Here is a 72,089-nt window from a genome sequence, read left to right on the forward strand (position 1 = left end):
GACTCAAGTTCACCAGGCCCGCCCGGAGCTGAGGCGCAGAAAAGGGAGTCCAGATAAGACCTCGCCCGAGCAAGCAGAATTAATCGCCGCTGTGAGCTGGGCCGCCGAGACGCATCGTCTGTCACGGTCAGGTGGGGAAGAATCTGCGTGCTGTCTTTGTGGCTGACTTATTTACTCGAAAGAAGCGGATAGAGTCGGTGTGGCGGGCCGGGAGGCATCGTGCAAGGTCACTACATCCGGAATGTCACGATGGCCCACACGGCCCGCACGCCCACGGCGTCAACCGGCTGACGAAGCCTCCCCTGCAGTGCCTCTCACTTTCCGCTCCTCATTGGCAAGTCGCGACGCGTATTGCAGGCAGGATGAAATCGCCTCGCGTGTATTGTACGCGCTAACCGCGTTATTCGTGCAGCCGCTGACGCGCCCAGGCCTTCGATGCAGGCTCCGTATTCGCGCCGCCGGTGAACTGCACGGCTGTAGTTTTCTGTGTCATTCACTCTACGTGCGATATGTTCTGGGCTTGCGCTGGTTGAAGTGGCTGGGGAAATATCGGGTAAAAGCTCCGGAGGACGTTGTTTCTTGTACCAAAACTACAACCCCCAAATCTTCAGTAACGAAACACTTGTGTCATTAAAGACAAGCTAATACGCCAACAGTCTGAGAAATAATTACTATTCTGCTATAGTATTCTGAATGTGCACATGTCTCAGTCAGTTTCCCTCGCCCCGACTGGTTTTGCAGCTTGTACACTGTTTTATGTAGCGCCGACGGCAAAAGGTATTGTGTGTCGTACCGGTCCCTCTTTTCACGCGTGGGGTGAGTGGGTATGTGTTCGCGATGAAGGCAAAACGCACAGACAAACAAATCAGCTTATAAAATATATCAGTTCACAATGAAGCTCAAGAGAGTCCCAAGGAAATAAAGACTGAACCCCACGGTGGCTCAGTGGCGAAGGTGTAAGGCTGCTGAGCCCAATGAAGGATGGTGGTTCAACCCCGGCCGTGACAGCCGTTTCAATGCGAAAGAATTAGTTAACTATGTAGGTGAAATATCTGGCGTCCATGGCGCACAAAACTGGCGGCGGGTGACAGATAGCTCGCAAAATGGCTGACTGCTCAAAGAATAAGAGAATAGGTGAATAAAAACTCGAAATGACGCCCCATTTTTAGGGAAGCTCCTGTAAACAAAGTAACTAAGTTGAAAAGAAAATAGAAATAAATGTCTCAGGGTGGCATTCGAACCAAGGTCCTCCGGCATGTGAGACTAGCTCGCAACCCCTGGACAACCACAGCTCGGTCACTTCAGCTGAATAAAGGTGGACAAAGGGAACGTGTTGTAGCCTTTGACTTTGAAACGTGTTAGAGACGTGTAACGCTGCCTGCAGGAGTAATTTAGCAGTCAGGTGGCTATTAAAGCTCGCTTCCGCTAATAGGGCTAGCAAGAGAAATTGGCTAATCTCCCAGCCGTAGTAAAAAAGGAAGGAATAAAAATACGACGCAAAGAAGAAAGGATAACGGGACTAACGCGAGGACACAGGCGCACTGCTGGACACGTGCCGTCTCAGCCGATATGAAGAAGGTGGCGCTTCTGTATAGGCACCACCACATGAGTGCACATAAAATGAACGCGCTGCCTTCCACGCGACACTTGTTCTGCAAATTTCATTGGTGTAGTGTACACGGCGATTGACTCTCAGCTGTCTAAGTCAACAGCGATGCGGCTCTGCAGAGGAGCGTCGACGGCGGAATGCGGCGAAGAAAGCCAAACCAGCGGCCAACCCTGCGCGAAGTGGCGTCAAATCACCCACCACGAAGAAAACCGAGAGTGGAGCAGATGAGACAGAGTGAAGGAAGAACCAGGAGGGGCGACAACAACGAAGCTGAAGACACTGCGATGGGCTTCGAGGCGTCTACCTCAAGAGTTGCTTTGAAACCGATGCGATCGCATAACAGACGGCGCGAAAGCAGTACCGTGTACTAGTCAAATGAAAAACGCCGATACGTCATTCCGAATATAACAAGGCGGCGTACACAGTACCCGCATATCCGTTCGGCGATTCGGCACTATTGATGTCGCGTTCACTGCATCATGAGGAGTGTATAGGTCTCCTAGAATTTTAAAACATTCTTACTCCTATTCTTTTTTCCAGGACGCCATGACATTAGGGCGATGTAGAAACCGCTGTAACATTTTTAGACTTTTTTTATGTGAGAATGTGTGAGTGTGAAATCAACTTGCATGTCGCGCATGCTTTTCACCGTTAATAGACTCTTGTGGTTCCTTCAATGAACCTGTCCGAAGCTTACCACCATCCTGCCGTTTCTACTGCCCTGCCGTCATCATTGGTGCCTTTTTTACCACTCTAAACGATTTGTCATTACGTGAAGCTAGTAATATCTATGCTAACATGGCACTAACCCCTATTGTAGTACATGCACATCCAACGCTGCCCGTATTGTGACGATACATGCATCGCTAATCTATATTATTTGATATGCCACTGTGCACATTTCACGACTGGTCGCGAGCCGCTATTGGAACTCTGTTCAGCACCCGCAGGTGAAGAAGCGCATTTTCAACGTGTTTGAGCAGACCCCTCAGCGCTAGAGAAAATAATTGAATATTCCCTAACCAGTGGTCTCTACAAGCTGGTAGGATAACCTGGACCGACTCCTGTCATAAGCGTTCCCGGGCACCTATCTCCTCCCTAAATCTACGAACTATATCTTCACGGAACCATAAAGTTCAAATTGCTCTATACCAATTCAAGCGATTGAACCTTGAACTGTGATACCCTTTCGATTATTCTCTCCCTCCGTGTCCCTCTCCTTCCCCACCAGGGCATCCATGCCCCCTCAGACCAAAAAGCTTCCTTCCTTCCTCCTCTACGACTGTAATTGTTCTTGCTGTTGTTGTTGCTCCTTTACTGATGGCAAATACCCACGTGGGGGATTGGCCAAGAAACGGGGTAGATTTTTGAGGCTAACACGCCCACCTCACAGAACTATAAAGTCAGCGGCTAACGGAAACGGCTACAGAATTATATAATAGAATTCAAGAAGAATTGCCGATTGAGGTCATTGTTAGGAGAATAGGCGAAAAAACAATTTCTGAACGGCTTAACAGGACAGGCGCCTGGTCTCTGAAATATTTCATGAAGCACGAGCTCCGAAAACGCCACCCGCTCACCATCGATGTTGTCGGCCGTGCGAAATATGACATAGACCCGCGGCCGGTGTTCGAGGCAAGAAGACTGGGAGCACACCAGGAGGGACTTATGAGCGCACGCTCTTTGTGATAACGTCCCTCCGTGCTCCCTAAATACCAAAGCCAAAATAAGATCCATAACCTCGACGGCTTACACGGCGGCTGAAGTGAAGGAGGAGGAAGAGGAGGAGTACAACATTTATTGTGATTCGGAAACTCTTGTGGCTGGAGCCCTCAGTCCAGGACTCCAATGGAGCAACCCGCTGTCTTCGCCCGTTGGATCAGCTGCAGCTGTCTGCTGGGGCAGAAGCTAGCGAGGTCTCTTTCCCACTGCTCTAGGGAGGGGTTTGGGATAAGGTCGATGTGGGGGTTGTTTTGGCATTCCCATACCATGTGATAAAGCGTGGCAGGGACGCCGCAGTGTCTGCGCAGGGGATCGTGAGGTTGGGGTGTATAGCGTGCAGCCTCGTAGGGTGTATTTTATTTTATTTTTATTTAGGTACCCTAAGGGCCCAAGTGGGCATTACATATGGGGGTAATGGGTAGAAAACCGAAGAAACATACAATATTGAAAAAGAAAAGAATCAACACAACAAAAGTGAGATTGAAATACCATAAAAGCACAAGAAGTATACAATAGAATTTCAAAATGCAGCGTTAAACATTGTATCCAAAAACAAGGTGTAAAAGTGACAGAGAATCTGGCATCTTAAAATCAGGAACACACATTTTCAGCCTAGAAAAGATGAGCATGATAAGTTACGGAGTATTTTGAGAAGCTAAAAATGCGAGGAGTGAGGTTTGAAAAGAGGAAGCGTCTGTTAGATCCACTAAGCTAGTTGGTAAATAGTTCCATTCATTGATGATTACCCGCCGCGGTGGCTCAGTGGCTAAGGCGTTGCGCTGCTGAGCACGAGGTCGCGGGTTCGATTCCCGGCCGCGGCGGCTGCTTTTCTGATGGAGGCGAAAAGCAAAAACGCCCGTGTGTACGAGATTTCGGCGCACGTTAAAGATCCCCAGGTGGTCAAAATTAATCCGGAGCCCTCCACTACGGCGCGCCTCATCGCCTGCGTTGCGTCGGCGCGTTAAACCCTACAATCAATCAATCAATCAATCCATTCATTGATTACCAATACAACGAGTGCGTTGTGATATATTCTGGTTAAATCTAGGACCATTAAGCGTCAGCGTACACAAGTAAACCACAGTGCTACTATATGCGCCTGCTTGACTAGCATCCTTTATTTTCGAGCATTTTTGTTCATTTAACCATGCGGAAACTTTGTCGACTTTCGCTTTACGTTGAGGACTTTCATTTTGGCGTGAAGTTCATCAATGAATGTGCCAAAGTTCACAGGGGAGGCTCTCATTTCTATAAACACCCCATTAGGACCATTCTGTGCGGGAAAGCAATGTTTTTCCACCGAAGGGAGCACTAATCAACGGCAGCCTTTTCATCGGCTGCGGTGTTTTCCCCATAACTGAAGCGCCACGTTTGTAGGAGTCCCGTCGAGGTGGCTTCGAGCCCTACAGATGGGAAAGTTGGGTATGACAGCCATCCCAAGTCAATGCTTGCTTTGAGAACTAGTTATCTTCGGGGTATTATTTCTAGCCACTGCCCCCGTACCGAAGTAATCGTTAGCAGGTGAAAACAAATCGCCTTTACCGTGCGCCTTCCCGGCTTGCTCAGCAGTGCGCAACAAATACCATCGCGCACGATATGTTCACTGAATGACATGATCTTTTAGCACATTCTGTCGCGAACGCGTTTCTTTTGCCTAGGTTTGTCGCCATGCCTCCTGCCCAGGTCGACTGTAACCTACAACTTCGGCATCAGACTCACTGGAAATACATTTCAAGAATCACTATTCATGCTCCTGTTACCCTGACTCACAAGCTGAAGGCCAACCAAGACTACGCGGGAAATCTCTGACGCACGCTATTTTCTTCTTTTGTTGTTGTTGTGATTGTTACTGGGCAGTGACCGCGCGCCGAATGTTTCTTTCTGTTTCTTTCTTCTTATTTTGATGCACTATATGAAACAGTTCGCGCAAAATGCTTCTTCCGGTCCATTTTTTTTTTCGTTTTTATGCTATAGAATGAGATGCGCTGAATATATTTTATTTGTTTTATTTTATTTTTCCGGATGAACGCGTGCCATGAAATGCGTGGAACGCCATGGAACGCGTCAGCGAAGGGTTAGAACTTAGCAGCTGTGGACGACTTTTCTCCGGACGATTAGTGGACGCCAGCCGGGTGTGTGCTTTCCTCAGCCTAGCCAAGTAACACCTCCGCGTTAAAAAACGCCTATTTGAGCGCACCGTGGAGCACAGAGCACACAGAAGGAGTACCCTCCCCAAAGGCTGAACATGACGGACCAAGAAATAGACTAAATAACAACGATGGCACGCCGAGCAAACGCGTATAAAGTGGAGAAATGGGGATTACATGCAGCGTCAACCGGTGCAGTGGCGTTGGCAAGAACTAAAAACAACCAAACAAGCAATAACAAATTCGACACGCGGAATCGGCGCGCGTGGGCAGGTCGCTATCTAAAAAGCCGGTCGTGGTCGAAACAGTCAGCGTGGTGTCGAACGGTATAGGTAAGCTCACGGCCAAAGAGAGGGAAAAACGGAGAATATCCAGCACCGTCGTGCCGGGAGGAATTGCATGCAAAAGTGACGTAAGGTAGTGTAACGTCCCAATCCCTATGGTCGCTGGAGACGTAACATTGCAAGCATGTTAGTGAGTGTTTTGTTTAGCCGCTCAGTAAAGCCATTTGTCTGAGGGATGTATGCGGTTATCAGTTTGTCCTCTGTTTCGCAAGAGCAAGGAAGGTCTTCGATAACCTGTGATAAAAAGTAGCGGCCACGATCCGTGAGCAGCTAGCGAGGAGCACCGTGACGCATGATAACGTCGTAAGGAAGAAACCGGCAACATCGGTAGCACAGCTCGTGGGGAGTGCACGTGTAATGGTGTAGCGGGTAGCATAGTCTATGGCTTCTGCAATCCAACGATTACCGGATAAGGACAATGGAAAGGGACCATCAACCTGTCTCTGTACCAGTGACTACGGTGTCTTTTGTAAATATCTCTTCCTTCTGACAACCTATCCCTGCGTTGCCACATGACATCTTTAGTAAAGCTGCGGGGTATGCTTAGCATCAGTTTCTGACGAAGCTGGCCAAGGTCTGCGACAATATATTGGGTTAAGGCTTCAACGGAGTCGTTATCCAGGTTTGTTACTATTTTGTTCAGTGATGCCGTCAGGTCCAGGTGCAGATCTTGTCTTGAGATCTTGTATGGAATCCCTAACTGCTGCTATTGTGTTCTAATGCGGGCGGAAATTTGGGAGAGTCGGAATACGCTCGTCTTGAACAGCGTAAAAGGACGGGACACTAGTAAGTAAGTAATGGACACCACAAAAGCTAATGGATGCACGTAGGGCTTCCGGTTTGCTGCCTATCTCCTCTTCTGGTATCTCTAGGCGTGGGTCTAGTACTGTCTTATCTTCGTATCTTTCCTTCAATGGCTTGTTGTTTACTTCTTTCTGAGCGTTTTGAGTTGTGGCCCTCCTTTTCATAGGAGGGAGGGGTGGTGCCCCTTCTTGATTAGCTCCTGTGGTCTGTCTCGACTCTTGAATGTCTGACGGCTTCGTCACTTCTAGTTCCATGGCTACTCTGTGCATATTGGGTGACACATTTTGTTTTAGTCTTGTGATTTCAGCTTTAAGAATTGTTTTCTTCCATCAAATTCCGGCATTTTTCCCCTAACTCAGTTTGGCTCTCACTTTTCGCCGATGGTGGGGTCTGTTTGTGGCGTTGTGTGGGGCCGTGGGAGACGGCGCTTGCCCAGCTAACCCTTTTTTTGGTGGTTGTCTTCATCCCTACAGTGGTCTCCGTGTGATGCCACGTTGGTGCCTTTCCGTGCTTGGTACTAGCACCTGGATCTGGACCTGAATTCATCTCGGAGCCATGATGTTGATCTTGGTGTTCGTTTACCGGAGGGCACGGTGCCCCGGACACTGTTGCTCGTTGTTCTTTGTTTCTCTTCTTCTTTCTTGGTTTTGTTGCTTGCATCTTCTAGTAGAGGTAGGAGGGGAAATGAGCCTGATCGGTCTCTTTCTAGTCTGGGAATGCCTGTGTTCTTTTTTCAGCACTGTTTTGCAGTTGCTGTAGGCTGCTGTTGCCGCCTGTTTGACGCTCCGGTGCTGTCGTCTTTTCCAACTACCGTTTCTTCAGAATATAAGGGACCTAGTATCGCTGACGGCATTTCTTGTCTCCTGCTTGATGGTCTCTGCCCCGTAGGACACACTTGGGATCACATCTGTGATCTTCTGGCGGATTCTTAGGGGTACAGCCTCGGCAGACTTTGCTTTCTGGTGCAGGGCAGACGTCGGTTCTGTGCCCAAGTCTTCCGCATGTTTCGCATACTTCATGGCGTTTTTTATGCACGTAGCAGCGACATTCTGCTCCTCTATAATAGATAAAGTAGGGGACCTCATCACCCTCGAAAACTATGACAGCTGAATTTGTTTTCCCAATCCGTCTTGCTGTAGAATCTTTGCGTTTCCTTTACACACTAGGCTGCGGGCGATGCCATCATCCCTGTCTTCCGCCGGAATGTTGTCAATTACCTCCTTGGCGTACACCTAAGACGGGGTTAGATAGGCCGTGATATCGTGCGCTTGCCCGCCAATGCGGAGATCTGTGATTCTATTATACTTCGCCGCATGTTCCATGATGAGGCTGCTCGCGACGTTGATGTTTTTAAGTTTCTTGGTGCGAAAAGTATCTTCTGGGGTCTCTTCGGCTCGTCCTTGAGAAGCGCTTGGCTAATACTAGAGACGTTGAGCCCGTCCCGCGGCCGCAATACTATTTTGATATCTTCCTTTGGGAGATCCGGCTGGCGCGGCGCAAGTAGTTTCTTGAGGCTCCTGAAGCGCCCGTCTGGACTTTCTTGCACAGCACTGGAGCCGGCGCCAACATTGTTGTGGTTCTTCCCTCGCGCCCCGCTGGCGGTGGCTTGTCATCCATCCCACCTCTCTAGTGATATCTTCTAGTGAAATTGGCTCACCTTCTACCTCGACGGCCTCCATTTTGCTGTCGGAGCACTTGGGGGAGTTCCGAGAAGCGTCGGCGCCGTCTTAGCTCACGGCGAGTCGAGTGTTAGGTTTAGCGAGTCGGCTCTCCTGGGTTGGAATTCTCGTCGCATCTTGGCGGCCGGTAGTCCAATCTTCACTAACTTGATTTCCCCTGGTAGCGCTGACCCTCGGACCCCCATCGCATGCTCTCACGCCATTCTCAAGAGCCCATTGCACCGCTACACGCTCACTGTGAATGATCCCGAGGTCATGCGTGCCGGGAAGACATGTAAAGGTAGAAGAAGACGTGGATCTACTATTTACCTATGACAATTGGTCATTTGAGCTTTACGACTGGTGTAATGATTTGTGGCGGTGGCGATCATTGCCGAAATGTCGTAGAACCGCACCACTGTCCTCGGTGCGTCAGATTAGATGCGCTGTATTTAATCATTATTAGTTCGAATTATCTTTTCCAAATTTTACCTCTCACCTACAATGGTATAATGGTGTTCGCAGACATACAAAAACCTATACGCCACACCGTACCTTAGCCCTTTCAGAATTAAAGAGTGGACAATTTCAACTCGATTGGCCACTTCTCCTGACCAGTGGGAAATCCCGATTTTGAAGGGCGTAGAGCAAAAACAAGGATGAATCAGAAGAAGTCGTGCATCACAAAGTGCTGTGTGTGCACGTATTAAAGTAGCGGGAGCCTGTATTGTGCGCACTCCCGAAGAACAACGTGCATAGAAAGCGCTTCGAAGAGAACAGAGGCGTGAAAGTGGCGGACAACGTCGTTCTTGTGGTACGTAACAATATCGTGCGCGTGAGGTCGAGTGCATCTGTAAAGTTTGATCGGGGAATGTCCGACGAGTTTGGACTGCTCGACAGTCACCACTTAAGGCCTGCAATGCATTGTTACAACAACCACCGTTGATTGCACTTGCCGTGCTCAACGTACGATCCCTCGGTATACACTCGATGGACTTGTCCCACGACTTCGCGACCAATAAGCTGCCCGGTCTGTGTTTGTCGGACACGTGGTTGGACGCATTGTTCCACGAAGTGGAGGCCTATTCCGGAGTAGCGAATACGCGAAGTGAGTGGACAACCACGCCGCGAGCGTCGCCGTCTATACTCGGTGACAACTTAAGAACGGCACCGGAAGTTGCCGCTGTGCCTTATCACCGTAGCCGGATGTTTCTCCGCGCGGCGCAAGTAGCGCGTTGCTGGGAATATTTTGAACATGGCGTGAGCCGTTCCCGTAATTTTTTGGACCTGATATGCTTATAAACGACTCCAGTGACGACAAACAAACTGCGTGAGACAAGGCAGACGATATCACGCATTCATAGCAAACCCCTTTCAAAACGCGCGCGCACTGACGTCACGGGTCCGGCGCTTTGGCGGAGTGATACACTGCATGAGGTGGTGCCGTTCTTGAGTTGTAACCGAGTATAGTAGAAGGGCGAGGCTGGGGTACATTCTAGTACACTGTAGCTGGGGTTCAGCCGAACTATACGCAAACCAAGGTGACTACAGGGACGCGTATGTAGTGAAGACCAGTGGTGGTGGGATCGTCATCTACACGGCCATCTCCCCCAGCACACCAGGGTTGGGCGGTGAACATTAAACATCCGTGCTTGCGCACTGCTTGGCACTGGCAGTGGACCACACTACACCTGTCGTCGCTGTCGGGGATTTTAATGTGGGCATTGCAAAACCAAAAAACAACTCGTTTGTCCACTTCATTTACGATTTTGTACTGATGTGCTTCATCGATGCGACACTCCAAGGCAATCCTGAGGTTTATCTTCACCACAATGCACTGCACTAACCAATACATGCCACCAACAAAGCCAATTCGGCGAATAACAGCAACGTGACCTGCACTGTGCCACCGCGCAAAGCAGAAAGCCAAGCTTGCATTGCGTAATACCATCACCCAGAGCGAAATTTCGAGTCAAATTGTATGCTCGATCATAACCCGCTGAAATTTCATTGTTGGCTGCCCGTCGCCATCATCATCACCGTCACCAGCCTATCTACGCCCACTGCAGGGCAAAGGCCTCTCCCATTGATCTCCAATTATCCCGGTCCTGTGCTCACTGCGACCAATTTATCCCAGCAAACTTCTTGATCCCATCTGCCCATCTAACTTTCTGCCGCCCCCTGCAAAGCTTGCCTTCTCTAGGGATCTACCCTGTTACCTTTAATGACCAACGGTTATCTTGCCTTCGCATTACATGCCCTGCCCACACCATTTCTTCTTCTAAATATGGCCATAACGGCGTATTACGCTACGAAGAAACGTCGAAAAAGTTCGCTTTGTCGTAAGACGTTTTGATGTGAGGGCATCGAAAAATGCAAGAAAACCTAGCTCCATTCTAAGAACCAGTTCGGTATCTGAAGGAGCACACGAGATGATCAGGAATTTGTGAAGGCACAATTAAAACCCTTTTCTTTAAATAGGGGTGTAATTTCCAAAAATACAGCTTTAGTGAAGCTTTATACGCCATGGCAGGACTGAACTCCTGAAATTTCAAGTCTCTATGTACAGCAGTTTCAGCCGGGCATTGATGAATCCGTCGGTCAGTCAGTCTGAGTTGCACTTGAGAAACCATGACGGCCGGCGTGGGGAACATTTGCCTATGACGGTAGCTTGGAAGGGGAAATCATGCGATGTTTGTTTGAATCACCCTGTCATAGCGTACTTCAGGTCAAGGTTTATGTAGTTTGCTCGGCGTTCAAAATGCCGTAACCAAGACCACAGTTTTTTTCTTTAGTTGTGTCTATTAAGAAATTTCAGCAACCATTGGACAACAAACGTTTATTTCAATGAAGTCATGAACATGTAGCAAACCAACATCAGTTTCAAAACACCGGGTACATGTGTTACATGTACAGTGAAGCACTTCTTTTTGCCAGGTAGTTACGTTCTTGCACTCTCGATCTGCTTTGCTTTTATGTATCAACTACCCGAAAATGCTTAATTGTTTAAACCAGTAGATGCAAAACGTTCCTCAAATAGAATTTTGTTCGACTGCAATGTTCGCGTAAGCCCAGAGCGTGTATTTTACCCCAGTTCGTAATGACTCGTCTTACTTGGGATAGAATCAAAGATCCAGCTACGCATGTGCCAACATGAGAGCGGATGGCACTGCAAGCTATCAACGAACAAGCCGTAGCAAGCGCGGTCATGCCCCATGGATGTGGAGTGAGCTATTTTAAGACTGAATTTCTATGAGCCAGTGCTGCGCAGTGGAGGAGCGAGAAGGCCTGAGTGGACGGTGTCGTCACTCCTGCGATGCTGGCGTGCTAGGAGGTGACGTACTGGGCGGCGCCGTGCTAGGTGGTGCCGTGCTAGGCGGTGCCGCAACGGTCACTTCCTTGAGCTCGGACGCAGCACCGCGGCCGAGTCCCCTCGCCGGTGTCCTGGAAAGCAGACCCGGGGGCCCTGCCGGGGGCCCGACCGAGACCGAGGGTCCGACCGACTGGGCGCCGGCGTGCAGCCTGAGCGTTGCCACGAGCGGGGCGGCACGCTGGATGTCGTTGTCGCTCAGGAACTCCGCCTTGGGGTCGCCGATGTTGGCGTTCAGGTAGTAGAAGTCCTTGGCGTTCTGACACGGCACCGAGTCGTCTTCGTAGGCACAGGTAAGGCTCAGCTGGTTGAACATGGTCTGATTCCCGCACAGGAAACTAAAGTGCTGCATCTCGTGACCGGCCGTCCCCTGAGGGCCCAGCACGTCGTGGCAGACGTGGAACACCTTGCAGTCGTTGTCGATGTCCGCGTAGTAGCCGTCGCCGGGGCACTTGAAGGTCGTCTTCACGGTCCCCAGCAGCAGCTCCGCGCCGTCAGGCAGCGCGTACGCCTCCCGGCGACGCTGCGAGAGGGACGTGCGATGGAATGTTCATTGGATTATGCGGATACGGATAGTTAAGTTCGACATACAATTCGCATTTCCCTCGAAAATTTCGCATTCGGGATTTTGACCATTTGCTTGCGTATGAATATAGGGAATTACGACTGTTTCGAGATCTGGGTAAATTCTGAAGATTTGTAATAACGCGAACATATACTTAATGAGCTAATATCTCGGGGTGCACTGCAAAGTATTTTCCACGGCAGTTGTATTCTTTGTGCAGGAGTGAATCGGGGTACGTTTTGAGCATGAATATACTTACAATGTCGCGTCATTTGTGCCGAAAAAAAAAATCGAGCAGCTTGCATTAGTGGTGCAAGGCTCGAAAAACAGCGGAGATGGGGTCGACCTAGGTTCTACCGGTTTCGCTAAGTTTTGCTAGGCTTTGCTAAGTTAGGTTTCCCGAATTTTTTTTTTAAGCGCACGGCCGCCCGTCGGCTGAGCCTCGCTATCTCTCTTCTTGCGCCAGTGGACCTTTTTTTATGCCGCGCGTTCCCCGAGTAGAGTTGAGCCCCGCTGCGAGGCCGGCTCTCGAGGCTATGGAAGCTGAGCCCGACAAGAGTTGAGCCCTGTTGGGAGGCTAGCGCATGCCCTCCGCTCTTTGCTGACGCGCGCTGCTTTCGCGCTCACCGTCCTCGCCAGGAGGCACAGCGTGCGTCTTGTTTCCTGTTTTTGTGTGTGTGTGTGTGTGTGCTCCGCAGTTAACAGCTCCGCTGTTAAAAAAACTGTTTCTCCGACTGTGTTACGGAGGGGTCATAAGCCTACGTACTTGATAACTCCGTGGCTCACATGGACATGACACAACAAACCAGCACCACACTTTTCGTGTGACGCTTTGGTATTTTTAACGTTTAGTGCTTCAGTGCTGAGCATACCTGTCTTCTACAACCCTTCTTCATTCTTTCCTTTCTCTTTTTTGCCCATTTTCTCTTTCCCACGTGCAGGATAGCAAACTAGGCTCTAGCCAGGTTAACTTTCTTGCCTGCCTGCCTTCTACATACTTCCTTCCTTGGGTGTTTTTAGTGTTCTAACGCGTCGTCAATCGCTAAAAGACATGCATAGTATTTTAGTTTTCTAATTTGAAACGAGCAAATCATAAAAAATCTCATTTCACTACTACATACAATCACATCTAATTGCTGGGAAGTACAATGACCTAAATGTGACGAGGAGCACTGGTATAACCAAACAGCGCCAAATCATGCCGGGCGTCGTCTTCGGGCACTTTCACTTATTAGATATGGAAGCCATGAGAGTGACTTTCGCTGGACCTGTTGCTCAACGTGCGCTCTAATACAATGCTGTGGCTCAGCTTCTCCACAATACACTTGATCCACCAATCCATGCAGCTAACAAAAAAATACTTCGGCGAAGAACTCTGTCCCGCCACTGTGACATCACGCAATGAAGATTGTCAGTATATTATACTTTCATTGCGGGATGCTACAGCCCAGATCGTATTTTTTTACGTAAATTGGGCGCACGTTGCAGCCATTCGCCGAATTCGCTCTGTTGTTGATAAGGCTAACCCACGGGGTTGCCGCACGGCTCGGAAACTGAGCACTGTGACTTGGTTTCTCTACGAAATGGTCTCGTCAGCTGTGGGCAATGAACGGCGTCGCAGTCTAGTTATAGTGCAGCAGAATGAGGCCTGACAGGACAAAACTATGAGTGGCTACCTCTGCGGGGGGCTGAGCAGAGATGAAAGCAATCACAAAAAGATGATTTCGGCACGCGCTGTTCCAAGCAGGAGAAGAAAACAAAAAGAAATCCCGTGCCATCTCCACTAACGTGAAACCTGGGGAGGGGCGAAGCATGCAGTGTATAAGTGTATTCTTGACACCTTGGCATTTCTACCCCCGGAGATGAAACCGTTGGGGGTAGGATTTACAGCTTTGCTGTAAAAGTCTTGTGTTTTTGAAGCACGAAGCGTTCTAGCGCGAGGCGTTGGAAAACGAGTGCCCCGGTGTGTAATTTAGTACACGTCTTTGCCCACGGAGATGAAACGTTCTAGCGCGAGGCGTTGGAAAACGAGTGTCCCGGTGTTTTAGTGCCGTGACTACATGATGCGAGATACGAGGACGACGACAGGAGAGGCCGACAGCCCGAGCCCCTGAGGGGCTTCGCCCCTAATAAAGAAAAACACGCACGCTGTCCCAGTATATAGATGGCGCGCGAGCAGTGGGCATGCGGCAAAATTTAATTGAACAAACCTGCCATGCGTTTATCATGGGAGGAGTGAAAGGGGAGGGGAGATCGTGAGGGAGAAGGGGGAGAGCGGGGAAGGAGGAAGGTGGCAGGGCGGGCAAAATACTGTTGTCTTTCGACGACATTTGCACCGAAGCGAGCAGATACACGGCCACATTTTTATGCTTTTTTTTTTTTCAGTGGTGCACGTACGTTCTTGTCGACTGTGTTCCAGTGCACTCAAAGGAAATCCTGTGGTTAAGCTTCACCCCAATGCACTTGTATGACCAATACATACCGCCAGGCTCCAGCAAAGTGAATTCGGCGATTCAAACGTCGTGAATAGCATTTGACTCGAAAATAGGACCTCCGTTTACATTGCTTCATGCTTGCATCGAGTTACGCCACAGCGCGGGTCGAAATTTCGAACCAAGTCAAACGCTAGACATCGTCATACGCCGAAATTTTCTTTTTGACGGAATAAATTGGTCAGTCGGGTGCATGCGGTGGAGCTAACAACAACGTTGCCTTAGCGTGTGGCTGGAAGGACGCGGGAGATACGCGCATCGTAAAGGTCAGAACAAACTTATTCATCAAAGACGGTTAGAGAAGACGCTAATCAGCGTACGTAACTACTCCAGTTTCTAATTAGGAAACTGCCATGCTTTCCCTTTGAATGACTGTCTTTAGCGCACATATTTATATTGCGAAATTGAACGCAGATAACAAACAATGCTACCTCACTTCACATCCAGCTGAAATACGGCAGTACGGTTACGAAAGGAAGTTTTACAACTTTCTTTGAAACTTTGCAGTTGAAGAGAAATTCGTCCTGTCCCAGGACGATTTTTTTTAGGGGCGAAGCTCCTAAAGCCATGGGTCTGTCCATCCCTTGTGTCTCGTGGTACGTGACCGCCGCATGCTTTCGGAGATGTCGCAAAGTGGGCCGCGTTGCACGCGCAAAAACCGGCTGCAACCGGCAGCGCAAACTCGGCACCGGGAGCGCGAGCTTGTCTGTGTTCGCCAACGGAGGCGCGAGCGCACGTGCACTGCGAGGGGGAGATCACGCAAGAGATCACGCCACGAACGCACGCAGTCGTTCTCGGAGATCGAACGAGACGCAAGGACCTTTGCTCGTTTCCTCTCGTCTTGTTCGGGCACAAGTTCGCCCTAAATAAAAGTTCTTTCTTTACCGTTGTGTCCCATCCTACGTGACAAATTGTGGTGGAGGTGCGGGGTAGTCCTCGATGGCGCGGGGTCTTTCACCAGGTCTGGGCCTGGGAGCATTGACTCCGAAAATAAAAGTTGATTTGTACAATGTACGCACACAGTCTTACGTCTTTCTTAATGATGTAATGGGCGAACTTTCACGGGAGAGTTACGGTTACCGATGATCTCCCCCTCTCGAGCTTCGCCCCACTTATCATCATTCATTCCGTGGATATGGCGTGATTTTTTCAATTTTGAAGTTTCTGAGAAAGCCTTATACCTTTCGTTTGTATTTCATTTCAGGTGACTGCATTTGAGCTGGATGTCAATTTTTTTTCTTCGCAGAAACTCGCACCTTGAGAATTTACCCTAAATCCGGTCGATTAATGGTACCTCACATCATGAAAATCTCGCGTATGATCATGGTTTGAAATAGGTCCGTCCACAGTGCTTCCCCAAATATATTACGCCTCTTAGCTGACATCCCGTCTCCCTGGGGGTCGCCAGACCATTATAAGTTATAATACTGTACTATTTTAGAGACAATCCAGCAAAAAACGAGGTAATATAATGTCATGATTCACGGCTTTTTTCTAGATTAGTCCATCAGGAATATGCCGCCGCACAAAAAACAGTCCATACGCATGCCGATATCCTCTTCCACCGACCGGAACTTGTCGTAAGGTAGCACTGAAGACGTACTTACCCTCACAGTTGGCAACGCCGTCGCCATTCCGAGCAGTGCTGTAAAGTAAGATAAAAAATAGTCCAAAGACGGCGCGCATGGTAATGAAGTTTACATTATGGGAAAGACAGCATCCTACATTAATGTGCTGTCTAAATGTTGACCCAATCTTCATTCACGCTATTTTCGAACAGATCATTGTTTCTTCTTTTTTTTTCACTACAGCGCTTCTGTTCAGTGCGTACTAAGAACGACGGAGAATTTTAATACCCGACCTGTCGTCGTAAAATATGGCTCTCCAGTTATACAAGCGAAGAGCAAGTCGCACTGAAGCCCGACATGGCGAAACTGACAAGAGGCGCAAAATTATTTGGTCAAAATTTTTATCGATTAATAAATCGTCCTCTTATTGTTAAAAAATAAAATTTTCTTTCCAAAAGTGTCAAATTTTCTCAATCTGGATCCGTTTCACGACTTTGAACTGCATTAACCTATGCGTAAGAGTTCACTTCTAAATTGAACTGCAACAACAGGAGGACGCTTGTTATAACACTTAAGGGACGTCGAAACCTCATAAGTTGATAATAAGGCAGAATTCTTTTCTTTTCAGTACTTTCGAACTCACGTTTTACACCCCAAATAACCTCTCTACTGATCGTATCGGCTGGATTTTTGTATTTATTTTTGCATGGAAGTACTAGTGGATGATGTGTGGGGGTGTTTTAAACACATGGAGATTCGGCACCTCCTTTTCTCTTGTTTCAGCAGGTGTGCGCATACTTCTGGCGTTGAATGATACTCGCAAGCTGACTTGCATAAAGTTCGGCGCTCTTTAGTCGAAAGTGTCCTTGTGCCATCAGCACACACACCCATACATTTGCATTGCGTACGTATATCCATGCTGTTTAAACAATTACGTCTCGTGTAGGCTCTCAAGAACACAGCACGCACAGGGACACAATCAACTTTTTTAGCGTTAGTGTTCGCTACATGAAAAACCAATAAAAGTAGTTTTTATTCCTACCAATATGCACTGAACTCAGGTAAAGAACGTCAGGAGCGGTCCTCCTTTCACTCACCTACTGCGACTAGTAACTTCATTGTGTATCTTGGTTTTGTAGCGTCGAGGTTTTCTGCAACAGAAAAAGCAAAACAACACCACTGTGGCGTAAGAATTACGGTTCCTTTTCACACAACGCATAGATAGCGCAGCCAAGCTGCCCCTTATTTTGTCAATGACATCTTAGAAGGAGCTCGAAATGAGGTTGACTCAACCCTTTGTTTCCTTATATGTGAAAAGCAGTATACCTGTAAAGGTGTACGGACCCTACCAGCCTGGTGCAGTATATCGTATGTGATTCAGAGCAGAAAGCACTTCGTGCGCATTGCTCAAGCACTGCGTTGCTTTTTTTTTTTTTTTTTTTTTGTCTTTTCCTTTGAAAAGGTTCTGACATAATTATGTTGCAGCAGTTGAAAGGAAGGTGGCAGTGGTCACGATATTCTTTTTCTCACGATGCATTTGTCAGCAAAGGATGCCTAGAAATCAAGAATGCCGGAAAAATTGTGCAATTGTAACGTTTTCCGAGTTGCAAGTTCTACGCTGCATATGTATGTATGTATGTATGTATGTATGTATGTATGTATGTATGTATGTATGTATGTATGTATGTATGTATGTATGTATGTATGTATGTATGTATGTATGTATGTATGTATGTATGTATGTATGTATGTATGTATGTTGATTGATTGATTGATTGATTGATTGATTGATTGTGGAATTTAATGCGCCGACACTAAACAGGCAATGAGGCGCGCCATAGTGGATGGCTCCGGATTAATTTTGACCACCTGGGTATCTTCAATGTGCCCGGCAATCTCGAACACACGAGCGTCTTCGCTGAGAGAGAAAGAGAAAGATGGCTTATACACCACGTTGCAAGACCATTTCTGAAGGTCAAACAAACGATTGAATCCGCTCATTAGGTGCAAGAACAGAAACCGCTGGTCCACTTCGCCGAGGGGAAGCCGAAGTGCTCGCAGGAGTACTTTAGTATGTTTTAGAAAGAAGACATACACATTTAATTTTTATGTCGCCACAAATGCCCGCATTCTGTTGGCCACGTTCTGCCACTACTCCTTCTTGCAGATTTATTTGTCCCAGTGTATTTCCAACTACTTGCAAAGATCGCTTTGCCAGCACGAACTGCCCTCCCTTCAGCCATATTCCGATTTACCGCAAAACGAGGAGTTCGTTCAGGACTGTTGCTTTCAAACAATTTTGCGATAGATGCGAGTTGTTTACGCCCCTGCGCGTTATTATTGATTAGTAGTAGATTTTTTTCCCACGAAGTGTGCGTCCCATCTAAATCTACTGGTCAGTACCAATAAGAAAATGAAGCATGGTAAAGGGCTCCCAAAACAAGGTGCGCATCTACGTCGAAAAGACGTTGGAATTTGCAGTAGTTTCAGAGGCTCTAGGATTAAGTGACGGCACAACGAAAGCAGCAAGATAGTGCTGTGTTCGTAGAGCTACGTAAGAGCTCCAGAGGACATCAGCACACAACGGCCGTAAATAACTTGTTTGTGCACCGAGGCAGTAATATCTTGTAGCGCCTAAGCACGTGAACAGCTGCGAGCATTAAAGCACACACTCTCTGAGTAAATAGAAAAGAAACTTAAAAATTACTGCGCATTCCCTTCTCCTGACAAACCATTCGTGCCTGTCTTGCATGCACCTTTTGATAAAACTAATCACCCGCGCAAATCTGACTCGCGCAGCCTTCCTAAATATATTACGTGTAGAAATTTCCGCACACCTTCGTTGAATAACCGAGCATTGTAGGAATTGTTGCGCAAACTTTCTCACTAAAAATTCAAGCGCATGTAAAATTTTGTACTGACACTTTGTGCGGCAAGGCAACATGGGTCGTACCCCCCTCTCTTCCAGGGACTCTTCATAATACTGTGAGGGAGGAGGAGCACATTCACGTCTCGGTCCCCCATCCATACCAGCTCAGCAGGGAGGCACAGCCGAGGGTCATTCGCAGGCACAAAAGAAAATGCATGCACCGTACATGCACTGTGGTGCTTTATCGGAATCTACCTGTGTTATCTCGAAAGCGATTGCTATCCACTAGCACATAAACGTACACGTATGTACCACATACATTCACATAAAAGCGTCCGCAGGAAATCTCATGCAAGTTCAGCAATGCTTTCGAAACAACAAATAAAAATCGCGTCAGTCTTAATCGCAATCTTGTGTTATGATTCATGTCGTATTATCGATCTCTAGTTGGTTGTACAGTACAGTAACAAATATAAATGCTTTCCAAAATGCAATCCACAATTCGCATGGGATGAAAAGTAGCTCAGGAGTTTTCCCGCCCTGTCTGTGCAAGAGGTTGTATAATCCTAATTCTGTCTACGGTGAAACTTTCACTCGCAGGCTTGCTGTCTGAATAAGAGGCCGCAGCCTACGGGCGTATTTACTCGACGGCAACCGGATCGCACTTCGCAACCCGTTCACGTAGCCGGTGCGCTCGCGCATGCGGCCAGCCCGACACCTGTCGGCAGCCGTATGAATAGGCTGCAGCCTTCCCCCATCGAATCCATACCCGTAGTTGCGGAGCAGCGCGAGGCGCCAACGGCAAAGGGACACGTCGGCGAAATGCTCACTCATTCTCGATGATCGATCGTGGTCTGAAAACTGCGAGGACGCGCAGACCGTAAAAGCCCCTCATCTCAACTCTGCCTTTCCTTCTTTACGTTGTCGGCTCTGGACAGTTTGCAGCCGGAAGCTGACGCAAGATTCGTGCGCGCACGGTCTCTCGCACCGAATCGGTGCCCAGGCTCCAACAGGCGTGGGGTAACAATGAAACAAGATGTCATTACGTCACGGCGACCTGCCGGAAATCCCCCTGGCTAAACGGCTGGAGCGTGCGACGAGCGAAAATTGCACTCGTCTCTTGTCGACAGCCGGGAATGTGAACGCATGCAATTCTAACCAAGCGCTTTTTTGAGGGCCTAACCCCTGCGGCTCTGACTCACAATATATTCTGCGAACATCACCTCGATAGCACACTTTACTCGCGGACTAGCCTACCACCATATATAAGTTGTTTTTTGAAGACGGTGCACTTTTCTGTTGTGTCGTACGCCGCAGGAGCGATTAGATAGAGCAACCATAACGGTGGACCAAATGTGCCCCAACCCTGCGGAGGTGTTGGAGAAAAGTGCATCTTTGTCCACAGTTGTTCTCCCCGACATCTCTCACCCTTTAGGTCTGCAGATTAGAAGGCAAAACCCAAGACTATTGTGACGGCCTCACCGGATAAGCGCACCTCTTAACACTTCAACAAGGTCAACACTTCCTTGTACTTCCTTTCTTCCACTAGGTTTCAGGACCAGAATTTATCGTCGCCGTCTGTGAACTACCCGGACCAGGTTTGGTGGCCGTATACACGCTACAGGCAGTCTCACAGATTTCTGAAGGCTTCGAGGTGGAGGGCTTGTCGGTTTCCAGTAGACTGGGCCCTTTTTATCAAACCATTTGTACGATACCACGGTGTTGCACTGACGAGGACGTCAAATGCGCGTGTGAGAACTTCAAAGCACGCATTGATATTTTTCCTTTAGCTCTCGCCTAGAAAACGTCAAACTGTTTTAGTTTGGGTTTTTAAACAGGTCAGGAGGGGGAGGACGTTGATAAATCGCAGGGAAAGTCAAAGTCAACTTGCAGCTCGAGGAAGTAACAGAAGACTCCGGAGAGTTTGATGACCCGTCGACGTACATGATCAGCGACCCTGTATTCGTGTTAACCACGCTAAGCCACCGGTGTTTCCACGCACCTACGAAACTGATAACTGTACTGAATAATACGGAGTCATGACGCTTGTACCGGTAAGAAAAATAATCCGACGGGGAAGTGCTGCTTTCGAGTATAATTTTAAAAATATGCCAAACAAAAATAGGCACCTCTTTCCGACAGGATCTGCAGCCAGAAACGAACCGTTATTTTAACACGAAAGTGTTTTACGCCGGGGTCTACTAAGATCTGACTTACATCATATCCGTCACGGAAATGATATCGCCAGAGCAAGCCAAAGAAACGCGGTTGCGCCAGGATTCGAACCGGCTCCTCCGTCGCCGCAACGGGAGGGGCCAGGCGCTTTACCGACTCCGCTACGAGCTGAAGCGCAGATATCCGTATGAACGCGCCACATATATTTTCTATAACCTCTTTTATTTTCATGGTGCTGCCGTCTAAGAGAGGTGAAGCGAAGTAGTGCATCACGATGCGAATGAGCACCGACAGTTGGCGCCAGCTGAGCTCGTCGCAACGCAACCGTCTGCCGTACACTCCCCGGAGCAGGGACGCAGTGGTAGCACATTTGCGAAAGCGATGCGCCAGCAGGTTGTCACTCGCCAAGCACACCCACAAGACAACCCCGCAAATCATGCTCTTTCGCCGCAGCGGGCCGTGAGTTCACCAAACGATTCGCTGGCAGCCTGTTCGGTTTGGTTTGGGAGCGCGTGTGGTTTCATTCGGGTTTACGCAGTGCTCCGGCGCGTGCAATCCAGTGTCTAATGTTGATAACTCTGACGGTGCCCTACCGACGAAATATAAATAGCGATGTGCAAGTTCATATCGATGCAGAATAAACATTCAACTGGTCCTGTGAAGGCACATCTCACTTTCGTGTTTTACCGATTCCTATGAAAGAGTGATCAACCGCATTTTTTGTTGAAACTGAACCCGAACCTGAACCGTTATCTCTATAACCCGCTTATATCAACCGGAACTGAACCGAAAAAATAAATTGCGGTTTCCGTTTCCCGTCGAAACGGTTCGGCCATGCGCTGCTGATGATTCGAAGAAATGCCATTTTAGGCCTCTCTCTTTTACTTGCACCATCAACTGACTTACCTCTACCGCATTTTTCTTCCTCCGACCAATGACAAAAATATGAGCGCTTTCTTCTCAGTCAGAGAATCGGGAAAGGGATGGGAAGCAATGCTAGAAGTCTGTGTTGCCTCTGGTCGCAGGGGAAGAGCCCGAAGGAGGCGCAAGAAGAAATCGCACTGTGCGCGGCATGATGCAATAAAACATCGGCATTGCCCTTCGCAGGCATAGGTCTCGCTCCGACTATAAGGTACGATCAAGCTGTCCACAAGCTTTCTTCACTGCGTCTCGGTGTGGATAAACACCGTAAAACTGCCTACCTGTTCCCTTTCATAGTTTAGTAGTTATGAATAGTAAGCTGTAAGGTCTAACGATAGCGAAGTGTGTTTCCATTTAAAAAAAAAAAGAGGCCACGCCCGCTGTTTTAAAATAATCCATTTGATGACCGAACACGAATAATTTCTGCTTTTCCTTGCAGTCTACAACCATCGAACCGGAACGTCGATTTTGCTCTAGACATTACTTTATTTGTCGGAGCTTTCACGTAATCAGATGTGCCATCATTTCGAAGGCAGAGAGCCTCATGGTGCCTGGTATAACCGTCGGCTTTTTAGGTTACGTAGAGCGCACAAGTTTCCGTATTCTTACAAAGACAATTACAAGTCAAGTTCAAAACTGCCGATAAACGAATTATCTTTTTCCTTGTGCTTGGAAGCACTTCGAAAACTAGTCATAGCCAGCACAGAAAATGTGCAGTGCGTGATTTGCTCTTCGCAGCAGATACTTCTTGTTTCTGATTTGCTTTAGTAGCGCTTTAGTAGCATTTTTGTTAAGCGTGTATCGAATGTGTTCACTCGATAGGAAGCCGGCTGCAAGGAAGCCGGCCAATAGCCACGATTTGGTTTGAGTGACGTCACTTAAGCGGGAAAACAATGGACAGACCTTGAGCGAGTTTCTAAGTTATCTGATGTGCGTAAAGCAGTAATCTTTGTATTGGGTAAGATCGTGGCCCCCTAATATATCTGCTGTATGTGCTTGTTGGCTGCGTTCTAAAAGTATTCCAGGTGTTAACTGAAGTTCTATAAAGAACCCGTATAATCATAATATACGTTGCACAGAAAATAGTTGTCGCATGAAGCGCCGTTTTGCTACTTTTGAAATGAAATTAAGACCTATCCCCAACCTTGAAAGCACTGCGTATTTGGTTTTTGAAGAAAATGAAATGTGCGAAAGGCAGAAGGGACGGGCGCTGTGTCGTTTGTCCAGCGCTCTCCCCCGCTTGCCTTCCCGCGATTCTGCTGTACACAACGCAGACACAAGCGCATACGCAACGGCCTGTTGTGAACGCGCATTTTTATGCGGAAGCTTTCTGTTGATTGTTAGAGGGGTGCCGGCAGCATTCCGTCACGGAGGGCATGAGCGGCATCTCGATGCCAAAGATACCTAAGTCCCTGGTCGGCGCTATTCTTCCGTGGTGTTCCCTGAAACTTTAAACTACACGATTTAATTTTTCAACGCGAGAGCGTTACTGAACATTGAGGGATTTTCCGTGTGCGCTATCAGTCAGGAGCAGCCCGGATCGTCAGGCGTGCCCGCGGATGGACGTCATCACCGCCAACCGGAAACTACAAGGAGAGGCGAGCGCTCTCCTGAAGCTGGAATCGGACGTAGTGACAACGGGAATGCGGCAAGGAGGAGGCGCGCCGATTAGCCGTGTTTTTTTTTTTTTTTTTTTTTTTATCGCCTCTGATGACGGACGCGGTGGGCACGCTGGGCCCAACTTTACTGGCTGGCATTCGGGGGCCGCCGGTAATGCGTCCACTCATCGGATGTCCAGTCTGCGGCATTGCGAAGCGAACACCCTTTGCGCATGAAGGTAAAAAAAATCTAACGTCCCTTTCTGGAAGAAAGATGGCTGGAACTAGAAGCTTTCTTCGATACAAATGCAAAGTCCATTGCGGAAAATTGTGTAAAGTTGACTTTCCTGCAGTGCGTTTTGGCCTGACAACATTGTCATCATTGAGGAATAGAAAGCTTCGCTTTAAAAAGCGAGGTTGATGTTCATGCCACGCAGACGCCCCGTCACCGGAAACTGGTCGAAAGAGCCACCAGTTGTGCTTATCGTGCGGCGGGTGTTGGCTTCTGTCGCAGCCACGTAAACGAGGCCCCCTATCGCTCTCTCAGCTGACCTTCAGCGCTCGGAGACATGAATGATGAATGCACCAGCTCCGTCTCAAAACTCTCCCTTTCCAGCAAAGTTATGCTCAGGCGTCTTATATCATAAGACAAAAGCGCAGGTGTCCTCTTCAGCATTTTATTGTTGTTATTATAATAATTATTGTTTAAGAGATACTACTTTCATGTTACAGATTCAGTGAGCGAATGCATGTAGGGCCCTTTTTGCCGATGATCCGTGCAAGGAAGCAACACAGTCGGTAGGTACCCGGCGTGCACCTCCCACTTTCGCCCTTTTTCTGTTTGAGTGCCACGATGGCCCTGAATTGAACATTACTGAACAAATGGGAGGCCGAAGAAATGATGGTGCAGCAGCAGCCGCAGCAGCGGCGCGGGCCCGATCCTTGCCCTCCCGCGGAACGCGCGGTACGCGAAGGCAAACGAGGCGGGCGGGCATGGAGAAACGAGCCATCAGGGCAGCGCGCGGGGGCCACTTTCTCGGCGGGGGTACCGTTCAATTAGGCCTAGCTTTAACCTCTGCCGCGTTGACCCCGCGCCGGACGACTCGGGGTCGCCCGTCGCCTCGGAGCGCAGACGCGCTGCTTGCCGTCCTCTCCCTGACGCATGCACGGATGCCGCCCTGCTCGGGGGGACCCCGAATCGAGGACGTGGCATGATTGGTCAGCGTCACCGACGGCTGGACGACGCGGTGCTCGTCTTCTTGTCTTTAGATTCCCGCGTCGTTACGAGGGGCCGTGCCGCTGCGCCGATGCAACGGGACGCCCGCCGCCGCCGCCGAACCCCTACGCCGCGGCATCTTTGGTCGGCCCAAGTGGCCTCATTGACGAGGGCGCGTATACGCCGCACAAGCGGTGCACGTGGGCGTTTTAGGTAGGAGCGACAGCTAGCCTAATTAATCTCTTGCTGTTACGCGCGGCAGGCTCACGGAGATTGTCCTCAGGCTTGTGGAATGAGCATTTGTTTCGGCACTTGTCGTTTCAATCACATGATGGGTGACATAATTGAGAAAGAAAGAAAAGGCAATGTGGTGCATAACTACGTGTGGCCATCCCATGTTTTCTTGCAACAGTTGCATCTCAGAAAGAAAGCAGGGCGGGGCCCTCGTCCCCCGGAACCACGAGGACAGAGTGGTGTGGAGGGGATCCGAACCCCGCTCGATTGAGCCATAATCCTGCGCTCCGGGTGCACGAACCGTGGGAATCGTTTGAGACAAAGCGGGTGTGCTGAGGAGCGGCACTATAGCATGCGACCGCAGACGGGGATGGGGATCTGCGAGCCAAAATCCCGCGCCGCGAAGGACGTTCGTGCGGTCGGACGCGTGGAAGAGGAAGGTCGCTTTGTGGTTCATATAATGCATTGGGCTTTGCAAATGTTGTAAATAACACGGTTTTTTCAAATCAAAGCTGTCTATGCCTTACTGAAGGCTTGAATCGTCCGCGCAAAAACGCACCGCAAAAAAGCCAACTTTACAAAATGGGTCTCGCAAAACAGTGACAACTAGTGAAGGCACATCAAGCATCTCAAGAAAAAAAAATGCTTACCGTGGTCGGAATCGAACTTCGGTCCCTCACGTTATGAAGCCGACGCCTACCCGATTGCACTGTTCCGACACGGTCTGATCAATTTGGATTTGGGCTCTGACTTTGAATCAGGTTTCAGAGGAGAAAGCTTCGGGTTTAAACATCTTTCGCTTAAGAAATGGGTTTTGATTTTTAACGGTTATTCTGCTTTAAACTCCGGCCAAAGTGTGACCAATGGCTTGAAAGAATTAATAAGAAAACCCCAAGCTGACAATATAAATCAGTGACACCTCCAAGTATGCTCCCAATCGATAGCGATAAAAAAGGGTACTCCTTGACGTGTTTCCTGCCCATTATCGTATGTTTAACCGCACTTGCACGTGAATTTGAGGCACGTGGCAGGCCACAGGAAGTTTTGACAGAGTGATCAAGATGTCATATTAATTACCGACGAACTCGACTGCTTAGCGTGTACATTCATGGCTTCGCCAGCGCTCGCCGCCATCCTTTACCGGATTACGTTTGGTGCGTAAAATCAGCGCGGGGAAACTTTCAAGCCTGCGTAGGAAGTTTTGGCTGTAACACAAAACCGCAACACACCAGAATGGTTATCGCGTTAAAACGCCCTCAAGTCTCCCTCAGCGCACCACACCTGAATGACCAGTTACTTAGACATATATGGTCGACTACATTCGGCTATATTCGAAAAATATGGTCGGCACCGTGACATTACGCAATCATGATGGCTTGCACTGCTCTGTGACGCCACAGCAGCCGTACCTCACGTTTTCAGCGAAGTCGTTATTAGCGTATTCGTAAAATTTGCGCCCTAGGATAAAGCCACTGGTCATTCAGGTGCATAGTGGCGAAGTAGACCCACGGGAGCTCTGCGAATTGTACCACAAGAAAAAAAAATGATTGGAGCTGGGGTGACACGCCTCGTTTCCATTTGAAGAGGGAGGCGCAAAGTATGAGGGCGCTACCAGTGATCCATACGGAAATGCACCTCAGTCTCATCGGGAAACTAACCCACAGACTGGAGGTACTGAGGCGTTACATGATGCTGCGTGCGGCCTCCGTTTCCGCGTGAGAAGAAAGACCAGAGTAGCAGTAAACAATGGTCTCTACTTGGTAGCCGTAATATAATAATGCGTCGAGAGGTTTTTATCCGCTCGGTTCTGAGCATACACCGCGTGTGAGACAATTGCTTTATTTCAGTCATTGAGACTGCTTCTTTACGGGGAGTGGGATATACGTCATGGACTTTTATTTTTGGGCAGTCATATGTTATTAGGTGTTCTAAAAAAAATCAGCTGCGCAGTACGAACGACCGAAAGTGATGATCAGACCAGGCGAGGGCCTGGTTACTTCATCATTCCTTTCCCACGTGGTAGTTCAAAAGAGCAATGTGATCTGACATTAAGTTCCGGGAATCGAAGGTGGCTCGCGCAATAGGCCCATTCTCGATTTACCCGAAATATCGCTTAGTCCATCGTAGAGCCGTGCGCTTGAAGACCATGACAAAAATGCAAGGTAAATATGTCGGAGGAGGCCCTTCGCCCTGTTTAACCTGGGCTTTTGGGGCTCACATTTGTGAAACATCGCAGCGCTCGTCGTAAATCGCCACGAGAATCTATTCATTGAAGCCGACGGACGAACAAGGCGTTGCGTCACACTGGAAGGGAGTTTTGTTGCACGGTCCCTTGGGCGCGATACGAGGTACTTGGAAGCTTCCAGGCCATTCCTTACGCGAAACGAAATGCGCGGGGTCGGCCGGGATATCGCGCAACGCCAGAGACACTGACTGCAGGTGTGCACAGCAAACTGACTGGGCGTCGTGTGGCCACGTGGGCACTAACTCATGGCTCGACGTCGTCGTCCGGTGCGCTTTGCCGCACTGTCCACGCAGTGCAGCGAGAGTCGCCCTTGGACGAGATGTGTGCCATACTGGGCGACACTGCATTCCGCCGTGCTGCTGCTGCCGCAGGGTTAGGTCGGCCGTCGATGCCCGCGCGCCTCTCCTTGACCTAACCAATGTGGGTCGCGCCGAGGACGGCTGGGCGACAAAGGCTCCCAGACACGTGCCAACGCGGCTCCTCCTTTGCATGTGGCACGCGCGAAGCGCTAAGTCCCGCGTATTTCGGTCCGCTGCCCGATACAAAGGGCCGAGAGTGCCGTCGCGGAGATCAAGCGCCGATCCCCAGCAAAAAGCGTGAAACGACCCGGACAATGGAATAGGAAGCCGGCAACGAGGCGCACGTCGCTCGTGCGCTGGGCGAGGTCGCGCGGGGTGCGTTCAAGGCGCGTCTGGATGCCATTCACGACGCGACGGGCGGCGATGCGCGGATCGGCCGGATATTTTGAAACCTTACTTTAGGGACGCGGCGGCGTGTTCTTCTTTGACCCCCACCATTTCTCTCTCTCTCTCTCTCTCTCTCTCTCTCTCTCTCTCTCTCTCTCTCTCTCTCTCTCTCTCTCTCTCTCTCTCTCTCTCTCTCTCTCTCTCTCTCTCTCTCTCTCTCTCTCTCTCTCTCTCTCTCTTCTGCGTCACATTGCCTGTACGTGTAAGAAGAATACGAGGGGACAGCGACATCCCTGCCCCGAGGCAGCGAAACGTTACATTGAAGCCTTGTGAAACGCCATCACCGATCTCCGCGATCGGAGCAACCCTCCATCTGCACGCAAGAAAATATAAATAAATAAATACAGCGGAGATATCTACACCTACACTTGCTGCACAGTTTTAGCTTTTGTTCCAAATTCTCGCGCTCTGCCACGTAGGTTAAGATGGCGGTGCAATTAGCCGGTGGTATAATGCCTATTACAAATGGAGACCTTGTGTAAACAGTAATAAGCAGAGAAAACCGTTGATAGTTCGTAACCTCCCTCGCGGGTACACCTAAAACTAATTCGGGAGTATGTTTCATCAAAATTTACTACATGATCAATCGGAATATATTTATACCCGCTGTTCGGCGGGTTTCTTCGTCGTTAGAGTGTGTGACCTCTAAGGTGCTTCAAAGAATAAATTAATGAAGCTCTGCTATACAGTTCGAGTGAATGCGAAAACCGAACTGAGCCGCCAACCGATCGTGATTCCCGGCGGAGTCACTTTGTCACGCTAGCTTAGTCAGTGCTCACGGCAACGTCCGTCAGGACACACGTTCAGCGTCGCGAAGACAAGGGAGCTGGGACAGTTTTGTCTGGTGCTCCCTTCGAGAAAGATACCCGTAGTCGCAAGCTTAGCCCATTCGGCTGCCTGTGGTGTCGGCCCTTAACATATTACATGCGGAGAAATTCTACGGTGTCTTCGTCGTCAGTGACCATGACCATTTACGGCTTTTTTCTAAAGAAATTCGTAATTTCCAAGAATTTAGTTGATAATGCAGTCAGTTGCAGCAATCGAACCCAGGGCTCACGAGGGGCTGGTGTGCTACCAACTGGGCCGTTTCGTTGTTGCGTTTAAAGGTTAATGAAGACCAGTTAGTTAGACCCAGGAAACAGAGCAAAATAAACTGTTCAAAAAATTCGCTTGAAGAGAAGTTGTGAGAATTCAACTTGGTACTTACGGAATCTGGACGATTTACTAAATGGGCTAAATACGACCGTGAGATTCAATCATTGCGCTATGAGTAAGGCTGATGGAAGAATTCAGAGGAAAAATACTCTTCAGTGAAGGTGTAACCGATAATGAGATGTTTATGCAATGCATCGGCGGTTTTTGCACGTATCAGGGTGCGTTCCACGCGAAATAATGCTGCGCATTTTGATCGCAATGAACGAGGTCTTTTAGACTCCACTTTTGTATCTGAAAAAAACCAATAAGCAAAAGTGCGGCGCACGTTAAAGATCCCCAGGTGGTCAAAATTAATCCGGAGCCCTCCACTACGGTGCGCCTCATCGCCTTCGCTGCTTCGGCGCGTTAAACCCTACAATCAATCAATCAATAAGCAAAAGTGTCGAATAAAACTGGGAGACTCATTTTTAGCAACTGTTCACGATAAACTGTGTATACCAATGCGCATACTGCTCTAGCCACTTGTTCTTGACACGCCCACCTTATCGCGACGAAGCACAAGTGCATGTGAATGCTACAGACCCTCAGAATGGCTTTCTACCTGCAGTCGCAAGTATCAAAAACTGAGTACGGTAGATGAATGACTGCTCATAAATTCTCAGCAGCTATATTTAGTGATGAATTACTTGTAAAATGATTTACAAATGCGGTGATGTTCTAAGAGAAAGTTTACAATTGAGACAGGTTCCAAAAAGTTCTAAAAAGAACAAAAAGAACAAACCTGATCCACGGACCGCGACTGCCGTAAACATCTACATCTATCCTCGCTGAAAACCGTTCCTCTGTTCAGATGAAACCGCTTACCGAAGAATAGAGCAGAAAAGGAAGACGGGAAGGAAGAAGGAAAGAAAAAAAGAGAGAAAGCAAGAAAGAAAGAAAGAAAGAAAGAAAGAAAGAAATAAAGGAAGAAAGAAAGAAAGGGGAGGGGAGGGGACAGGGAGAGAAGAGAGAAAGCAATAGTTACGCCCCAGTAATTCGGGTACGCAAGCGTTCCTCCACAGATCTGGGTCTCTCAGCCCTGGTGGAGTATTCTTATGCAACAAGAACACTGATTGCTTCTCTGTAACATCATAGTGAGGTCCAAGTGAGGCCCACTAGACTGGCACGTCCATACCAGAAAGGCTGCCTGGAACACAAACAGTTCTGTCTTCTCCAGAAAGCGTTCTGGCCGCTTTGGTGTCGTATTTGGGCGAACTCTCTCAATAGCTAAAACCAAATAAGTGGCTAAAAGGTTGTGGGAGAGACATTACAGAGGACATAGGTAGGTTGTTTATGAAGATGATCAGTGGTCACAGGTTGTTGATGAAAAGGATGCAGTATATATGGGTTTGCCGTCTTGCATTTATCAGTTGTAAGAATATTTATAAAGACAATATTGACATATCCCTACTTCATTCAGGGGAAAATAGCAGTATCAGACGTAGTATACTGCATACAGGTGTCGTAAAAGTATGTATACATGCTCTGGACTTATTACTTTCTTTATGTAGAGTTATTCACTGTACATAGCGTTTCATACATACTGGAGTGTATTTTGCCTCTTTGATTAATGGGCAATACAACTGCACCTTTTCTATACTCGAATGCTTGGACCAGCCAGCTTCGGGTGGGGCTACCATCTCCACGAAAGCAATTCTGCCTGCCTGCCCTGCTTGCCCTGCTTGGCTGCCTGTCTGTCTGTCTGCCTGTATGTAGCGGCAGATGTGGCGGCCAGGTCTGCAGATTCAGCTCTATAGTTTCCGTTATACTACATGCCCAAGGCCTAAAACCACCGCGATGCGAATGTATTTTCGAACTCATCAACTAGGAGCACGTTTAAAGGTGCCATGAAGACAGCACAAAGCTCTTTTTTAACATAAGATAACCATGACGGAATTTAAATAAGTGAATTTTAACGCAGACTTAATTAGGCTGGATGATCAGGGCACTTTCAACGATGGGGTAGCGGTTATTCAAGGCATTTGTCACACTCTGGTTGGTGTCATCTACCAGCGTCACCTACGGATTGGCTAATGCGACTTGATTTATAAGGTTAAACAGTGGTGGGGCCAATTTCGCTTGCTACCGAACTGCATTTATGCGCACGTTGTCAGCGTGCTGAGTGCCCGTGTTTTGTCAGTTCCGCAAAGTACGTCATAAGATATTTTTTAAAAGATATTTTCGTGTGTCATCAGGCTATTCAGAGAACGGGTAGATTGAAGTATGTCTTTTCAAAGACCCAATTGCTCTGCAAAGGAAACATCGCTCCCTCTAGAACAAAATTGTAGTGGGTCACAGACTGCCTGATCTGTCGATAAAGCAAAGATATATTAAAGAAAATGCTTTAGGTGTCTCATTAAACGCGAAAAGTGGCCGTAGTTGTCGTCGGCGTAACATGAATGGTACCAAAATGTCATCCGCTGTGAAGAGAAAATAAATAAATAAATAAATAAATAAATAAATAAATAAATAAATAAATAAATAAATAAATAAATAAACAAAAGCCCATTTGGTTTCATGGAAGTTGAGCCCGGGTCGCCGTCGCTGCACCCAAGCGGGCTAACCCCAGCACTAATCCAGCACTGCGCCAGATTGAAACAAGAATTAGCGGGATGCCTGCCCCGTGACAGGTGAACGCGATGGCAAGTGCGTGGAACAAGTGCACGCCGAGGAGAGCTTTGGCATTTTGTGGAAGCTGCCGCGGGAATTGCGGCCAGTCTGCCTGTCGGGGTAGTTCGCGCCAAAAGACGAAGACACGAAAGGGAAGAAATAAACGGAAAAAGTATATATGCAGCAGGGCACAAGCATCTGATAATCAACCGCTGGCTTTCGCCTTCGGATCACGTAACCAGACTTAAGTTGCTGAGCAATTTTTTTTTGTAGTTGTGGTTCCTTTAAGAGTGACGCATTTCGTAGCGATTAAAAAAAGCAGGAGTGCAATAACTTGCGTGTGGGGGCTTGTATTGCGCTTACCCGAGACGGTTTTATTGAGTGACATCATCGCCGGGTCAGCGGCGCGATCTTGGCTGATCGTCGACGAGGGCGCGGTTTATAAGCGCGGGTACCGTAATTACTCAAACGAATGAGGAAAATCGCTGCGGTTAATTATGCGATTACGCGGCTGGCACACTTGGCACGGCCGGCAGCACGAGCGGTACTTCGCTGTGCCTTCTCGGTCTCGCACGCTTGGTGTCACACTCAGCGTAAAGGGCGCGCTGGTATCAGCGGGCACCCTATTAGCCGTGCAGTCCATTACTATAGTTTTCAACTAGCGAATAATGCACCAAAAATGGCTTTCTCCGGCGTTCTGTGAATAGGCGCTGACGAAGGTTTGGAACTATTCGTACTTCGACGTGCATTTTTCATCGATCATCTTCGAGCATAAACTGCATAAAAAAATGCCTGATTCCTTGAATCCGTGCAACGGAGGGATTGCAGGAGACTACCACACCCAATTGAAGTGTTTTACGGTTCCTCCAACGCTGTGGGACAGCCATCAGGTGTTGGAGAGGGGCACTTCAATATAAGCTACCAGGAAAGGCCATCGGGTGTATCCCCGCTCCCACGCTTTTAATCCTTGGAACGCAACGCTAAGCTAGGAGCTAGTTGGCACTGACTCATGTTTGACTGCGCGGAGGGGTTACAACACAAGCGAGCGCAACTACACTCGTCTTGTGTGTTGCCCCCGTGTTTTCTTCGTCCTTTGCAACCATTAAACGCAGCCAAACATGTTGCAGAGCGGGTAGACGGATGGGGCGTCAGATGAACGAAAAATTAGACATAATCCAAGAGGATTACATGAAGGAGTGTAACAAAGACTTGCCGTTTCAGTAAGCCTTATCGCACTTAAATAATACCAGAATACGTGAATTGACCTCTACTTCAGAAAAGATTCATATTCAGGATGCGTATATTTTGGCTTTTACAAATACCTGTGCGAAGCCTCCTATTTACGTGCGTACGCACCTCGCGTAACACAAAAGTTCATAAAGTTCATGACGCGGAAGTGCATCGTGAAGACCAGGGGGAACGCCTTGCTTACTAGGATTGCGGAGAGGGCTTTTACGGTCGGGGAAGCCGCAGAAACACTCTCCGCAGTTATAACGCGGATTAGAGAGGCGAGGAGGATGTGGTGGTAGAACGAGGTGAGAGTAAGTGCGCATTTCCGCCTTGTATTCCATTTGTGTCTGTGACAATGTATTTTCAATAGAAGCTAGATTCGCAATTTCCTGCTTTGACTGGAAACCCAAGGTGACCTTGAAGTTATACTAACTGTCGTCGCGTTTGACGTTCAAAGCGTTGAATTACATTACTCTCCCTAAAAAAACTTTCATGACTTTGCGCTCGGTTAGATTAGCTCATTTCGACGGCAAATGTTGTACATCCGTTCCATTAGACCACTTTCGATGCTGTGGAACTCCGCCAATACGTTTTAGGGCGCAACAGTTCATTAAGTCCGAAAATGGCTTCTGTCCAATAATGAAATCCAACGAAGCTTAAGCGCGAAGCGGCCTTGTCGCCTTGTGATCAATCGATGTACTCTAAAATCGCGTTAATCCCTTCCTATTTGCAAAAAAAAAAACTACTAGACGAAAAGCCGCTTGAACGACGTCTAACTCCTGTAAATGCTCGTGGGTCGGCTTCACCACAACTCCGCTGAATGACCAATCACTGCGATCAACAGGGCGAGTTAAACCAATGAAGAGGCCCAGCATACGACCTGACTCGAAAAGTGTCGTCTGCGCTGTGACGTTGCGCACGGCAAGTACGACGTTCTGCAGTGCACAATGCGCCACAGCGCGAAACACATTTATTGGTCTACTCGCACGCCTGGATATTCGTCGGATTTGCTCCCTTCGACTGAGTGGCTGGCCCGTCAGGAGCATTGTGTCAGCGGAGACATAGGGAATGTTTCCAGAGTAAGAGACACCGGAATGAGAAAACGGCCATATGCCGCTCCAGAAGACCCGACAGTACGCGAACGTTAGTTAGCCTTGTACGAGGCTCTTTCCCTCAAGGCCAGTGGCCGGGTAGCAGGGAGGACTCTTGTCGAAGCGAGGGCCACCCAAGCCGCAATAATTTTTCGCACCGGTCATTAGTCCTGCTTTGACCATTAGCATGAAAGGCCAAAACTCGATTGTGGTTGTGTTTGTGCCGAGTGGTGCACGTGTACAAATCCGTGAACGATTAGTAAAAATACTAGCAGGCCGCATTGAGAAAAGTTAGCTTAGGCAAACTCTTGGCAAATAGAGCAGTGCCGGAGTCTATACCGGCCCCAGCTGCACATTTTAATGCTATTGTTGTCGAGATCAGCGGCGTGCACGTTCTTTTGTTAGATAACAACGTCAAATCTGCATAAGAGACAGTGTTGAGGCTAGCACGTGGGATGTGGGCGTGCTTTACTCCTGCAAACGCGTATGTCTCTCGTTTCCTTCGTTATTGCCGCTTTGCTAGGCAAGATATTTTATATATATGTTTAGAGGGTTAATCGCAGCTGACATCTCAGAAACTTGGAGTCTGTCAAATCACAAATATATGTTTTTTTATAACCCGTCCCTAATTATCCCAAAGAAAAACAAGACAGCGAAATTGAAGCGCGAGACGTTGTTTCGTAAATGCGGAACCGTTATTGTAAGTGTAACACAATAAACGAACATCAATGTCGGCTCCCGTAAATACAAAATAGGTAGACCCGATGTTACAGTTTTAAAACAATTCGTCAACACCGGTCGTATCAAATTCAAGGTTGATCAATTAGATGGGCGGACGAATTTCAACTGTGTATAACACACCCGGCGCAGAAATCAAGGGTGGTTGACATCGTTGTTAGCGACCCCTTGTCTCTTGCCCGTTGAGGCTGTTTTCGTTCCTGATGCCAGCACCTATAACGCTTTCGGGCGAACGCAGTCACATCTTGAGTGAAATAGTATGCACGTTGCTGTCATTCGCCGATTTTGCTTCGTTGCATGGCGGCATTATTTTATCAATTGAGTACATTGGGGTGAAGCTTAACTGCGGGATTGCCTCAGAGTAGTTGCAACGTCGAGCATATGCTGTGAATGGGAATTCTGAATAGTTAAAGTAGGGTGAGGTAAAAAGTGGTGAACTGTACGTTCTTAAAATTGCGAAGTGTACGAAAATGCCTTATAATAGTTCGCACCTGAGGCAAGAGCCCCGCCAATATTACAGTTCATTGTACATTGTGAGCGTGACCTTTTCTTGCCGTCATGCAAAAAATGCATAAATTAGAAAAAAATACACGCAGCTCGCATCTGATTGTATTCTTCCTTATATTTCCGTGGACTTTCTCCCGTGGCTTCTGAAATTACGTCTCTCCTAATTTGCACTCTAAGGCTATACCGTCGTTCAGCTTCCTAACAACGCGTTTAAGGGACCATGTCCATCACGCCAACGAAGCATATTCGGAGAATGACAGCACAGTGACGTACTTACATACCTTTTGACGCAAAATGGGCTCTGCGCTCGGCATTGCGCAATGCGCAACGTCACACTTGCATTGCGTGATGCCACAACGCAGGCCGAACTTTTAAGTCAAATATTTTTCGTGGTACGGCTATTCGTCTAAATTTCATATTTTGTCGACTACATTGATTGGGCAATTAAGTGCCTTGCGGGGCATCCAAACTACAGGATTGCATTAGAGAGTCTGTGGTGCGTAAAGGCCCAACCAGATGGGCGCATAGTTCTTGTCAAACGACGTAGCTCCGCATAAGCGCGCGTAGATGGGCGTGAGTCCGCCGCACAGCAAATAGACTGTTACGCGCCTGTCGTGCCAAAGTCTGATCGAACGAGATATCCGCACACTGCACCTGCACTGACCGCGCGCTGGAATTAGTTCCAGCCGCCTATCCGAGCCGGCTTGAGGAGTAGGCAGGGAGACCGTTATTCCCTATGCGTTCCTTCCGAGATTGAAAATGGGTTTTCGTGTAAAAAAAGACGCCCTGCATGCTTATATCGTTCATTGTTCGGAGGCAATTGAATGGTCATAAATGTTTAAAAGTTTCGGGGAAGCGGGTCCAGCGTCGTTAGGCCTAGGCCGCACGGTGCGTACTTTTTTAAACGCGCTTACGTCGATGCGCGAGTACGCAGAAAATTTGTTCTTTGCGCCAAGACAAACGCTTATTAAGCAAGCTGCTATGGCTTCAGCCAAGAAACCCAAATTTCCTGCTCACCAGGGCTCGTAACGCGCCTTACACACAAAATAATTGAAAAAAAAAAAAAATATTGGCCGACGCTGTGGCTGATGCGAACGCCGAATATCGGACAAAGCAGCGCCCATTCCAACTTATAAAACCTTGTTCGATACCCCACTGCGAGTATTGGTTACTCCGTTGTTGTGTAATAATTTGCGAGACTTTAGAGTATACGCACACGTAATTCAGAGTACCCGCACGGATTTCTTGTGGTCGACTGTCCTGTACTCTTAAAAATGGCCGCAGGTGGGCTTCACCACAACACTCTGGAGCGACCAATCATCTTGACCAAGTGCGCAAATTTGGCAAATGACGAGGCCCAGCATGCGATTAGAGCAAAATGTGGTATCTTGACAACAGCGCAGGGCGTGCATCTGCGCCCTTGTCACAGCGTATACTATTTTTTTTATTCTAATAGCATGCTGGGCCTCGTCATTCGATAAACCTGCGCACTTGGTCAAGATGATTGGTCGTTCCAGAGTGTTGCGGTGAAGACCACCTGCGGCCATTTTTAAGCGTGTGGTGCTTGCGGTGATTGATTCGGGAATGCCCCAGCATGTTCCGCAGGCAGAAGAGTCTGTGGAAACGCACGCTGCAGACGCGTTCATTCCTATGCATTGTCCAATACACCGCGGCGGGTATGTGCACATCTCTGGATATACACGTACCATTTCGCTAGAAGAACAGTAGCGACTATCAGGTATGCGCCAAAGCTCAGACCAAACTACCCGCAGTTTGTCATACAATAGTGAAATGAGTACTTTCTCCATTGGGTACCATAATGCTTAGCACTCAAAACAACACGTTAGGCCAACGCCCTATGATTAACTAAGCCTAACGTTAGGTAACCTCCAAGTTGAGCCTCGCGACGCGCCAAGCAACGTCATATTCAGCGCACGTTGAACTTCGGGTGCCGGTAGTCGAGGTTGCGCTTCAAATCATGACTTCATGCCTAACGATTGGCCGCCGCATAACCGAGTGGCCCTTTCCCACTGCTGCGCATCAACGTTTGCGCAAGCGAGCTATGAACTGGCAAATAGAGGAAGTGAAAAAAAATTCTATATCTGCGGAATCAGCCGAGGCCAGCTAGTAATTCCGCACTGAAAACGGCTCAGTTACCCCGAGCGAAAGCACCGACTATGCAGGCAGTGTTTCCCGAAAGTTTTGCTTTGCTTGAGATCTCGCAGCCTGCTGTCTACCTATATCGTCTGGATGAATGCCCTTGCGCTGGAGGGAATGCACAGACAACCCAGCGGGCGCTCCACCCATGTCGAGATTCAGGGACCAAGCGCCACCGAAGCAGCCGCTAAACCCCTGCTAAGTCGCGTGGTCTGATTCCAAGCGCAGGCGAAGCAGCCGTTTACCCCTCGCCTAGTCAAGCAGCGGCGCAGCGGCGAAGCTCCGAGCTCGCGAAGCGACAAGAAAGGCGCAGCTAGGGCGCCGCCGGCTGAAGGTTACTTGCGGCGCGATGAATGACCTTGAAAGATGACGCGTAATGGAGCTTTCGCTCGAAAAAACGTCGCCTGGAAACATGCAGCTGCTCTGCATCTAATCTACGAAAGTACATGCAATACTGGAAATGAAAAAGTGGCAATAAGGATAACTTATCCCCCGCATACGCTCATCATGAGGCGGAAGTATCGATCGCACACACACACACACACACACACACACACACACACACACACACACATATATATATATATATATATATATATATATATATATATATATATATATATATATATATATATATATATATATATATATATATATATATATATATATATATTTCTGTCTTCGCTCATCACGTTTTTAGTGACGAATGACTGCGATCCATGAAAGGGAAAACTAGTTCAATGACAAGGCCCAGATCGTCGATGTGACTCGTGAAATGTGCTGTGACGTCGCACAGCGCATACCACATTATGAGTTCAGTCGTATACGTCTGGGCTTGTTATTCGTCGAATTTGCTCCAATCTAACTGTTGGTCGTTCACGTGCAGTGTAGCGAAGCAGCCCGCGCGCAACAAGGTGAGGCAGTCATACCCACCTCTGACATTTCATTTGCCGAACAAATCCTAAGACAAAGCCCTTTAGTTACATCCGTGTTTTCTGCTAGCTATTATCCGCGCGGACGAGCGAGGATATTGGTACCAGCAAACAAGTTTTCAGAACACATGTTCTACAGTGAGCCTAGCAAAATCGATCAGTTTTTTTTTTTTTTTTTGCCCAGAGTTCGCAGTTGGGAATGGCCGTGCTCTCTCAACTGTAGCGTTTAGATTTTTTTTTTGTAGCTGTTGTTGATGAGAGCAGGTTCTTTCGGGTGGGAATGATTAGTAAGAAAGATTGTGGGGAGGTGGATATGTTTGCATACGCAGCGTGTAGCCCGCTCGAACGGTCATTTATAACCTCATAGGATTTATGACAATCCGGTCGCCTTATTAGGCGCGGATTTCGACGCGTGCAAATGCGTGTGAACACTCTCTCCCGCAAAAAAAAAGAAGACATCTAGATTCCGGAAAACAAGGGGAGTCGGGGGGGGGGGGTGGAGGGGGGGGGGCGTGGAGGGCTATACACCCAGCATTGTTGCAGGGCCAAGCAGTGTGGGACTAATTTTTTTATTTTAATCCAAAGCTGACGAATTTAATTCATACATGTGGCTATGTGGCTATAGTTCACCAATACAATAAAGTTAAGTGAACAAGGTTATATAAAAAAACTTCCACTGTAAATCAACGTTGTTGTTGGCCATAGGTCACGGGACTCCTTAGAATGATGAATGACGGCTTTTAGCTACGGACGGCTCTGCGCTGATTCGTTTCCTGTGCATGGGTACGGAAAGCTAGCTAGCACTGCACAGAAACTGTGCGTCTAAATAGTAATAGCAGACGAAAGAAATAGTCTTGCGAAAAAAAAATCAAAAGTGGGTGATTGCGTCGGTAAATTTTGGAGACAACGCCACCCATTACTGTAAATATTCAAGAAGCTTTTATACACTATAAATCACTCTCACTGAAGGCAAAATAACGGCGTGTATATATGGGTCGATGAGAATATTTCGTTTCTAGTCATTCAAAGGAGTTTCATTACATAGTCGTGGTGTCTAAAATGAGATAATTATAGAAAAATATAAAAATAGTTGGAGAGATCATGCAGAAGAAATGTGCGCTCATTTACAGCAAGCAAAACAAGAGCTGTGACATTTTCAAGTTCTTGCTATCATGTGCATCTTAATTAAGGGTCTTTGTGATATTAAGGCTGCGCGTGCGGCTGCGTATACTGGCTCGAAACGACGACTAAGGTTCGCAGTTTACTCCCGGGTTATCTTAAGCGTGTTATATAAACGAGGAAGGAGGTTAAGAGTGAACATGAGCTCTTGAGTCTCACGCCCAAGCTTTCCCTCTGTACTACGCCGGCCGCTACGGTATTGCGGTATTACTCGTGGGGCTTATTATTTAGCCGCGAAGATACTAGGCGCAGTGTGAACGGGCGTGAGAAGATTACCGTGATTAGAGGCACGATGAGCCCTTAAGCTGGCTGTCGACCAGTATTTTTTTCTTATTTTGTCTTTCTACAGCGCTTCGCTCCTTTAATTAGACTGCTCCTAGTTTTATTTTCTTTCATGAGAAGTATCTGGCGTCCTCCTTTGTTTTTCTTTTTTTCATTCCCCGTGTTACTGAGGCCGCGTTCTGTGTACGGGGCGCTATGTATCCCCAGGCTTCATTAATGCATGGGCAGAAGGCAATGGTGGGGCGTACTCACTGTCGCCTGCAGGTGGTCCGTATGCGTGAGGTCTTGCTTTACAAGGTGGAGACAGGAGCCAAGATTTCCGATCGTCGAGCGAATGCCAGCCGGGACGGGCCGCGTGAGCCCTTTTATAGTGACTACGCGCCTCTTTCCGTGCACCGTTACGGCGCTGACGCAAGCAATTTGCGGCTCGGCTTCTCATAACGGGGAGAGGTGCCACCGCTTCTTGTGGACATGCGTAAAATAAACACAAAACCGGATTGGCTGCGCGCATTCGCGTTTAAAACGCGAGTGTGTATACGGACCTTTATCAAAAATAAAAAGTGAAGAGTTAAGCAACGAAGTGGTATGCGAAGTGCTTGGGCATTTAGTATAGCCTTGCATCGGGTCATTACCTTAATTAAGCGCAGGCAGTGACTACCTGCTCAGGAATTTTGCGCGCTCGTTTTTAGAAGAAACGGTCTAGGAAATATGCTGTAAGTACATGCGCGAGGGTCAAGATTGCTTGGAAGAGCAATGCTGACAAGAGACAGCATGGCTGCGTTGAGCGTCTTAACGCTGTTTTGCCTTCCTATCTCCACAACGTTGTAGGGTGAGCTGGTCGTTATGCACACTACTAATAAAAGTGCCGTAAGGCTTCTATCTCTAGCTACACCGTGCGCTCCGAAGGCGACTGCCATAATACATCCTTACAGTCTAATAAAATGTCAGTACTGCAGTCATTCAGCATTACTTTAATGTGCTTTCCTTAGGGTCTTTCGCATCCTTATTGCCTTTTACAAATTTCGTCTGATGGGACCAGCCATGGCAATTCACCCTTCCAACCTACTTTTCTTTTCTTTTAATAAATGTTTCTGCATAACTATTTTGACGAGCAGCCAATCATAAAGAAGTACATTCACACATGCATATAGAAGGAAAACATGCCCTCGACAGATGCGTTAACAACACTTCGTTGGTGTCGTCACCGGATCCCGGTTGGATATTTTTGTTCGAGGGCGTGCTACATCGTCAAATTTGGGCAATCGAAATATTTAAAAGAGCTTGCGGGAAATTGATTGATTGGTTAATTAAATATGAAGTAGTAATTAATTATAATTACAAATTGATTGATTGATTGATTGATTGATTGATTGATTGATTGATTGATTGATTGATTGATTGATTGATTGATTGATTGATTGATTGATTGATTGATTGATTGATTGATTGATTGATTGATTGATTGATTCCTATGTTGGGGCATCTTCGCTGGGGGGAGGTGTGTTCTTTAGCCAGGAAAAACCCAGGTCCTCGTTTCGCTGCTCTTGTGTGAAAAGGTAAAAAAAATTCAGTTGCCATGCCAGCATGCCACAACTACACAGCTGTTTGAGGCGTTTTTTTTAAATGAGCCAGATCCACTTAACGCGAATTTGAGAAACAAGCGGGAGTTTGTTACCGGACCTAAATGCAATGCTTTCAAAGCTATTATATGATATATTTTATATGTTAGCTAGGCGAAGTTTATGGCCACAAGTAATTAAAAATTATGCCGTAAACTTGAGCAATATTGGGGTGATAAGTTTGTATTTGAGCAATGTTGGGATGATAAGTTTGGAATTGAAACCCTCAAGTTGATGCGGCATTCTTATGAATAATTTCTTTAAATTGACTTTCAAGCATGGTGCGATGGAGTTTTGGTGGAAAAGGCATTAAAAATATTCAACAGAGCCTCAAGAACAGCAGAGATATGCATGGAGAGCAGGTGAGTCCTCGTGGCAGCATTAGCAGATCTTTTCGAATTCTTCCGTAGGATAATTTTCTTGAGCACGCCTGAAGGCACTCACGGTGTAAGCAAGCTTTCCATTGCTTTGCCATGAATTTCCGAAATGCTTCACGAGAAGGCTGCTGATAACTTCTTCTTCACCTAAATGAAGTGTTTCGTACTCTCAGAGGCAGGAGATTTGCCAGGGCTTGTAAGCGGCAGCTATATAGTTAAGTACTCAAGTAATAAATATGGGAGTAAAAAGAATAAATATAACCAGAATTATTTCGTAGGGACGGGTGAGGCGAAATGAAATTATTGTTTCATTTCATTTCGGTCTCAGATTCATTTGCTTCAATTCGTCTTCCGTTCACTTCGTCGTTGACATCTGGGGACAGATCTTTTGCCGATCTCCTTATTGCCGTCTCAATTCATAATAAGCCAGATCCGAAAAGAGGGAAAAAGAAACTTCCCAAAAAACCCACGAAACAGTCTGAACAGTCAAGCCAGGAGCAAACTCCCATTGGCAAATGGACCTGGCTTATTTTGATCCGTGGAACACCAGGATCTGCCGCCGCTGGCTTGCAGCAAACTACGCGCGTTTGGAAACGTGTCTTGTTGCGCTTTATAAAGGGTTCACGGGTGGCATAGTGTTGGCTGCCTTTCTGGTATCTCGCGGCTTCCTTTGGCGACACAAGGCATCATAAAGCGATAACAAAATATGTCTGACCAGCGCATACGAAGTGTTCATCTGTAGGGGAATTTCTATCGTCACTTTACAAAAAATTCCGCCGCTGGCTAAAGCTGTTCGTTTATTTGGTGTGGCTTTCTACGCTCTCAAGTAACGGCTGTCTCTTAGTTCAGGGCTATCGTGACGAAGTATAAATACAAAGCCCCCGTGCGGAGGAAATTTTCTGCGTGGTAACCAAATCAGTGTGGTGACATAAACCAGCAGCGGAGTATTCAAGAGCGTGGGAGATTATGCGGGCCTTTTCTTTCCAGTACGCCTGCGTAATTTTAATTTCTGCTTTGATAGACGCCCCCGTTTTTCCTCCATGTGTATTTTTGAGATCCACCCCCCCCCCCCCCCCGAACCTGAACAGTATCAATTAATTTTTTTCCAATCGCTGCATGGCATCCTGGAATGCATCGCTGTTTACTTGAAATAGGTTTTACATTTTTGCAGTCCTTTCAGGCCCGCAGCCGGGAATATTCTTCAGGAGCGGGGAGTGTGTGTGTGTGTGGGGGGGGGTACTTGCTAATGGCCACGACTACTCAAGGAAGGTACTTAATTTTTAGTAATTATTTTTGGTAATAATAGACACACTCAAATTATGCGAGGTTTTATATAACGTTTTAATAATAGTAGGCTATATATTTTATGTGAGAAATTGGTCTCAATATATTTGATAAGAGTAAAAAACAGCTCCCGAAACAATTTGCCCCCCAAAGCTGCCTCCGCTGCTGACCACAGGGGGAGGCGAGTTTTGCGGAAGGGAACACTAGCTCTCCCCTACACTCTTAGGCAAAAAGGACTAAGAGTGTCCTTTCGGGGACTAACGGCCTCTGCCACAATCATTAGTCCCTTTGGGGACTAACTGCGAGGGGACGAACGGTTAGTCCCCCACCCGGATGATCCGTTCCGATACTCCCCAAGGACGAACTGCGTAAAGTGCAGAAAAAAAGAAAAAAACTCCGGCACTGGCAGGGATCGAACGCCCGACGCCCGGAATTATACTCAAGGAACCCGACGCGCTATCCGCTAGACCACGCCGCCGGGTTTTTTTTTTTTTTTTTGAAACAATAACTTTATTTACACATAAATATACACGTTATGCCGAGTGTTACACATGGTTCAGGAGCAGCTCTGACAGCGGATGTGTCCGTTACATGTTTGAGTGGTAAGATGACAGCAAACGTAAATCCAGGAGAAGAAAAAAGACACAAAGGCAAAGAGAAACCAAACAAAAAAGAAGGACAAAGAGAACAGCAACACAGACTATACAAAAAACAAGGGCTGAAGGAATTGTGAGTGTCCTATTAGCTGGCGCTAATCTCTCTTGTACCTCAAAAGAGGGGCTGGTCAACGTAGATGCGCTGGCTCGTTAAACGGTCCAATCACATTTTTTTATTTTATTAATGGCTTAGACGTGTCCCTTCCTGCGTCTTTCCTCATTGGTTTTGTAGCGCTTCAGCGCATGGCTGCCTCGGGCGAGCTTCCTTCGCAGTTCCAGGTCACAGTCAGATGTGCCCAATGCACTAACCGTCCATTGGACCTCGCGCAGAAAGTGTCGCCATGCGGGTTGTGGGTGGAGGGCGCACTCCACTGCGTCTACCCTCGCTTTCCAGAGGGAGTGGAGTCCAATGGCTAGGACACAATCACGGAAAGCGGGGTGCTCTGTGTCCACGCACAGGAACTTGAGGCCCGTCCAAGTGACGTTCCACGATGTTCTGAAGCACGATTGTATTTCGTGCCAGAAATACATCGCTGTGTTGCAGTCAAGGAAAGCGTGTTCTGCGGTTTCAGGTTTGCCACACAGGAGGCATCCGGCGCCCCAGGGAAGGAAGAAGCCCCGCTCCTGCTGACGCGCCATGACTGGCAACACTGCCGCGTGGAAACGGAAAAAAAAATCTTTTGTGCCGACTGGGATGGGCGATTGCCTGACTCGCTTGAGCACATCGCCTCCACCCTGAGGGACCGGAGGCTGACGGTACAGAGGTGGTGGCAAAGTCTGCGCTACTAAGTCCCAGTATAACTTTCTTGGGTTCACAGTGAGCAGGTATTCCCAAGAAAAATACGTCTGCAGTGATGCCACCGCGTTCGCTATCTCCCCGTAGAACCCGGTGATGCGAGAGCCGTGATCGACAGACGCTGACGTGGCAAGCCACGGCCGCAAGTGAAAGGAGCCTAGGCATTGGATGGCCGCTTGAAGGAACGGGTCAACCTGGTCGCGGAAGAAAATGAAGCGCTGGACGACGAGCTTGAGTTCTACGTTTATCAGTCCTATGCCTCCCCCCTCCGCGCTCCAGAAGAGATTCGTTCGGCGCATGGGCTCGTATTGTGACCGCCAAACAAACACCGCCCACGACCGGTGTAGCCTCTGTATCGAGCCGGCATCGATGGTGGTGATGCGCGCTGTGTACAGAATCGCGGGGTATGCTACCATGTTGCACAAGAGGGACCTTGCGTAAATGGATATGTTACGGTTCCTCCAGGGGTGAAGCTTCCATTCGGCCGCGTCAACTTTTGCTTTCCACCGAGGCGCCACCGCCTTGCCCACTCCGATCTTTACCCCTAGATATGTCTCAACGCGGTCCGACCACCGCATGTTGAAGCACTTGCGCGGCTTTCTTTCCCAGCACCCTAACCAGGCTCCCTCGGATTTTTCAAGGTTCAGCTCTGCACCGGAGAAACCGCAGAATTGATGTGCCAGTCGGAGTACTTCTCCGGCTTGGGCAGCTGTTGTGCAGATAAGGTGGTGGCCGAGCTAGATAATATTCAAGTGTACAGCGTGTAGTTCTGTGCATAACGCAACAGATCCATTGCAACTGGTGCCCGAATTTCTATCTGTGCAAGCGAACGTGACCGCGTTTCGCGCCTTGCACATAGCGCTTTGCTAGGTTTAAGGACTATTGCTCAGTTCGATTCGAAGTAGAGCCTCACAACCATAGTTTTTCTCGTAAATAACAATCAACTCGTCGTCGCCTAGTTGAGATAGGTAGCTGGGCGATCGGACGACTCATTTGTTCCCGCACAAATTAGCGCAAGCTTAGTGCTTTCTTAGTGTTCGATACATATGTTAAGTGCTCTATGTGACGTATGTGAAAGGTGTCGTCTGTGTGAGTGTCAGAATAAGGAAACATGCCATATTTTCCTGCATCGGCGAAAGCGAATTCGGTATTGCTTAGCCCGAATTCTTCAAATTCGCGTCGCTAGACGATTGCGACTGGGAAATGCAAGCGGGTTTTACAGCAGTTGCGGCATTGTAATAGCTTTGGTGCCTGTCGCGAAATTCATGTCCCTCCTTGACGGGTTTTCTTGCCGCTCGCCATTTTCGGGCCGAGAGGAGCCGTACCGCGTAGCCGCCATTGTCGCACCCGGGTCGGCTGGCCATGTGTTTCGGGGAGAGAGTTGGGCGAGAGGGCCGCGGCCTGCAGAAGGCTGCGCCCCGGGAATTCTTGGAAGACGCGCGGCCCGGTGTGCGCGGTGCAGTGCGGGGTTTCCGGGGAGAATGGGCTGAGAACTGGTGGTGGCCGGACGTACGGCCGGGACGCGGCGTCGGCCTTGAGGGCTGTGCTGGGGCGGCCGAGCGACGACGGCGGTGAACTTCGGGCCCCCGAAGATTCCTCAAGGAGGCGACAGTGCGCGGCCGGAGTTCACCCAAATTGCGTCGCTGATCAGCGGTGCCCCACCACAGACGACCGACAGCCTCTGTCACCCCGGCGAGACCATCAGCCGGACCGCAGCTAAGATGTTCTCCCCTTCTCCACCTTTCTTCGGACTCTTCCTATTCTTCTTCTGTGTTGTATTTCCCTAAGCGGACTGCACGGGCTTATCCGCCTCCTTCAGTGCACCACGCGGAGTGTGTTTCTAGCGGGCCTATTGTTAGTAGTTGGGGGAAGCCTCCAACCCCGCCTATTGTATACTCTACTGTCCCCTTCATTTACTGTCGTCTTCTCCTCGGGCTCGTAACGGCGTGTACCTTTTCTTTCATTGTGATTAATGTACTTCGTGTCGGTGTCTTGGCAGCTCTGACCCCAACGGGGTGTCAACTGCAGTGTGTATTAACTCGTTAAACCTCCTGTCTGTCTGTTTCGAATTTCCTGTGAATGTGAAGTAAATGCCCGTTGTTTTGAAACTGTTTTCCCGTGCCCCGTCTCGTGCCTCACGCCAGCGGCCAATCAGGCGTGGACCTATCGCCGGTTAGCAGGTCCGAACCACATTCTCGAATCCGCGCGTAAGGGGGAGTTGTTTGTCGCTCCTCCCGTCCGAGCCATCGGCCACTAAACTATTACCTCGCTCAATTCTGTGACAGTGCCCAAGGCAATTATGTACCGAGTGTAAAAGATAACTTCGAGACGCTTACTTGTAGCGAGCATTTTTGTTTTGCAGTTGTCATCAGCAACATGCGTTTTTTCTCGCCTGTTAAACATATATACATATTCATTACGCTCAGGAATCTACTTTTGCTATTGTCACTAATTTTTGCGTTACTGTTAAGGCGCTTGAAAGCTTTCATTGACCGTTATTACCTTGCACGAATCGTATGCAACACAGCGTATCAACATAACCTCGCCGAGAAGCGTATGGCAATCGCGCTTCGCCGCTCCTTGCCATTACCCGCCGCTCTACTAACCCTAGGCGATTTTATTATAACTAGCACCAATAGTTTCTGCCGTGGCACCATCTAAAGCACCCAGTGACTGCAATTGGCTTGTGTTTTGGAAATATAAAATTGTTCGCAGACATATGCGCGAAAGGGCAACGACGACGCCATTAGGGGATTAACGACGCAGCAAAGAGACTAACTGCATGCGTTTCGTCTTCCCGTTACTCCTTATAGATCGGCGGGGACGAACAGTTAGTCCGCATTTATGCACACGGCACGTACTCTGCCGCAGATACTCCCCTTGAAGATGAACGGTCGCCCGCGAAGACTAACGGCTGTATTTTAGTCCCTATTTTAGTCCTTTTTGCCTAAGAGTGTACGTGCACTGCATGAAAAAAAAAAAAAAAGGTGTCTATGCACCGTTTGCAGTAGAGTGAACTAGAATATGAGCTATATTCTAGTTCCCTAGAGTGAACTATTCTAGTTCACTCTAGTTTACAGAGCGGCGGCCTGGGCGCAGCCTTATGGGACGATGTGACGTCACTCGGCATTGCTACCTTTTTCGGACGCGTCTCTCCCCGTGGCTTTCAATGGGCCGGCACGCATCGGCGAACGCCGGAGCTGCCTTATGGGTGAATTACGCGATTATTTAGAGTGTCGCTGTGAATGAGGAATTGTCGGACGCGTCGATATTCTGTGCCAACCTTCAGAAACTACTTAGTCCCGAAAAATGGCCCATAAAGCTTCTTAAAGCGCTGTTCTGACTGGCGCCCATCACTAAACTCCTGTTCACGCGTTTCACAGCTGTTTAACGGCATCTTTTTTTTTTACGTACACAGCAACCATTTATATCAGGGGTGGGAACCTGCGGCCCGCGGGCCGCATGCGGGGAAGTATTATGCGGCCCCAGGAACGACGTCAGAACCCTCCCCTTGTCACTTCTGAAGGCTGACATGGCAATTTTAACCTCAAATGGGGTTAGACAGGACAAAGCAAGATCGCTTCCAGTTGGCATTGCTTGTCATTTTAACACTTAGCCAGATAACGTCTTCACTTCCTTTCTTTGAACCGGTCCTTTAAAAAGCCCCCCCCCCCCCCCCCCCTTTACACTTGCCGTTCTGCCCTTGCCGTGGCGGCTTTAAGCAACTCGGCCCTCCACCTCAAACCTCAAAAGTCTGCCGACCCTTGATATAAATGAAACAGCTTTGAGCCGCTGGTTGCCACCACGACCGGCTTTGTGTTGCCACACTTTTGTCTCGTGAGCATGTACGGATTCGTTCACACACGGATTATTAACAAATTTGGAAATAACGTCGAAGCTGCAGCCTCCGGCGTAAGGCAACTGCCGCTCCGGCTTAGTTCTGATTGCGCCCACCTGCATAGTACAAGCCGCCTGCAGTGCGAAGAAACACGGTCAATGCTTACTGAAGCCAGGTTTCTGCGCTCGTCATGAGTACGAAGTATGGGTTAGCGGCAGCGCCGAACGACGGGGCTACGGGGACGCCGGCGGTGCGATGAAAGGCGTTTAGTGGACTTCACGTAACGCGAGACCAGATATACAACGCCGTGGCAAGGCTGATATGCGCTAGCTAAAACTTGAAAATTATCAGGGAGTCACCGCTCCGATCGGCTTAAACAGCCACGCTGACTCGTTTCGCTGCAACGACACGCAGGCAACGCGTAAACACAACAGGAGGTATGCTTTAGAACAAGCGTGCCGAGGCAGATTGGTGCGTGCACTACACTACGATTGCTAACAGCCTTCCGTTACGGCCTGAAAGCCACCCTTGCCGATGTTTTTGGAACAAAATTCTTCCGTTGGAGAATGGCGATCCATCGAAGCCTGGTCTCCGTGTGGCGCTAACTGTACGGAAAGCAGTGCATTGCGAAAGGTCGCACCCACGGGAAGTCTTTGTGAAGTTGAGGCCAGTGAAACTCGCGTGGCGATTCGTCCCACACCCTGAGGTCCTGATCGCAGGTAGTACATCCGCCTACGGTGCAAATTTTGCCCGGTGACTTCCACATGTTCTGACTGCACACTTCGCTGAGCACCATGGCAGCCCACGGCGGAAACTGAAACCGCGCCGTGCTAAAGGCCAGTCATGGCGAGTGCGGCGCTAGCGTCATCTGTGGAAGGTCAGCCCAGCTGCTCGCTGTAAATGGTCTATAAGCCCACTAGTCAAAAATCCACTTGACATAGGCCCACTTGTCTGAGGTAAATTGGTCATGAATGCCAATTGGTCTCAGGGCATTTCGTACGAGCAAATCTCGTGCCACCGGAATATTTGTCAGACGAAAAACTCCACTTATGGGCTTGGTTCAAACGGTTAGATGCAATGTTATTAAAAAAATGTAGGTGAGCGTTCATTGAAACTTCTGAGGACAGAAGTTATGTGGGTATTCTGGAAATCACAGCTCAGAACAAAATACAAGGACCACCGTAGGGAACGCGAGACACACAGGCGCCTGTGCGTCTCGCTCTCCCTCTCGTCCTTGTTTGTTTGTTTATTTGTGCTGGGAACTCAAGAACATGAAAAACCAACTCGCCCAAGCATCAACGTATACGTGAATATACCGTCATACATACGCAGATGTTTGCAGCTTGAGAAAATGAAATGCGCGAGACAAGCCGCTGGGTTCAGTGGGTAATCTTCGAACCCGCAGAGGGGGGGGGGAGAGAGAGAGAGAGAGAGAGAGAGAGAGAGAGAGAGAGAGAGAGAGAGAGAGAGAGAGAGAGAGAGAGAGAGAGAGAGAGAGAGAGAGAGAGAGAGAGAGAGGCTTAGCTCTTGCCCATTGCGACTGGGTGCTTCTGATAGTTCAAAAACGTAGGCTACAAGCGAGCTTAACAACCCGAAATTGGCGTCAATTATATTGAAATGATAATTGGATGCAACTTTGTATTACATAGCGCACAGAAACAGTGGGAAATTGTAAAAATAACGCATTGAACAGGTTGTGGATGAAATTAAGGATGCTGTTTAACGTAATCGTTAGAAAAAAATTGGAGCAGCTGGCACTAGTGGTGCAAGGCTGGAGAAACAGCACTGATGGCAGCCCCTCTCCCTTCGTCGGAGACCCGGCTGTTGCACCTCACACGGATTTCTGAACTTGGCGCTGAAAGTTCTCCGTCAATGGCAAGCCCGGATCGTTTCGTCCGCAGGCGTGCATCGTCTGCCCCGTTTCAACCCGATCCTCAACGGTGGTGTCAACAGATATGTTATTAATGGCACTCACATTGGAGTTGAGGCATTACTCTGCGTTAGGCGGGGGACAGTTTGGAACATCAAACACGCGTCGTGTGCTTAGGACGTACGAGTACCGCCATCTCGCGGAGACCGATGTAACCAGCGACGGCGCAAACACATAGGTGCCCGCATGCATGCCACGCCAGTGAATACAACCTATACGAGACGTAGCCTATGAGACAAGCGGTTATGACTGAGAACTATGAGTTTATGTGTACCACACAGAGTTGTTTACCACAGAGGAAATTTCCTCGTCACGGGCGCTTTCAATTTCTTTTTTTTTTTTCACAACAATCCTGCGCTTAATGACAGCCCTATCTTGGCAGCAGAGAAGACCACACCAAATAAAAGAACAGCCTCAAAAGCGGGCTAGATATTTCACAGCGAAGCTGTATATGCCTAAGCCCCAGTTCTCGCACCTGTGTGGAACGAAAATTAAAGGACTTGTGTTCAGCGTACAGAAAAAGTTATTTAAAATTAAAAAAAAAACTATCCTACGGTCTCCATATTTTCATATATGATGCTCATATTGCTCTTTAAAAATGTTTTATAAGCAATGCGTTTGTGTTTAAATGTGAAGCCGACATTAAAGAAATTGGTTTAAGCTTTAAGATGGCTTGCACACATTGTGTGTTGCGCAAAGAAGCATGGCCGTCTACAGAGGTAGTATGGTTGCAGCCCCACGTTATACCCCTCTTCACCGCCGCCGCTTCTTTTGCAAGTCAAGTATACTGCTCGCAACGCGCGGCGTCCATGTCCCCTTACCACGCTTATGCGTGCAATAAGAAGGGGGGGGGGGGGGGGGGGGCAGGGTGCACGCTCAGGCAACCAGCGCCACAGGCATTGTGTATAGCCTAGTGTATAGTGTAGTGTATAGCCTAGTGTATAGCCTATAACCCTTTGAAAACTGTCAGGCTCAATCTGACAAGCCAGCAAACCGACGATTAAACATATCAGATAAGGTGGAGGGAGCAGCGCGAATGCACCCCCGAAAGCCGCTCCTTGGCTCCCGATGGTGCTCCTACGCGGCGCAGCGATGCAGCTTGGCCACCGCTCTCGTGCTCCGATTACTCCTGCACGGACCTGTACATAGCATTCACCATACAGCTGGCTTTGCCGCAAGATTAAATTTTGTCGATGCGACTCCATTTTCCCGCTTGGCTTCGGCTTCCCGCGCTCGAAACTCTGGATTTGCGCGCCGTCGACACTGCTGTTCTCTGGCGAGCTCCTTATGCCGCTCGCCCCGTGAGGAGTGCATGGGGCGAAAGGACGCGCGCCGGAGATATGCCCTCTCCTCCCCCGGCACACGCTCTGATTCGTCGGCTCGGCGCAGCACACGTACGCTCCCTAATCCCGGTGAGACTGGGGCGCCCTTTGAGGATGCGTTCAGGAACCTGCCCTGTTTATTCTTCTGCCTTTTCATCCTCTTCCTTGTCCTTGCGGCCTACCCAGCCACCGCTGCTCGCAGCTTCGTTCTTTACATTCGGCCAGGACGGCAAACCTTAAATGAGAAATGTATCAGCCTAGGCCCCGGGCTATCTTATTTAGACACGGAGCATGAACACCGAATAAGCCTTTTTCCAACGGTCCAGAAAGATTGAAGTCAAAGCGGAAACTGGGGAGGTGTTCTCCACCGTGCATTCCGCGACCGCGGCTTGCGTTCTGACCCGATCGATGAACTTCGGGTTAGGCTTGTACCTGTTGCGTTTTCGGCACAGCCGGTCATACAGGGTGTTCCAACAATCATGCACCAAGATTGTAAGAAAGAGCAAGGGTGTTTATCCAAGAAAACCTAGTGCATAAGGTTTCCAGTACAGTGGAGTAGCCGCCAGTAATTTTTTTCATAGATGAGATTTAATTAGGCAATTGTAATTAATTATCTAACTTGACAACTACTGTATCAATTATTAAGGTATCAAAGAAGCACTTGCAGGTACGCACGAAGGCCATCTAACTGCGACATTTTTAGAGACGTACTAATTGCGCGCTACTTTTTTCTGACTAATAAAGAAACCCCGCGAAATATAAAAAAATATCACGTGACGGCACTCCCGCCCGCATCAGAAAGCAGTGCCCTCAGATAAGCTGATGAAAAGCAACTTCTTAACCTGTCACACGCCCGAAGATACAGTGCATCACCTTCGTAAGGCATGGAAGGGGCAGCAACAGTAAGTTTCACGGCTTAGCGGCGATTCCTTTTCTTTCTTTTTTGTTTCTTTCCTTTGTTTCATTCTGGCTAACTCAGGGGGAGCCTGTTCGAAAGCGCTGCTTTATGATGCGGGAGGGAGCGCTGTCACGTGGTATTGTCACGGGAAGAAAAATAAAAGAGCTGTCGGCCTAACCTCCGGAGAAGAAGAAGACCCAGCGGCGCGGGCTCCCTTATGGCCGACATCGTGTACATAGTGCAAATACATCGCTCGCATCTTCCATGGTTCATTTCCTGTGTCCTGCCGCCACGTAACAGTATTTTTCATATTTCCAGAGCTCTTTTTATGACAGAAAAAATGAGTATGTCACCGAAAATTCCGTTCTTAGATGTCCTTCAGGTATACCTACATGTGCCTCATTGACACTTTAATGATTAGGACAGTACTTTTAGAGTTAGCTATTTAATTACAAATACCTTCTTAAATGTTATTGACGAAAAAATTATTGGTCTCTACTCCACTGTACTGGAAACATTGTGCACTAGGTTTTATCCGAGTGACGCCATTGCTCTTTTTTAAAATTTGGTGCATGATAGTTGGGAAATCCTGTATATCATAAACAATGTGCTGTAGTTCAGCTTGATAATCACGGCCGTATCACTTGCCAGCTTAAGGGGTTCTTGCGTAGCGCTCTTGTGGTAAGTACCGCTGCCGTTCGCTCCATGTTGAGGTGTCTCCAAGATTTTGGCCTTCAGAGGGCCTTCCGGAGTGAAACTGGGGGTTAAAACACTCCGCTGGCTCCCTCAAGCCTTCTTGTATAACTGGCAAACCGCAACTGGCAACGTAGCAGCGAATGTTGTTTTACATGTTCGGCCACCTAAGCTGTTCTTTGACTTACCGAAGAGTAGCTCACTGTCCAAAGTGTCCTTCTTTGGAGCAGTTATAAACAAAGATCAATGTCTGCTCGCACAAAGCAGCTCTCCTGGCTTTCTTTTACGGCGAAACTGCTACCCTCTCGTTTGTCGCGATAGTTGGTGTTGAGCGTGGGCTAAAAGGAGGTGAAAGCAAAGAGAAGCAACACGACGCATCCCCCTTTGGAGAACAAGAAAATAAAACATCAAGAAGGGAAACAACGTGACGCTGCTTCTCCCACCACACCACTCAAGGTCAAAGAGGATGCCTTCCTATCGGTCTGCGAGAGGACCACGTGAACATATGAAACAGGAAAGCTTCAAAGCTACACCACGAACACGTGCACAACCAGCCGTCGATAACATGGGCACTGCTGGGCGGCAACACGGCAACAGGCGTAGCAAGAATTAGGAAAGAGAGACAGAGAGTATGCGGAACGAGATGCTCAGCTCCTCACAAGGCGTCTGGTGGCAACGGCTCTCATCTGCCGTGCCGGGTAAGTTTCAAGGACGTTTTCAACTTACCTCTGTGGGGTAGTTGCAAATACTCCTGCATGGTGTTTAGTGCTGTTCTTTACATGGAGTATGGTTACTGAATTGTATTATCTACAGCTTCGCCGGATATCCACTCCTGTAGGATAAGATGGCTACACTAATTTTCTGTCTTAGATTCGGAAAATGAAGTTCGGATTCTCCCCGGTGCCCGTAAGAGCACTGATGATGGCGGCTAAGTACGTGTCCTTGAGCCGTAAGAAATTCTTCCCTGGGAAACCGTAGCCAACCAGCGCCTTTTCAAGTACGAGAAAATACCAGGGGCGTAGCTGCCAACAGAGGTGCGTGTGAAATGTTACTGGTGGGACGCTTGGTTCGGAGTGTTAGCGACGAATAGCGCATTGTGATGTTCAAGCCGAGCGATGTTGTAATGGGAGTCGCCTACTCATACAGACTATGCGGATGTAGGCGGACTTGTCCGCGCTCAACGAGGACTTCTACGCCGTCAGGGAGGAGGTAGCCTGACCCCAGAATTAGGTAGAATTAGGTAGGTAGGTAGCAGGTAATCGGAGACCGGGACATTTCAGCGGGGCATTTTTGCCACTGCACGTAACAAGGATGACGTTCAAGCGGTCTAATGAAGTAGCACTGCCACACAGACTTAGTAATACGAGGTCCTTGTTAGGTTGCAAGTCCCCTGGCACGTGGCGACGGTACGTCCTTGCCGGCAGCGTCAGTGCTGACAAGGGCTCTAAGGTCACCGACTCCCTCGACAATAACTTCGACTTCCACCAAAGGCCGCAGGGTTGCCTGGTAGTGTATTTAGGCATGTAGATTTTCACAGGGATAACCGAAGTAATTGAATGGCCAGCACCCCGGTGGCTGTAATGCGACGTTACATGAGGTGTGGATAGCCGCCGACTAGATCGTTGTCGCAGTTCAGAAGCCAGACCGATGACAGTATGGGGACTCTGCTCTGAAGGTTTTACCGTCAGTACGGCTATTACCATAAACGGACGTGATCCGCAACTACTGGCGTACTGCCTGGCAGCTAAAGACGGCCACACGAGGGTACAACCTTTGAGAAGGCGCAGCTTCTCGTACATTTAGGAGTCGACGTCTGCATTTGGTCCTTATTGACGTTAGCTCGTCAGCTGATTCTGTCGTAGAAAACTAGCACTTTTCGGGTAGCCAAATGCACCCACCAACGCTTTGCTCGAGCTGTGCCAGGTAGGGTACCAATGCCCATCGTACAAGTCACCTGATTGGGCGGCATCTCGCCGGTGCTTTTTTGCAAATGACCGTTTTGGATTTTCAGGCCCCGCCTGGCGGGCGGCGAGAGCATCATCCCTATCCAACAAACGGCGTCATCCTGGCAGCCACAAAATACCTATGCGTTCGCGTCTACAGGCGATGGAACCGCTTGGCGAAGGGCGGCGTACTCCGAGCTGGACGTAAAGTCGTCAAACCATGGTAAATTCGGTGCTCACGGTAGTAGCAGCGCCAACTACAGGAAGCAAGAAGAGTCGAGGAGACTGGATGACTGGGGAAAGCAGTCTTCAAGGCTGAATCGTCTATGAGCTGCCAGTTACCTGCATTTGGCGAGGCGTTGGCGCTCAATCTTGGCTTATGACGGACGGTCCCTGACAATACAGTATGAAGGACAAAAGGACTCGGCCGCTGCGGAGTTCAGTCCCTGAGGCCTGATCTCCGCAACGGAGAGCCGTTCCTCCGTATTGTTGGACGGCATACGCAGCTATTGAAAAAGAAATTAATTAGACGCCAACGTCTGGCAGTGTAGTTACTGGTACATTTCATTTCCATTGTAGTTCCTCTTAGCTTTCGTTAGCACCTTGTTGAAAGAAGCAGAATCTTTTATAGCGAAGCTGTCTATGGCTAGGATGCGGGCTTTAAGGCGTCCGCACGGAAAAACGCGATGTGGGAAAGCCAGCTTGTAAAAGCCAAGCTGAAACAGGTGTCCTCCTAGGGCCTTCATATTTTGATATAAAACCGCTTCTATTGCCCCTGAAAAAATGCCTTCCCAGCAATGCATTTGGATTTAGAAGTGAAGCCGACTTCAAGAAAATGGTGCAAGCTTGGTCCTTGGAAGCTGGCTTTCCCGCATTGTGTGTTGCACAGTGAAGCCTACTATTAAAGAAAAATGCGATGCGACCGGGGCCCGATAACAGCGACGCGAGTGTAATCATCGGTGTCGTGCCGATACTAATGCGGCTTCCTGCGAGCGTGCCAGCGAGACGGCACGTAAGTGTCGAGCGAGAACCGACGATGCATATCGCGAGTCGGAGAATGCTGCTAAGCGCCTTCAACCAAAAGGTGGAATCTTGGCAGAGTTCAATGGTGCGTACGCCAGGTTCCAAAGAGACTGGCTCTGTCGTCTTTTAGGCTCGAGCTACAACGTGTACGACAGATTGCAATTCGGTAACGACCTAAACGCAGACGTGAAAGTCCGGCCCACACTCGCCGGGGAAACGGCCGCGTTAACAGGCGCCCCCAACGCCCGCAGCTTCGTTGGACAAGCACCTTGACAGAGTGCAATCACCGGTGAATTTTTTTATCGCGCCAGAAATCTAAGTTTAAAGGCCATTTTTTTAGTTTTTAGGGACGAATCGTTCTTTTTTAAACAGCGAAGCTGTTAGGCAAATCCTTATTGTTCGTGCCCGTAGTCCAAAATAGCAAGAAAATGCCGATCGCACGTGAGTGCGCGCTCATAAACGCGTGCCTCGCGGCGACCATCCAGTGAGCGCTTGGCATTTTCTTTAGAAAATTCCGAGCGCTCCTGAGTGCGTGCCTCGCGGCGACCGCTCAGCATCCCCTGCGCACGTTTGTCAAGTCAAGCATACCCACTTAGGGAGACTGGCGGCCAAGACTGGCCAAAAAAGAAACTCCAGCGTTCGCCGTAATCGTGGCAACGCTTGCTCGGAACGAGAAAGACACATCATAGCGTACGCCACTTCAAGGTGACGTCCAATTATTATCACTTCCAAATAAAATGAAGGAAGCTCACACTTATAGCAACAATCATGGAGTAAAAGATTTTGCGGCAGCGAAGAGGTAGCAAATCGGCTGCAATCGTGGACTTAAGCCGTCGTGACGGTCGTGAAGGTTGCGTACAGCTTCGCTACCTTCAACTCTTGCGTGCTAGTGTGAGCTTCCTTCATTTTTTTCATAATTTTTTTAGCAGGCCAGTCGTCAACCACGAATTTTCAGGTGAGAAGTAATTTTTCCGAGGCATATAAAAGATGTCGTAGACATGTGAACACATCTATCACGGCGAAAAGAAAATGCCGTGTATGATGATTGGGCGTCGTTCTCAGGGTTTCAATTTCAATTCAATTTTTATTCAGTGATGTATACATATTTACACATGGGTTTTAATACAGACGGAGGTCCCAAGGCCGAAACCGTATACGCGGGACCTCGGTCGATGACAGCAATAAACCTGCGGAGTTCGATTGTGTCAAAGGTGAATCTAGAGAACCGGGTATAATGTGTATGAGAGCAGTTAAAGCGGGGAGTAATTTATAAGTGCTCAGTAATATCGACCTTCGAGAATGCAGCTACTGGTGGTGAGAGATAGTTGGAAAATGCATGGTCAATAATTGTGACTGAACCGCTGTAAGCACAGCGTGTGGCGACTCGATTAGCGACTCGAAAGCAAATCCTTGAAGGAAATTCGATGCAGTCATATTGAGGTAGGATGCTGGGTATACGGTAATTTTTTGTTAATAAACCTCTATGATAACTGCTTAATTACTTTCGTTTAGTATCGATTCAAGTATTTTACCTAGCACAGGTATCGGGTGCATGTCAGATGTAGATGTATTATTGGAACGATAGGTTGGGGCAAGTAGAGTATTACAGTCAAATCTCGTTACCACGAACCCCACATTAACGAATTTTTCAAGTTTATGAATATTTTAAGAACGCCCGCCAGATTGCCTATATTTTAAATGTAAAAAGTTTTCAGAACTACGAATCTCAATATAGCGCATATTTCAGAATAACGTACGTAATTTAGTTTCCCCATTATAATCGAGGAATCTCAGTATTACGAAGTCGGCTAAAAGTCACAGCGTCGCAACTTTCGCGTGAAACAGACACCACCATTTCTCTGTGTATTCCCTGAGTGCAGTAGCTATCATCATCACCATGTCGAGTGCCAACAGCTAGCGCCCCCACAGAGCCGTGGTTTGATGCATGTTTGATGTGCCGTGTAGCCTAGCAGGTCTAACCATGTGTGCCTCTTTTCTCTCTCGTTGTGTTGGGTGACGGTGGCCGGTCAGTTGTTCTTCGCGCTAATCACGTGTGCGGGTAGGTATTTGTTTGTTTTAGGTGGTTTTGCTGCGAAGTTCGTGCGAGATCCAAAGATGAATGCAGCTAGCGACAAAGCAAAGAAGAAGCGAGAGCAGGCACCATCTTTAGTGACGATGACGACGCGAAGGAAGACTGCTGTAGTTCACCTAACGCAGAAGAAGATGAAATCGTGTCGAACATTGCTGTTTTAGTGCACGTGGACAAATTCTGCACTTTGGTTGCTCGGTGCAATGACGTACCCCATGAGGTGTTGTGCAAGGTGGAATATGTAGAGGCATTCCTGAGCAGTTGTGCGTGCTGCACGCGCGAGAAGAAAATAACTGATTTCTTTACATAAAGTGGCTTTGAAGTGAGCACAACATTTTTATTTGACAGTTTGCCAGTCTGCACACCAGTCTACTGCAAACGTACGTCATTTTAATTCCTATGTTTGAGCACTGGCTTATAACCGCCAGTTTTTCATTACAACTACATTTCAAAATAACGAATAATTTTCGATGGTCCCGCGTTATTCTTTAAAGATTTCACTGTATAAATGTTAGATTAAATATTGCTAGGGCTAACCTCGATACCGATTCACGATTGGAGCGTCAATATGAGGATCCAGCCGTCGCTTGTATTGGATGCTAAATGGAAGAATGATAGTGGAAGCGCCATGATTTGATCCATCGCAGTTGAGGTTGTCTGATCCGAGGCATAGGAGCGAATTGCGTGGATGTTTTTATCTGAAATTACCAGCCACGTCTCGCAAACACAAATTAATGAAAAAGGAAAGATGGGCCGGGCTAATGATGTAAGTGCCTGATATTCAATATGACGCTTTCGAAGGCTGCGGGCATTGAAATTTGTTGCCAAATAAAAGAGACTGGCTAAAAAAAAAAAGAAGCTGATGGTGAAAAACGACCAACCGTCGCAGAAACTAAAATAAACTAAACCTAACGGCCTCTATACCACATGAACTTTCGTTGGACAGTAAAATAAAAGGTTGCCTAAATTGAACTACATCATGCAACCCCACATATAGGAACAGGCATATTCACATAATCCGGTGTCCCTTGGAGCGCATAAGAGTTTTAGATCCATTAATAACTCCTTGAGCTGTTCTTAGGCTACCTTCTTCCCATATCCCCCCCCCCCCCTTTTCCTCCTGACCCCATTCGTCGGAATTATGTGTCACGCAAAATATTATTCGCGCGAACATAAAGAAAGTACAGAACGCAGTTATTTTTCTCGCCTTTGGAGTGCTGTATCCCTTATGTGCGTTATGATAAGTGAAAACATGACGCAATAATAAGCGGCAGTGAATCTCAGCTGTATTCCCAGCAAAAGTCGGTGAATCTGCAGCACCACAGCAGATCCCAAACACACATCCGTGGGTGCTTGCCCAGGGCAGGTTTGCTGAGAGTAGCAGACTGAAGGTCTAAGGGTTCAACAAGGGGGACAAGTACCCTATAAAAGGCGAATTTCGCTGGTTGGATCCAAGTATCCCAACCACCACATCTGAGCATGAGCCTTCCGAATGGGATCCGCTCTCAGTGGTGCGAGCCGTTCCCATACCAGACCCAGTGCCTATGAAGCCATTCTCTTTAGGCCAAATAGTTTCCGTGAACGGCGTACGTGCGATTTAATTTCACGTGGGCTGGCCACCAAAAAAAGGGGGAACATGAAGCGGAAAAAGCGATGAAAAACAACCGCAAAAGCAAAACAATAAAGGAGTTCAAGTTTACAAAGCAAAAACTTCGGGATGCAAGGAGCGTACGTACTCTACATAACTTTCCTATTATTTAATTCATTTTTCTTTGCCTTCAGAGGCACCGTGAAATAGCTGATCGCCTTCGTGAGAGCAAGAGATGAAGTCGCGCAAGCTTAGTGCATCACTTGCGGGAGTGAAATAATTATCGGTAGTGGTGGGTTGATTCAGTGAGCTCTGCCTTTCACCGCCCCAGAAACCCGGAAATTCCGGGGGGGGAAGGCGGGTTTATTTCGCCCCTCGCTACTCTGCGTACGTCACTTGTTAAACGTAGTTTCATGCAACTAGAGGTAACACAGCGCAGTAATTGTTCAACCACCTTGGAACTGATACTGTGAAGTGTGTGTGGGAAGTAGACCTGTGGCTCGGCTTAACTTGAGGCTCGACAGTTGTTGCGGGTACTAGGCTGGGATTTTTCCGCAACATCAGTTTCTGTGTTAACGTCGGAGACGTCGATGGCTCTTTCCGCGGCAGAATTTCTGTTAGCGTCCGATTCCAGCGGCTGCAATGAGCCGGAATAAAATAGATACGGGGGAAGCAGTGGCATTGCCGTGTAGCCTCTACTGTAGCACCCGTCATATCGTTACGTGGCGGCATGACAGATATTTGACGAACCATGGTAAATAAGGAGCGATCCATTTACACAATGTACATGGCCGCCATCAAAGAGTCTGCGCAGGCTGTGCGCCTCAGAAAGCTTCGTCGTCGTCGGAGGCTGTGACCACAGAGCTACGAGCCACTGCCCTCTTCATCGTCGTCTCGTGACAATATAGTTAGGCATTTATTATCAAAACAAACGCAGAACCCGGATTCCGCACCAGGTAGACAGAACGAGCGCGCGGTTCTATCCTACACGTTCATGACGACGCATGTGAGGACAACATGAGCGCGGTAGCGGTTAAGCCCAATAAAAATCCTTTACCAGCAGTATGTATGTGTGCACGTCGTATGCAAGCTATGCCGAATTGTTCCAACAGATATGAGCCGGCGCTTTCAGATGAAAGGTCCAACGGTGTGTCTTTTAGTTTCACGGGAAAGCTTCGTAAGGATGCTTCCAACAGTGAAATGTGAATTGGACGGAGACCTGCTATCAACTGCCCGTGTCGCGGCCTCAGGCGAGAAGGTCCGCTGCTTCTAAAGCTAAGTTTAACCTAGTCGAGCCGAGTTTCGCCGTCGCCAGCAATTTGACCTTCATTTGGCCGCAGCTGCGCTGTACCCTTGGCAACACATCCCGAGACTCGCCGCAGCGTGCGCTAGCCGCCGCCGCCGCCAGCTTAGCGAATGCGTTCTCCGCAGCTGGGTCACCGCCTTACCACGTGACTCGCCGCGCGCCTGGCTAAGAGGAGCGCCGCGCTCGCCTAGTCAGTGCGAGCTTGCCCATAGATGAGAGCGAGGCCGGACCGTTTTCTCTGAGCGTAGCACGGGAGCGGGAGGCTTTTGTGACGATGCGTGTCTACCCAAGTCTAATCACAGCCATGTCTAGCCACCGACCTGGCCAAAACAGTGAGTGAATACCTAACTATAATAAGTACAGCTAAATCAAAGGTCACCCAAGTGAAACCAAAACTTAGCCAGGCTGAACGAAGCTTTCGCTTTGCATATCCAGGGGCAGCTGAGCTAAGCCGCAGCTATTTTTTTGCTCTGTAACTGCCAGCTCCACAGTACTGCTGTTAGCACTGCTGTTAGTCACGGGGCTGTTAGTCAATGTTCTCACAGCTCGTCATTTCACATTATGCCATTTTAATCACACGCGAAGCCTTCATGTAGCATTTCTTTTTGATGCTGTTGTTCCCTAATTTAATTTCGTCCCTGCGCCTTCAGCGGTGGCTTAAAAATTGTGTAAATATCTCATAAACACTTAAGAATAAATGCGGAGACAGGTACGACCTCGTGCCTAAGCATTAACTGCAATGCAGTTTGGTTTTCTACGTGCGCTTTCTTTAACATGCAATCTTAACCCGCTCCAAGTGTGATAACCAGGGCCGACTCCTGTCTAAACGTTCTTGGGCACCTGTCTCCGATTGTAATTGTTATTGCTCTTGTTGTTGCTCCTTCACTGATGGCACATACCCACGTCGGGGATTGGTCAAGAAACGGGGTAGCTTTTTTGAGGCTAACACGCCAACCTCATAGCACTATAAAGTCAGCCTGTAGAATGGAATTGGGGAAACGGCTACAGAATTATATAATATAATTAAAGAAAAATTACCGATTGAGGTAATTGTTAGGAGAACACGCGAACAAAATTTTTGAACGGCTTAACAGGGCAGGCGTCTGGCCTCTGAAATATTTCATGATGCACCCACTGAGTTAGCGTGGAAGAAGAAAACGTCGCGCAAGCAGCGCCACCCGCTCGTCTGCTGTGCGAAAGGTGACATAGACTCGCGGCCGGTGTTCGAGGCAAGAAGAAGACTGGGAGCACACCAGGAGGGACATATGAGCACACGCTCTTCGTGCTAACGCCCCTCCGTGCTCCCTAAATACCAAAGCCAAAATAAGATCCATAAGCTCGACGGCTTCTTTTTATTTGCGATAAAATGCTCGTTGGCATGAAATAACCTATTTACAGGTAGAGATGGACACCTGTCTCTCGGAGGAAGGCAAGAAGGGAGCGGTGTTGTGGACCCCAGGGCCACCGCTGGAGGTCGCGTGGTCTTCCAGGATGGAGGCCTGTGCTTGAGAGGTGTCGCCTTCTGACCGAGTCCAGTGAAGGACAGGCCCATATTAGATGGTCCGCATCAGCTTCTTCGGCAGGAGCACGGCTTACACGGCTGCGGGGAGCTATAAGTGTTTCAGGTACATAGTTACCATCACGCTTAGCTATGCGGACTCAACTTCCCCCGATCCCCACCACAGTGCTCGGTCGGCCCGCGATAGACTGCTCTCGTGCCAAGAGGTCACGGAGCATTATCGTCTCTCCCGCCGCTGCTATTCCCCTGCCCCCACATCCCTCAACAACGCTCAGGAGCGTGCAGGCGCACCCGCCGCGGTGGCCCCATGGCTGCTGCGCCCAAGGACGCGGGTTCGATTCCTGATCGCAGCGGCCTATTTTCTGCTGGAGGCAAAAAACGCAAACCCCGATTGTTCGAGATTTCGGCGTACGTTAAACTTCACAATCAATCAATCAATCAATCAATCAATCAATGAATCAATCAATCAATCAATCAATCAATCAATCAATCAATCAGCGCCTATGGCGACTCCTCCAGACCGATTCCGTAGCCAGCAGCTCCTCCCCATACAGGATCCATCCCTGTCAATTTCCTTCTCCCAACTATCCCCTGCGTGACTCCCTTGACACTCTCACTCACCGCATGTGGGCCTGTCATTTCAGCCCATTTCCCCCATCTGCTGCATCCAGCAGCGGGAGGACAAGCTGGGCAGTTCGCAACCGGGGGTTCAAGTACTTCTGGTTGACCGAGCCGCCTCCGTCTGCGCCTGCCTTCAGCTCGTAGTCACCACGCGTTCCTAAGCCAACTTGCTTTGGAAATAAAGTGATTACTCCCTCTTCGCCTCTTCGCCTCTTCGCCTCTTCGCCGCCCCCCCCCCCCCCCCCCCCCCCCCGAAGACTGACCGGGCAAACGTATGCATACTGCAACCAAACACTTCGGCCCGTTTTCTAGCATGAGCGTGAGCAGTAGCAAGTAGAATTGGTGTAACCACTTCATCAAACCCTTCCACAATCTTTTTTTACGCGGAAGTATTAGTTAAATCGGTAGGTCGAAAGTCCCTCGTCTCTGGTACACGGGCGGCACAACAAATGGCTGACGGCCCAAAAGAATATAAAAGAAGGTAAATCAGTTGGAGAGGCAGAGAGAGAGAGAGAGAGAGAGAGAGAGAGAGAGAGAGACGAAGGGAGGGAGGGAGATAACTTTTATTGAGCATTGATCAGAAGATCGTGTGGAAGTGGTTCCCCATTCACGGCAATCCAAGTGCCGTTTTGATTGTGGCTGCCCTCTCGACGCGAATAAGCTGTTCCGGGAGGGAGGGGCTCGACAGTAGTGTATCCCACTGCTTGTGAGGGATGGGGAAGGGAATTGTAGTGGTGGCAATCCTGGGGTGTTGCGACGTTGTCATCCCAGCGCTGACAACCCGTTGCTGCATACGGGAAGGCGTACCCGAGCCGAGCTCTGTCGCCTCCGACATGCGTGTGGTAGCGTGGTGAAGCGAGCGGCCAGCCAATGTTGCTGCCTTGAAAAAGACCAGAAGCCGAAGGCAAACTTAATTTGTTTACTGCATGGCGTGAGATGGGCCGAAGCTAGACAAGAGGAATGCCCGACGAGCGAGGTTACAGTACAGGACTCGAGCAGAGTGACAGCATTGATTCACTGCTTAAACAGGAATGTACAGCGCTTGGGGGGGGGGGGTCTTATTAATACCGGAAGCGCTAACGGTCAAACAAGCGTTCCCTCTAGATTGTACACACGACACGAATGACACAGACACACACAACACTCTTTCCAGAGTTCCAGAGTTCGTGACCAGTCGGTAGTAGAGGCGCACGCTGAGTCCGAGAGAGGGGATAGAGGAGGTCTCCAAACCAGGGTGTCGAACCGGAATTTTTTCGGGTTCGGTTCGGGTTCGGGTTCAAGCCTTTCGGGTTCGGTTCGGGTTCAGTTCCAGAGCACCATTCCGTTCCGGTTCGAACCGGTTCGAAGCGGTTCAAACGGGTTCAAACGGGTTCGAAGAAAAAAAGCAGGCGTGATTTTTCTGTTAATTTTTTTTTGCTCGTATTTCGTTTCCTTATAAAGTCGGCAAAAAACAGTCATAATGAAGGTTTCTTTGTCCAAATATTTTGTCTTCACCAAACTAATGCGACCCTGCAACACTTTTTTCAACTTTTTTCTAAATCTTGAGTGCTTGCAGAAAGTAGCCAACCAACACATTAGATTATGGGGTCGCAATGTGCCTCAGCCAGAAATTACTGCTACCTCCTCGTCAGATAACTTAGAAACTTGCTCAAAATATTTTTCTCTCCTTCCCGGTCTTCGCATTCTTCGACCGCTGAATGACGTCATTACAGTGGTGTAGCGGCTGTTTGCCGGCTTTCCTTAAGTTGCAGAATAGAGCGCATTTGATAGCCACTTAAAAAAAAGCCACAAAAGCGAAGCAGAAATGGAAGGTGTGTCCGCAGCGACGAGCAAATCACGCACTGTTGCTTTGTGCTGGCAATAGCTATAGTTTTCGCAGCGCTTCCAGATGCGAAGAAGAGTGAAAGCGTTTATGGAAAGTGTTGATTTATTTATTTACTGCTTTTTTATTTATTTATTTATTTATTTGTTTGTTTGTTTGTTTGTTTGTTTGTTTGTTTGTTTGTTTGTTTGTTTGTTTGTTTGTTTGTTTGTTTGTTTGTTTGTTTGTTTGTTTGTTTGTTGTTGGGTTTAACGCGCCCACGCAACGCCGACGGCGAGGCGCACCATAGTGAAGGGCTCCGGAATAATTTTGACCACCTGGGGATCTTTACGTGCGCCGAAATTTCGGACACACGAACGTTTTCGCTTTTCGCTTCCATCAGAAAAGTGGCCGCCGCGGCCGGGAATCTAAATCGCGTCTGTGTGCTCAGGAGCAACGCCTTAGCCACTGAGCCACCGCGGCGAGTTTATCTAAAGTGTTGAAGAGCTCCTTTAACTGTACCTGCAAAATGTTTTCTATGGTAGTGTGACGAGTATGTGGCGCCGACTGCCAAGCGTGGGAGGTGGCATTTAGAGAAATTTCCTTCTGCTCCTCTTTTATCTGCTAACAGAACTGTTAGAAAGAAAGAATGGATACAAAGACTCATTGGACGGCGTGTATAGGACGGCATTGGATAGGGAAGCACCGGAGATAGGAACTTGCTAATGGCCCTTCAGCGACTGGTGACAGCAATTGGGCTCTAGGAAAGATGATAGCCAAGTGAAGTAACAAGAGAGAGAGAGAGAGAATGAAGTTTAATTCAATCGAGGCAAAGTTTCAGAGAGGCGACCTCATTCGAGGGGGCTGAATCGACAGCCGTTTCCATCAAGAGCAACTGATCTTCCAGGCCGGAGCTGGCCAGCCATGGCTGTCTCCCAATTCTCTATGAAAACGTGGAGGTTGGATGGACCTACGGCACACTTGTCGCAGCCGCCTACTATGTGTATGATGTTCCCAGGCTCTCCACAGAAGCAACAAAATGGAGAGAGTTGTGGCCCGTCAAAGAGGTGAAGTCTGGTGTTGTGTGGGAAGGTGTATGCCCACAGGGTGCGGAGTAATCTTTCCTGGTTAATCGGTAGCAATTTGTGCTGGGAGGAATACGTTCTATGGAAGAGGCCATAGTGCTGAGTAACTTCGTGGTCTATGACTGCAGGATGCATGCACTCGGGCCGGGCTTCATCAGCGCTGGCTAAGCGAGTCAAATCTCGACCCACGAGGTTGGTGATCTTGTTTGCCGGGGATGCCAGTATGAGCTGGTGCTCATACAATCGTGACTGGTCACGTTGGTGGTCTCTAATTTATCATCGGAAGTGTTGTAACATGCAATCGACCGTTGGCAAAGTTCGGCCATGCCTGCTAAGAGTCTGTTATGAGAGTTTTGGCACCGCTTTGGCTAAGCGCACGTGCTATCGCCGCTTCCTCAGCTTTGAGGGGGCTGTGTTCGGGGGTTGAGATGCTACACGTGTGGGAGGCTGCAGAACGGTTACACAAAGAGAAGGTATTAAAGAATGCTATCGGGCGTCTTTGCATCAAACCAGTAGATCGTCCCTCCCTTTTTTTCTTGCAGTTTAGTTTCTTTCCAACTGTCTCCCCTCATATATACACACGTTTCGAAACCATTTAATGAATATAAAATATGCATTAAGCAATTAGTTAGTAACTTTAGTCCGAGATGTCAATGTTAATATAGCAAAAACCTAATAGCGCAATACGGGCATAAAGAAAGACTTTTATAGCATTCAGGCGTCGTCACATAACTTTGCGGATACTTTGTGCGTGACAAAATTTCCTGATTTGTCGAGAGGGAGAACGCTGCAAAATTTCTAAATGCCAAGGACCCCAAAGATATCATGTTTGGTCCGACCGTCGAATCCGCCTTAACTGACCCGCTAATTCCTTTATTCCAAACTAATCAACACACCAGTCCCACTAATTCACATTAGCTCATTCACTCACCTAATTCACCCCAGTCTACCCGCTAACCCACACTAATCGACTTCAATCCACCCGCCTCGTAAGTTTAAGGTTGAGCAGATTCAAGATAACATGAAAATGCTATCAAATATACTTTAAAAGTGGAAATTAGGATTCCCCATTTTTTTATATCTCATGTTCTCTTAGAGCAGTAACCAAAGGACACAACGGCTCTGTATACAAGAAAAAGTGACGTTAGTTTTGAGAACTGCGAGTGTTGGTGTCTCAGTGCTGTTTGTATATAACGGCCCATTCAAACTAGAATAAGTGGAAGATATGGATTTATTGTTGACGGTGTCCCTGAAGGCCTTCACAAGCGGACAGGTATGCCTGCGAATTAACAACACATTGAAAACTTTACACGATTTTAAACACCATGTAGATAGAAACAATGAAGAATATTCCATGATATGTTGCCTCGCAATATGCGTTATAACTTAAGTTATGCTAAATGTAAAAGATAATTGGGAGAGATGGGCAGTACCTAACGCAAAGCGATTGTATATACGGACAACTTTACATTAAATTGAGGGCAATACCGTAATTACCCGATTCTAACGCGCACCCGATTTTCCTGGGGAAAAAAAACAAAAACTAAAAAACTTGCACCTTCGATTGTAATGAGCACGGAACTTTGTGAGCAAGAAAAACGAATGCGAGAGAAACGGGCGATTTATTTTCCGAAGTAATCTCACTCATCTCACTCCTCGGCGCTCTCCGCTGACCACAACACCTTGTCCTCGGTGCCGTAAGCGCGTTCGCGAACGAACGTTCAACCATGGTCGATGGGATCGTGGCCCACGCCTCGCACGCCCATCCCGCGAGCTTCTCCAGAGGCGCACGCTTCAGCCGACCGCTCGTTTTAAACGCGTGAGAGCCGCTTCTGCCATTGCTGTTATCAAGCGCGCAAGTGGAACGATTTGACGATTTGTGTGAACGCCGATAGAAAAGCTTAGGCGCCTATGCTTCCTGCGTCCGAAAAATCGCTGCTAAATGTAGCTTTGGCGCCATCTTGATATGGCGATGGCGATGGGTGGGAAAAATTTTCCGCTGTTTTGGCAGTTTCGGTTTCGTATCCGATTCAAACGCGCATGCGATTTCTCGACCTATTTTTCCGGAAAAAAAGTGCGCGTTAGAATCGGGTAATTACGGTAATTAGAAGAGAACATGATGGGCCTTGGGAACTGCAGACTACGCAAAATATTTCATGGTTCTGTCTAGTGAGTGGCAAAATATCTTCAGACGCAAGGTCGGGTACCGAAATGGAAAACTAGAAATCGCATTTTTGAGGCCCCGGAACCGGTTCGGAACGGTTCCTTCGATTCGTTCCGGTTCGGGTTCAGTTCCAAAATGGCGGAAAAAATACGGTTCCGGTTCAGTTCCGGTTCCGGGCGAAAATTCGGGTTCGGTTCCGGTTTTCGGTTCGGTTCCGGTTCCGGTTCGACACCCTGCTCCAAACAGCCTCCGCGTCCTTCGGACAAGTCTCTGCGTGTTGCGTCGGCGGCCGCCACCGAAGCTTGATCACGCCGATAGCGAGGCGCCACCGATCCAGACATGTAGCAGCTTGTTTGAATCCGTCGGCAGCAAGCGTGAGTCACCGACAGGGAGGCCTGCTCGAAAGGTGCACGTAGTGGAGGCTTCACCACACAGCCGAACGAGGACTGTTGCAAAAAGCACTGCAGAGGGCTGATGCGTAACACGGGTAACTTTACATTCTCTAATAATGTGCCTGAGTCTGCCTGACTGCTGGCAGAATTTGCATCCGGCTGAAGTTCAGGGTGGGGAAGGGAGGGGGGGGGGGTGTTGGGGGGATTGTTATCTTACACTTGCAAAGCGTCCGCATACTCATCAACGAGGGAATGCTCAAGAAAAGCATAGGAGTAAGTTTTGTGACTTGCAAAGTCTATTGATGATGCGAACTTGTGGAATACTTTGTGTCTGACAAATGGTGTTTGGAGCTAAAAGGTTATAACAATGTAGTGAAACGAACTCTCTGTAACATACAGTAGTATCTCCCTAAACCGTACGGGTCAGGAAGGGACAAATGCTACATATACAATGACAGAATACCTTTACCTGTTAAAACGGAACTTTGGTAATCATTGCTTCTGTGCTTGACAGTACCCTTTAGCCCCAAACTATGGCTTACGTGGCTATGTACTCATGCAGTATTTCTGTTTATGCCAGTAAGAGGCGATCACCGGCATGCTTGCCATTCAATGAAGTCGTTGTCAGTCTACATCGGTCATAGTGCTGTCCCATCTAGTGCCAGATGTTGTTGTAGCAGCTGTTTGCATTACTGGAACCATGGCTCAGCATCTAGAGAGAGGCATGTTGAACAGGCCCAGAAATAGTTGGTAAGCGTAAAGTGTGCATTTATTGCTAGAATAGCGAAGTTCAAAATTAAGTTACATTCGTCCCTAAAAAAACACTCGCTGTTGTCGTACGTTGTAACACTAATAACAAAAGCACAGCATTGCTAAGCACAACAAAAGTAAGGCTGCCAACTTTCTTGAAGATGGTTTTAGAAAGATTAAATGCTCGTAAGCAGCAAATATGTGTTCTATGCAGAGAAAAAGTGTGCAGTCATCAGCACTCGCATGAGTATATTTATAGTACCATGCAAAAGGGACTATCGATATACTGGAACCAGAATTTTGTTTGCGGCTCCCTACCTACCTAGCCGTTTTCGCAACCAGCACACCGGGGAACGTAGGGTGCTTCATGCAGGATTCAACGCACAAAATGGTTACTGTAAATGAGGAACACGTGTGTGTGCTGGGCTATGGTAAGAAGATTACATGAAAAGAGCCCTGAAAAGCTCAGAGCTAGAGCAAAAGTGTTTCAACCAGCATCTGCCAATACATTAGAAACAGGGCAATAATATCTGCTTAACCAATACAACAAGCTTCACAAAACGGCGTACACTCCACGCGACAGTGTACAGCCACACTGAACAACAGTGAGTACAATCTGCAACCTGATAAGTCAGAAGCCTACTACCCCATCGATGAGAACTTTTCGAGTCATTCTACCCGTACTAGATGGGAGAGGGCCGCTTAACATTTTTTTTAATCCATAATGGCAGCGATATCACAGGTGCATAAACAAAACACCGCAACCAAAGCACAGAACGTCACCTTTAAGCAACATTCACATGGTGAAATCCGATCCCCTACGTCCCGCCTTCGTGCATAAGTTGTTGGAGGAGGTCTGACGAAGGTGGTTTGATTGATTGTGGGGTTTAACGGGGCGACGCTACACAGGCGATGAGGCGCGCCGTAGTGGAGGGCTCCGGTTTAATTTTGACCACTTGGGGATCTTTAACGTGCGTCGAAATATCGAGCAAACGGATGTTTGCTTTTCGCCTTCATCGGAAAAGGTGCCACCGCGGCAGGGAATTGAACCCGCGTCCTTGGGCTCAACAGCACAACGCCATAGTCACTGAGCCACCGCGGCGGGTGTGAAGGCGGTTTGTAAAACTTGCACGATCGAACTTGGCTTCAATAAGGATTTTATTGCCCAGCGAGGACACCCCAGCTCTATCTGCCAGCTGGTTTCTCCTTAGCAAGGTCCCCCATGTTAACACCACTTAGGGAACATAGTAGGCTAAAAGACCATGTAGATTACTTCTTCTTTGTTCTTACAGTTCAATAAGCCCGTACACAAGTCTTCAAATGCCTCTTCATGCTACTAGTAGTCATGTTGTGACCAAGCTATTGCAAATTGAAGCCCCTACTATAAACCACACTTATACATACAATGAATGGTCTCGAGCAACTAATTTTAGCACCTATCCCCAGCGGCTAACGTTCAAGATTCAAAGAACCTCTTCTTCTCCCCAGTTTTTTTCTCTTCACTGTGCGGCAGAATGTGCAAGATTTTTTTTACTATTAACTTTTCGTGGTTTGCAATAATTCCTCCCCGATCCCTGTTGCTTTTTTTCTTGGGGTGCTCGTTGCTAGATTTTCGGTGTTTTTCACAGGCTGGCGGCATGGCTGCCTCGTCTTGCACTGCTCATCATCCATCTAATAATCCAGGCTTGAAAACTGGTAGTACGCATGATGCAACCTCTTGTGTTGCCTGCTGGAATGCTCCTCCTTGCACTCTCGACACAGCTGGTACCTGTCAGAAAATGTACGCCACAGTTTTGGGTTTCGCACGATTTGTGTTCAGGTATTCAGAGGAAAATTACATTTTCTCAACATCGGACACACTGACATGCTAATCTAAACAAAGGGTTTTAGCAACATAAGAAATTCCATGGCTGTGGCTTTCTCATGAAGACAACATAGTTATGATCACCTGCTTTATTCTGTGATTTAACAAGACATTACTTGAGCAGCTGGATTATTAGAGACTGAAGATAAATCACACAAGTAAGGGTAAATGTTTTGAACCTATTCTAGAACAGCTTCAGAATCCCGAATGCATGAAGGCAGCTTGTGTATCATGGAAACGATACCGCAGAAAAACTGTTAAGTTCAATTCCAGGCCGCGGCGGCTGCTTCTCTGATGGAGGCGAAAAGCAAAACCGCCCGTGTGTTCT

At 48.3% G+C, this 72,089-nt stretch overlaps 1 protein-coding gene across 1 annotated transcript; it reads right to left on the reverse strand.

The window, feature by feature from the left end:
• Nucleotides 1-11,115: 11,115 nt before the first annotated feature.
• LOC144169833 (uncharacterized) lies at nucleotides 11,116-40,595 on the reverse strand. The gene is made up of 4 exons (XM_077699201.1): nucleotides 40,456-40,595; nucleotides 17,377-17,430; nucleotides 16,319-16,356; nucleotides 11,116-12,177 (listed from the first exon to the last, which is right to left on the reverse strand). Exons 2-4 carry the CDS (start codon nucleotides 17,396-17,398, stop codon nucleotides 11,590-11,592), a joined length of 648 nt encoding a protein of 215 aa, XP_077555327.1. The 5' UTR covers nucleotides 17,399-17,430; nucleotides 40,456-40,595; the 3' UTR covers nucleotides 11,116-11,589.
• Nucleotides 40,596-72,089: the final 31,494 nt, after the last annotated feature.

Source organism: Haemaphysalis longicornis, unplaced genomic scaffold (genome assembly GCF_048455015.1).
Source record: "Haemaphysalis longicornis isolate Haplotype H1 unplaced genomic scaffold, Haemaphysalis longicornis Haplotype H1 scaffold_1, whole genome shotgun sequence".
Taxonomy (NCBI): domain Eukaryota; kingdom Metazoa; phylum Arthropoda; class Arachnida; order Ixodida; family Ixodidae; genus Haemaphysalis; species Haemaphysalis longicornis.

Excerpts from the sequence above, each read along its gene's own strand:
- LOC144169833 (XM_077699201.1), bottom strand. The coding sequence starts at position 17,398 with ATGAAGTTACTAGTCGCAGTAG. Across the intron at positions 16,357-17,376 it reads GAAGTTACTAGTCGCAGTAG|CACTGCTCGGAATGGCGACG; the intron begins GTGAGTGAAAGG and ends CTTACTTTACAG. Across the intron at positions 12,178-16,318 it reads CGGCGTTGCCAACTGTGAGG|CGTCGCCGGGAGGCGTACGC; the intron begins GTAAGTACGTCT and ends TCCCTCTCGCAG.